Below are 72,089 nucleotides of genomic sequence, written 5' to 3' on the forward strand. Positions count from 1 at the left end.
GGCTGCCCCCTGCATGGCGGAAGGCATGCAGCATTGTACCTTAGGACCTGGGTGTAGGACCCCACAAGAAACCCTTGAAGGAATGGACAAAAAGGAGCAGCACACCCGGAGTTAGATACAGTCTGTGGGGGCCTGGCTGGCTGCTGACTCCATGTCCCTGGCGTGCTTTCGGGTCAATCCAGGTCTACACCCTGGTCACTGGATGGTGCCACGTTTCACAGTGCCAGCAGCCAAGGGCCTCATGGTGGCTGTGATGCGCGGCTGGGTCCCTCATCAATTGTCAGACAATCTCGATGGCTCTTAGAGGTCAGCCGGGCAGCCTGGTCTCTCTGTCTCCTCCCACCTTGGAGGGGGCTGTGTGCTGCCCACCTCCTGTCAGGTCAAGGGCTTCTGTCTTCTTGTGGGGCCAGAGATCGCCTCACTAGTCGCTCGGATTCACTGCAGCCCTTGGTCTATTTGCATTGATTGCAGCCCACGGCTTAGCATCCTGGAGTCCTGCTGATTTCCCAGGGCAAGCTTAACGTGCTTGATGGATGAGCAAACCAACGAACGAAGGACAGAGCCCGTAGCACTTCCTTATGACCCGCCCGGGTCCATCCCTGAGCCCCCACCCCCTCCCAGGCACTGAATTCTGCTCTCAGGAAACAGGCGTGTGACTGCGGAGACGGGAAACGATGCCAGAACTTTCAATCATGCCCTGTGCTTGCAGGAGCTCACAGGCCAGCTTGGAGGTGATGGGCTGTGCCGTGCGGCACTTTATTGTGTAAAGGCTTATGTTCTGCTATATTGCATCATTTTATATGCTTATGTGACTTAAGATTATAGAGCACAATCAATGAAATGAAACACAAGTAGTGAAATAAAGTAGATAACACTATCTTTTAGATTGGATATGCATCATTAATCCTCCCCCCCCCTTTAAAATCAGCCCATATGAATTTACTGCACACGAAATCAAAGGGCTAAAGCCACCGGCCTGTCTGGAAACTTCCCTACCTGCTCCGGTGCGGCTTGCGTCTGCCACTATGCCCTGCCGCATTGGCTTTGAGGCTCTCTTGACACGGCCTGCTGGCGATGCCAAATAAGATGATAGTTTCGCAATGACGACAGTGTCAACAGGGATCAGAGTGAGAGAACCAAGCTAATTTTCACTTTTGACCCAAGAAGGACTCATTCCCAGATTTTCAGACGTGAAGAGCTCACGCACTAATTAGCACTGTCTTTTGGCCTCAGCATCAATTTTGAAAGTCACCAGTTCAAACTGAACATCCAGGAACTTGGCAATAGAATCCAAAGGATATCCAAACAGATTTCAAATTAATCAGCTTATGCATCCAATTTGCTAGCTATAATAAGACTTTATATTTACATGACACTTTTTTTTCTCTTATTGTGCTTACAGCTAATAATGCTGGAATAAATATTGATTAAATACAGTTCAGCACATAACAAAGGCATGACTTCCACCCTCAAGATGGAAATCTTTCAGACTGGCCATCTCATTAATTTGCGAATGTCTCTATTAGGAAGCACCGTGTGTGCTCACGGCTTCTCTACCAACTGGTGTGCCTTGCGAAACAGGAAAAATCTCTTGCCTTTCAAAGACTGATGTGCTCCCCTACCCAAAATTCTTCTCCCTCTGATATTGGCTTGTGCACTGCGCCTGGTTCTGAGTTTCTTATTTTATGTCCCTCTTTTGTCTTGGCGGCTTCATTCTGTTGTGGTCCTGTCCTTTGCCCACTCTGTATGTGTAGTTTACCCCCGGCCCCGTGTTCTCCCGACCTGTCTGCACCCACGTGCTTCCAGGGCTCAGTTTTGACTTTGGCTCCCGCCCACCTTCGTGCTGGCGGTTCACTGGCATCCTGTTTCAGGGTTCTATAGCTCCGTGTTCTACGACTTTGGATGAGATACTCACACCCATGGCCCTGTGGAGGCTCCTAGAGTGTGATCATGCCCTGTTTAATCCCTCCCCCAAGGAGCAAAGGCACTGAGTGGACTGATCATCCACCTTATAATTTTTTTCTTTACATTTACTTTTATTTTTGACAGAGAGACAGAGTATGAGTGGGGGAGGGGCAGAGAGCGAGAGACAGAGTCAGAGGCTCTGAGCTGTCAGCCAGAGCCCAACGTGGGGTTTGAACTCACAAACTGCGAGATCATGACCTGAGCTGAAGTCGGATGCTTAACTCACTGAGCCACCCAGGCGCCTGGATCATCCTCCTAATAATAGACATGGTTTATTTATTTATTTTTTTATTTATTTCTGAGAGAGAGACAGCATGAGCGGGGGGGGTCAGAGCGAGAGGGAGACACAGAATCTGAAGCAGGCTCCAGGCTCTGAGCTGTCAGCATATAGTCTGATACGGGGCTTGAACCCTCGAACTGTGAGATCATGACCTGAGCCGAAGTCAGACGCTTAACTGACTGAGCCCCCAACATGCCCCTATAATAGACATGTTTTTGCAGTGACGCTTCTCACAAAGTGATATATGGTGCTCTGTGAGGGGTGAGTCCACTTTGTGTATCCTAAAACACTATCAGACACGTGGCAGGCACTTAACAGTTGTTGAAGAAAATAACGAATCTTCCAGTGACTTGGGGAGAAATGCTTCATGCCAACAACTTTCAGTAGAAGTTCATTTATTCGTTCAACGTAAGTTTGTTGAGTACCCTTCAGACCCCGGGCGCCGTTCTAGGCAGAGACCCCTGCTCCCACGGAGATGATATTCGGGGTAGGGGGACAGTAAAGAAGCAAAGAGGGAGATCTAGGAGAACATGAGAAGGGCTACGGGCTCTGGAAACAAAGGCGGGCGAGGTCGGGTGGCTCCTGGGTGCAGGCGCAGCGGGCCAGGCTGGACTGGAACAGTGTAGGAGACGGTCTGTGTGGGAGGCGCTGGATTAACACAGGAAGGAGGAGGAGGGGTCAGCCCTGCAGAGTCCCGAGGGGCGCAGCCCAGATGGGGCCCTGGAGCTGAGCCCTGGGCCGGGCCGGGCAGTGGAAGGGAGCGGGAGGCAAGCTCAGCGGGAAGCGGCACATCCTGGGCGGTGAAGGCCCCTCTTCCTCCGTGAGTCTGGGGGCCTCCGGAGCTTGAGGGCAGGGCGGCGATGTGACCTGACACTGGTGCCAGAGGGCTCGGGACATCTAGTGGGCGGGGCTGAGATGATGCAGGGGACGGGGAGAGATGGGCAGGGCTGGTGGCTCTGCTGCGGACGCAGGTTAAAGGCTCTGAGAAGATCCGCAGTAAAGATTTCTGTTCAGCTTTGCTTTTTCTCAGCAAGTTCTGAGTGTAGCTGTGCACCAACTCTTGTTTTTTGCACAACATCTGATATCCCTCGGTCCTGGTGTTCCACGGAATGCAGTTTGGGAAACACGGCTCGAGCCACGTGAATGTGCCAGGCCCTGGGTGTGCCGACATCCTGCCGCCCGGGCTGGGAAAGCATCTTCTGAAGCTTCTGAGGGTCCTGACGCCATCCTTGCTCTCTGCCCCGACACACACGAGCTGGGGATGAGCTAGCCACGGGTCTGGCTCTCAAAGCAGGCAGTGGGCTGGGCTCTTAGCAGCCTCTGCGCCTCTCAGAACGAGAAAGATACACGCCCCCAAGCGAAGCTCGGTGGGCGGGGGGGGAAGGCACTGTGGAAGCTGCGTTAGCTGAGGGACCTCTGTGGCTCTGACCTGTGGGGAGGACACTCTCCATTTGGTCGCAGAGACCGAACTAGACCGAGGGCTGAATGACAGCCTGAGACCCCATACTCGCGGGCACTTACCGCCTGGCCTGGGCGCTTCTCCCCACCTCACAGTGACATGGGGTCTCGCCGGGGCCCGGCCCTCACCCAGCCCTGTATGTCTCCCGCAGCAACTACGGGCAATCGTGCATGCATCCGCCTTGCTCATGAATCCTGGCCACACCTTCCCTCTGGTGGAGAGACAGCCACACTCTTCTTTCGGAGAACTGAGACTCAGAATGATCTCAAAGTTCATTTTTTTTTTTTACAGTTTATTTACGGATTTAGAGAGAGAGAGAGAGAGAGGGAGCAGGGGAGGGGCAGACAGAGAGGGGGAGAGAATCTTAAGCAGGGTCCACCCTATCAGCACAGAGCCCAGTACAGGACTCGAACCCACAAAGCGGAAGACCGTGACCTGAGCTGAAATCAAGAGTCAGATGCTCAACCAGCTGAGCCACCCAGGCACCCCTCACAGTTCATTTTCTAAGTGGTCAGATCTTCCATATTATATCGCAGATATTATATAACACAGTGAAATAAACATTCTTNCGTTAGAGACGGCGTGTATTCTCAGGACTCGCTTTGCATACATTTTTAGTACATTTGCAGCCGAGAGTTCTTGCCTGTAAGATGAGGACATGCTGACTTGCTAGAAACTGTCCAGTCGGAGCGACTGATGGAAGGCCCTGTCCTGGCAAAGAGGCGCTTCCCCCATGGTGGGGGGGAGGGGGCGGGCAGGGAGTGGCTGCTCTGGCGCCGTCCAGCCTTTCCTCCTGGAGATCTGTGCCGGGCCCCGGGTTCTTGGGGTAGCTGGGGTTAGGCCTGACTCCCTACGCCCCCTGGTCCTGTGGTCCTGGTCTTGGAAGCAGCTGTCTCGTCTGGTTGGCACGCGCCAGCGTAGGGCCCCAGTCCCCCCCGCCCCCCGGCTCCCCTGGTCGGCAGCGAGGAGTGTGGTCTTGGGGTTACTGGCCCTGGTCCTGACCCAGACAGGCCTGGGTTTGAGTCTTCGGCAAGTAGCTCTAGCCCACTAAGCCCCCTCCCCAGGGCTCAAGAGGACGGAGATAAGAACAGCAGCAAAGGCACTCAGAGCTCAGTGCGTGCCCTCCCCTCACGCCATTATTGCTGAAGGCGTTCTGTCCTGTCTGCTTGAATCCCAGAACTCTGCTTTCTGCGGGGTGCCCTGTAGGGTGCCCTGCTCATGTTTTAGGGTATCCGCTACTTGGCCTACTGTGTGCTTCTGAGAAGAGCTGTGTCTTCACCAGCCTGCTCGAAGGGGCCATGCAGTTAGCATCCCATCCTCGGTGAATGGAAGGGACTCACAGCCCCTGCCTGCTCCAGACTCCCAGGGAGCGGGCAGCTCAGCTCTGGGCCAGCCCCTTCCCAGCATCCCCTTACCCGGGCCAAGCTCAACGAGGTTCCCCAATACAACAGAACTCACCTTGTGTGACAATGGAACGCGGTGTGACTTACAATGACCTTGCATCCGAAACTGCAGGCCTGGGGCTGTGTCTGGTTTTCTGAGTGATGTGGGAGTCAGGCACCGTTTCACTTGTTTTTCTCCTCCTATTAACTGTGGGGCCTTAGAAGTAGACAGAGTTTTGGTTTTCACTGAGGTTATTAAATGGGCCTGAATATTTTCCCCAGCGCGTAATTTAATGTGGTCTGAACACAGGTTGGGCTTCCTGGACATCGCTGTGGTCGCTTGCCATGACTACGAGCTTCCCACGGAGAAATGGCCATCGATGAGGCCACAGTGCTCCTGCCTGAGGGCTGGGCGTGTCACGGGCTTGCACGTGACCGTTGCGGCAGGATCGGGGAGAAGGAGAGCAGTCCCCCGCAGCTCGGTGGCTCATGGCACTGCCGCAGCCTCTTTGCGGTTGGGTCTGTTCCGAGCGGTTTTGAAAGCTAGGCTCTTTAATCACGACTTGTGTACACCTCTTGGGTAGGGTGTTTCATTTGTGCGTTCAGCCGTTTGCCGTCTGGGACTCTAGTCATTATTCCATAAAACCCATTGTCAGTCAACAGCCATCAATCATGCAAAATTCACGAGTACCACAGATCTGTCAGGAAATCAAAAGACTGTTAGCATTGTTGTGATTACCCATTCATGAGCCATTTTGACTGGAAACTTCGCAGACCTTCCCTCTTGCTGCAGAGAGGGGGAAAGTTAAAATCAATCACTTAAACGATTTGTCAGCGAGGTCTCCTTTCCGCCGCCGGGGAGAAAAACCACCTCTCACACCGCGGACGCCTGGGCTCCGGCGTCAGCCTTTTCTTTGCCTCTTTCAAGGACGAACTGCACTGTTGGCCCCTCGAGGGGAAGATCGCAGGGACGCCCCGGGCGCCAGGTTCCGGGGCCCGACGCGCTCCAGGCTCGCTCTGTGTCTCCCGCTCCTGACCCGGGACCGCGCGCCCCCAGCCAGGAGAGGAGGAGGGCGGGGGGCTTCCCGGGCCGTGTGCGACCCCGAGGAGAGTCCCCGGCCGTGCGCGTGGCCGGTGCCCCTCACCGGGGACGTGCGCCCTGGGGCTGGCGTGAATAGGAAGCCGGCAGAGGACGGGCCCTGCGCGTCTCCCAACCGGCGCTGCTGAGTGAACGCGTGTCATTGTCTCTGCTCTTTGTACCAGGCAGACTCACAGAGATTCTGGAAAAGGAGCCACCTTGGCCGCCGGTGCCGGAGCCGCCCCGCGGCGGTGGCCGCCAAGCGCGCAGAAGGAGCGCGCGGGGTCCAAAGCCGGAAAACCACGTCTCAGCCGCTCGCCTTATCGGCAGCTGTCCAGCTGAGCACGGCCTTGACGGTCTCCTCGCAGAGGAGAGCCAGGTAGAGCGAGGGGACGTTAAGTCAGTGAAAAGCCATCCAGCCAACCAGCCAACAAATGGGAACAGCCGTCAAAGCAACCACGGGGAAACAATGGGCTCAGAAAAAAATACCGTGAGATAAAACGAGCTCAGAAACAACTGATGACTCTGACCACGTGAGGTCATCAGGAACTTTCTCTGGGAGGCCCCTGGTTTGGCCACCGTCGTCTCATAACCCCAGATGATGTAAAACTCCCCACATCACCTGGAGGGGCATGGTCCCCTGTGCAGCTGCATTTTATCGATGCTTTATCCTTAATGACCACGCGGCTATTGATGATAATGAAGTGTGTGGCACACAGGTGCACTGCATTCGGTCCCTGCCGCCCCTGGACAGCTGTCGCAGTTACCTGATACCTGAGCCAGGGTGTCAGGTGGAGGCGTGAGTCTCTCCCCGGGGTGACAACCACACCCTCCTCACCCCCGCCCACCCCTCCCAGCCTGGTCCCCTGTCCCCAGTGGCCCTGCCCGGATTACTCAGCTTTAGCGGAGACTTCTAGGCACCTGCAGCTCGGGAATGGCCGTGTGCCAGCCGAGGGCTGCAGCCTGTGGTGGGCAGTGCATCTGAGAGTGAGGGGGTGCCCAGGGCACTGCCGACAATTCTGTGCCCTCCGTGCCTCCTGACCTGCCTGAAATGCTACTGCTGCCGGCCGGCTCCGGGATGCAGTCCCTGGGAACTTGTGGGTACTTTAAATTGGGGGAAAACCACAACCAAACCAGAAGCTGGTGTAGGAGACAATTTCCGGATCCTGAGTCTTACATAGCAAGTGCAGCCAGACCCAGAAGGAAGAGATCTCCGTGAAGGGCCCTTCTCTGACTGCAGCTGCACCCACGCTGGGGCTGATGCCTGAAGGAAGGGCTGGAAGCAGCCTGCAAGGCAGAGAGAGACCCCATCAGCAGAGCTTTGGGGAAGCCATGCCCATCCAAGTCAGAAGGGAGGCAATTTTAAAAAATAAAAAATAAAATCAAGGAGGCGCCTGGGTGGCTTAGTTAGTTGAGCGTCCAACTCTTGATTTTGGCTCAGGTCATGATCCCAGGGTTGTATGATTGAGCCGCAATTGATATCCATACTGAGTTGTGGAGCCTGCTGGAGATTCTCTCTCTTTCTCCCTCTGTCCCTCTCCCTTGCTGGCATGTGAGCTCTCCCTTTCTATAAAATACAATACAATACAATAAAATAAAATAATGGCATAGCAGCTAAATATGAGGAAAATCCAGCCCAATCTGGAGTTGGAGATCTATAACCAGGAAATACAGTTTGAGTCTTCTCCAGCTTTGTTAAGTACAGACCTTGCTGAAAAATAGGAAGTTCTTCCCTATGTCCATGATGTTCCTAAATTCTTCTCTCTGGAAACTTTGGGAACACCCAAAGCTACTGGCCATGTGGACAAGCCTCAAGGTCATGGTTAGCTAATGCCATGAGCCATTTTTGCACATTCAGATGACACCAGGGGCTTTCTTTTGACTTTGGGAGCATTTGGGCTGGAAATAGTTTGGGTGATGGTGCTACCAAGCCCGTGGCAATAATGCAGTGTCACACGGGGGGACTGGCCACTCCTGCCTGTATTCCATCTCGGTCCAAATGTGCAGTATCGGATTTACCCATGATAAAGAAACAGAAATGTCATTAGTAGTTTTCCAAGCAATTTGTCCCTGTGATGCTTAGCAATGGATGACATACCTCTCTGAGCCTCGGGGACTGGCATCCTGTTTACTCACACTTCTGTCTTTCTGAGCTTTCTCCTCTAGTGAATTAATTCATCAGCCACCATTTTGGGGCTCTTTGTATTGAAAAGCTCATTATTTCAGAGGAAGTGCACTGTGAATAAGAAAACAGTTATAATTAGATCTCTGGGATGGGAGAAGGCCTCTTTGTGTTATAATTTTTTGTGATTTTTGTAGGAAGGAAAGAGAAATTCTCCCTCCTTCCCTGCATAAAAAATCTGGAAGATGCTACTTGAAGAATCACGCTGAAGATTCACATGCAGGATGAGTTGTGAGTAGGGCTGTAGTGTGTCAAGTATAAAGACTGCACTTCAGATAAGGGTTGCTCTGCGCCCACTGTGATTTGGTGGTGGTGGTTCTGGACGCTAGCGCCCGAAGGGAGCCGAGTTGGGGGGCAGCGTGAGCCGCCGGCCCCTGGACCCAGGTGTCAGTGCAGCCAGCTAGTCTGTCCACATCACATTAGCTGGGCTCCGTTAAGGAACAGCAGGAGAGGAGCAAAGGTAAGCTAGGAGCTGGACGCTCTCCCGGATCTGAGAGGACCGCAAAATGCATTTGCAGCAAGAGTTAATGAACCTCTGATCTGTCCAAAAGTATTGCGAGTGGAACAATGAGATTTCCTGCTCTTCTTTGTGTTTGATGATCCTAAGAACATTGTAAATCCTAAGTGAACCATGCACTAGTCTTATTATTATCATTGTTATTTTGAATGTTTATTTAGACAGAGAGAGTGTGCACACAAGGTGGGGGGAGGGTCAGAGAGAGGGAGAGAGAGAAGTCTCAAGCAGTCTCCGCACCGTCAGCACAGAGCCCAATGGAGGGCTTGATCCCACGAACTGTGAGATCATGACCCGAACTGCAATCAAGAGTTGGACACTTACCCGACTGAGCCACCCAGGTGGCCCCCACACACTTGTGTTATTATTTAAAAATGAGTACGGGGCGCCTGGGTGGCTCAGTCAGTTGAGTGTCTGACTTCAGCTCAGGTCATGATCTCACGGTTTATGAGTTCAAGCCTGGAATTAGGCTCTATGCTTCTGTGCTAATGGTCCAGAGCCTGGAGTCTACTTTCAGTTCTGTGTCTCCCTCTCTGTCTGCCCCTCCCCTACTCACGCTCTCTCAATCTCTCCCTCAAAAATAAATAAACATTAAAAAATTTAAAACAAGTAGAGCAAAACCTCATGCAGGGTAGAATGTGGTTTTCCAAACTTGCATGTGCTTGGCAACTACCCAGCTGCTCATCAATGACATGATTCATTGGTCTGGAGTGGCCTCTGGGGCTCCCAGGTAATGCAGATGCTGCCAGCCTGTGGACCACCTCCAAGCAGCAAGGTCTTAGAGAAAATGCAGGCTTGGTATTTTTGGGTGCATACCTTGTGTGGCCTTGCGAAGTTCCCCTCGCAAGGCTGAGATTCCACCAGCAACTCTTCCACTTGCCGTCCCTTACAATTCAATCTTACAACATGGCGTGTGAAGACAGTGTATTTCCAAATGCTTGATAATTTTTTTATTTTAATGAAATTCCCTTTAACATATATAGTATTTATGCTACTCATTCATACAGAAAACACCCTTTTCATAGATAATGTTGATGTAAATTCCATCTCAATCTCAAACAAATCCTTCAAATATATATATATATTTATATACCATATATACCATTTACTGTACAATGAGGTTTGGCACCAGGTGTATGTGTTTTGTGTCCCAGTCAATGATGTTTAGATACTAGAAGGCAAATCCTGGTGGGAGCCCTGAGGAGAAACCACTTACAACTCACAAGATGCTGTCTCTTCTCATGCAGCTTGGAATGTGGAGAACAGGGATATAATCTACTTGCACAGAAGAACATGTTTTTCTCCCTGTGTGAGTGCGTTCTGTATTTCCGATGTTGTTTTAGCTGAAATATCTCATGGTACTGTATTGTTTCCAAATAAAAAAGGGGAAAACTCCACATGCTTTGTTGGATGGCTTTATCCATCCATCAGCAACTGAGGTATTTGTGGACACACTTCATATAAGTGATTGTTGAACATTCTGCCTATTTGGAAATAACAACACACATGTGAAGCCATCACCACCGTCAATGCTGTAGACCTATCAACTCCACAAATTTTCCCTTGCCCTATTATTTTTATTGCTTTTTTTTTAGGGTGAGAATATTTAACATAAGGTCTACACTCTTAGCAAATCTTAAGCATACAACCCAGTACTGTTACCTATAGGCGTCATGCTGCATAGCTGATCTCCATAACTTACTCAGCTCCTGTAACTGAAACTTTGTACCTGTTGACCAGCACTTCCCTGTTTCCCCTCCTCCCAGCCCCTACAAACACGATTCTTTTCTCTTCCTATGTTTAACTATTTTAGATTCATTATATAAGAGAGATCATGCTGTAGTTTAAATACTAACTTACTGAATTGAGACCAAAGAGGATGTATTAGTGAGGCCAGATAGGATCAATGATTCAGGTTGTCTGGAACGCCGACTTCACCTTTCCTGCCTCTCTCTTTCCTTGTTACTAATAATAAGTCTGGAAAATATACAGAAATAACTACATTACAGCAAAACATTGGAGCGTAACTTGTTCTACGAGTGTTCCACAAGATGAGCAAACATTTCTAATAAATCTTAACTCGATACATGAGCAATGTCTTGACGCCAAACATCACATGATCACAACTGAGCCATTGGTTCTCTCTCTCTTTGTGTGTGTGTGTGTGTGTGTGTGTGCAGGATCATGGGTGATTGTCTCCCATGCTCAGATGCTCGGTCTCAAGCCATGGTGTTTGGCAGGAATCAGTGATTTTTCAGAACATTGGAAGGTGCTCACAACTGGCACTAGTGGGTTTTTGTCACTTCTGAGCATCTATGAACAGTCCTTTGCTTCTCCAGCCAAGAGTGAGGTTAGGAATGCTTTGTTTCATTCTAGGTCAGGCTGCCTGCAGATGGAGACCCTTTCCTCTGCTGCCTTATTGTCAGTTACGTTACATACAGTCTATGACACGAGTTTATTAAAACTGTGCTGTAGTCAACATCCGTGTGAGCATATACAATGGCCGCCATGCAGGAAAAGATTCCATTGAGCTGATAGCAGTGATTACGTTAGTGATGGTGAAAGTCATCCTATACAGTAACCACCTCTTTCGTCTCCCCCACACCAGCCACAAAGGTTTGCAAATATCAGTACAGGTTAATTTATCTATTTCTCTTTATATTTTGTATTTTCTTTGTTATTTTGTGTTATATTACAGCACTGTGATCATTTTTTTAAATGTTTTATTTATTTCTAGGAGAGAGAGAGAGAGACAGCATGAGCAGGGGAGGGTCAGAGAGAGAGTCACAGACTGAAACAGGCTCCAGGCTCTGAGCTGGCAGTCAGCACAGAGCCCGACGTGGGGCTCGAACCCACGAACCGCGAGATCATGACCTGAGCGAAAGTCGGACGCTTAACCGACTAAGCCACCCAGGCGCCCCTATTGTGATCATTTTTATGTGAATATTTCTTGGTTGTGGAACAAATCATCTGAATTTCCATTATTCCTCATGGGGGGAATTTGCTCTGATCCACAAGTGCTTTGGATTACAAGCATGTTTCCAGAATGAATTATGTTCACAAACCAAGGGTTTACTGTATATGGAAATGAACAATTTCTTTAGTATTTTGTGCCCCATAAACGGTAAAACAAGTGATGACTCTTACTAATTGTTTGGCATCCACTCAAGTGAGAAGTTCACCTATGGCTACACACTATTATCCAACTCCATGACAATCTGAAAAAGGCAATACTACGGAAGCAGTAGAAGGATCCGTGGTTGCCAGGGGTTGGGGGCAGGGGAGATGAGTAGGCAGAGCACAGAGGATCTTTAGGGCAGTGAAATTACTCTGTATGACACTGTAATGGTGGATGCCTGCCAATATACATTTGTCCAAACCCATATCACACACAACACCAAGAGAGAACCCTAACGCAAACTATGGACTTTGGGAAATAATGTATCGGTAGGTTCATCAGCTGTGACAAATGAACCTCTCTGGTGCAGACATTGGTCGTGGGGGTGGCTGTGAATGTACAGGTGGAGGGAGTATATGGAAAATCTCTGTCCCTTCCTCCCAATTTAGTTGTGAACTTAAAACTGCCTAAAAAAAACCAAACTCTTAAATAATAACAAAAAAACTTCATTGTAGTAGTTTGTGTGGCTCCCACCCAATGTATGTGTGTATGTTTGTGTGTTTAAAAATATCTCCCTGGGGCACCTGGGTGGCTCAGTCCGTTAAGCGTCTGACTCTTGGTTTCAGCTCAGGTCATGATCTTACGGTTTGTGGGTTCGAGCCCCATGTCTGGCTCTGTAGCTGACAACATGGAGCCTGCTTGAGATTTTCTCTCTCATCTCCCTGCCCCTCCCCTGCTCACACTGTCTCTGTCTCTCTCAAAATAAATAAATAAATAAACATAGAAAAATTTTAAAATATAAAAAAACTCCCTGTTTCAGAGGTCAATAACTCCTTGAGTGTTTGACCAAAGTCCTTTTTTAGGGACTATTAGATATGGAAATACAGAATCAGTAGGATTTTACCATCTACTGTATTCTGAAAACTGTAATGAGTGTTTCTCAGGATATAGTAGGTATTCAATAAATTCCCACTGAATGTATTTGCTTCTCTATACAAGGACCTTGGCCCATGGAATCATGCACTAAAGACATGTTTCAGGGGCCTATAATCTGGTGCATGGAACAGACCAGTAAGCAAATAGCCATGTGAGGTGACAGACCTGCCTAAGTGTTGTACCAGAAGCACAAGCACTAAGCTGGGAGTGAAAAGAGAGAGTAATAATGGGTAGTTGGTGAGGAAGCACAAGATTGGAGAAGCTTCATGAAGGCACCAGGTAAGCAGAAGTGAGTATGAGTATCACATGGCCTGATGGAACATGTGTGCCTGGGTGGTCAGTCCCAAGCAAGACTGTAACCTGTAACTGAAGGCCAGAAGTCATGTTACTGCCTCAGACTCTGGGCAGACAATTTGGACTTTGTTCTGTAGGCAAATGGGAGACATTGATGCTCCTTGAGAAGAAGAGAGTCTTCCTTTTTGCCCAGTGGTGAACAAGAAGTCACCTGCAAAGCAAAAATTATGTATTTATTGCTGAGATCAAGCTGCTCATTATCTCAGCTCCCTTTGTTTTTAGTAAGAGGAAGAACTGTCAGTCTAGAAATTACTCCACCAATTCTGAGTACCCTCCAGGATATTGTATTTTTCAACAAAATATGTCTGTGGAATCAATACAGCAGGAACAAGCTTGCCAGAAGTGGGAGCAAAGAAAGGGAGAATTCTTACCGTGATAGTCTCTTCATAGACCAATCAGTTGGTGTTACAGGGACTGGTTATTTGTTGTAAACCCTTTTGGACTTACATACAAGTCCCCGGAATGGTATGTCTGTAGACCCATTGCTCGGGAGCCCTTTCGAACTTTACCATCTGCCCCAGCAATGGCTTGTACCGGGTCATCTGGCCTCTCTAGGGTCCTACAGTATGCAATAACTTCCTTGCTTTCATGACCCTGATAGCTTGGAAGAGTATAGGCTAGTTATTTTTGTAGGCCACCCCTCACTTTGGATTTGTCTGACGTTTCCTCACAGTGAGACCCAGGCCACGCACTCTTGGCTGGAATGTCACAGAAGTGATGTGCTGTGTTCTCACTGCATCTTACCTGGCAGCACAGGGGGTAAGCTCTTGCCACAGCTGCTGACGTACCCATGCCCAACTCCTCCGCTGAAAAGTCACTTGTGCCCTCCATTGTCATCACCCAGCATTTTTTGGAGAGACACTCTGAGGGTAGGGAAAGCCTTCCTTTCTCCACATCTCCGGCCCTAGCTTTAGCACTCAGTGATTGTTCTCACCTGAATTAATTATTACCGTGTTGGGTGTCAAATGGCAATTTTCTAATTACAGCATTGTTATACCATGTTTATTAGGTGGCTTTTTACTAGGAGGAAGAGATTTGTTTCTTCTCCTCATTTATTCATGTATTTATCCACATGGTCACTTAGATGACTATTTTATCCAGTGGGATATATTCCATTTACTATTATTACTAAGTTTGACTCCCTGGAGATTCCAGGGAGCTTGGGTCAGTAGTAACACTTTGAAGCTCACTCCCCTGTCCCTTTGTCATATTCTTATCATTATTTGGGCAATTTCGTGCCTTCCAGCACAATAATTGATTCCAAGCTCATCTTGTTCTTTTCCTGCTCTAGTATCAGCCATCTCTCCAAGGAAACTTCTTACCTTTAGGGGAGAATATTATTTAATAACCAAGAACCAAGGGGCGCCTGGGTGGCTCAGTTGGTTAAGCGTCCGACTTTAACTCAGGTCATGATCCCATGGTTCCTGAATTTGAGCCCTGTGTTGGGCTCTGTGCTGACAGTCTGGAGCTTGGAGTCTGCTTCAGATTCTGTGTCTTCCTCTCTCTCCACCCCTCCTCTGCTATCTCTCTCTCTCTCTCTCAAAAATAATAAACAAAATGAACCCATTAAACAAAACAAAACACACACCAAGCACTAGCTGGTTAGCATAATCACCGCTGGGGTACATTATTGCCCTAGGTCCTCAAAGCTAGAGAATATCTGCATATCTGCACCTCCTTGTCCAACAGTCCAAGCACTGGCTCCTGTTACAGGGACATGAATGACATAAATGACTCAGATGGGCCCAGTATCCCACCCCTGCCTGCTGTTAACCCACATGATATTCTCCCAGGTGGCAGCCGCTGCTGTTGGCTGGTGTCTTCATATACCTCCCGAAACTGCATGGCTCACTTTTACCTGAAAATGGATGGAGGAAGAGAAGGAAGGCAGGAGATGGAAAAAGGTGGGTAGGTCGGTATCCCCAGAACTTTTCATCTCACAATACCCCACTTCCCAAGCTAGTAATCAAGGCAGTAGAAATAGCCTCCTTTGCTTCTATTGCTTCCCCCACAGAAGAATCACCTGTTGTCCACCTGACTTCAGTTCTGAACAGAAAGGTAGCCGGGGCTGAGCAGAGCTGGCCTATTTGTGTGTCTGGGCCTGGGAGTGCTTGCGTGTGTCTTGACAAATGGAAGCAGCAGGTGTTTGGACACCAGAGCGTAACTCTTCATAGAACACACTTCTGTAAATCCAGATTAAATATACAAGTTGAAGCCTGACCTTTCCGAGTAATTAAAGATTTCTACTTTATGGTTTTTATAGACATGGAACAGTAGAGGCAAGAAGAACCCCTTTAATGATTAAGGTGGATAGAGTGTGGAGTGTTTTTGCTGCATGGGATTTAAAGGGCCAAACGCTGGGCAGAAGGCAGGCTTGTGGCGGCGGTGGTTTGGGCGCCCATGGTCACAGTGGAGACAGAGCTTCAGTTCACAGGAGGGCAGCCCTGGGGAGGAGCCCGGAGCAGTTGCCTGGTTACAGAGTAGGAGGTGAACCAAGGCACTCATGGCTAACATGTCCGGCCAGAGCACAGCATGGCCCAAGCCTGTGATGTGCAGCAATGTGCTGGGGGCTGGGAGGCTGGAGGGCTGGGCTGGTACAATGGAGTGGCAGCCAGGAACCCCCTCCCCATAACCACGTGGCAGCCTTGAGACCTTCCAAAGTCCACCACCTCCTTTGTCTCTTCCCTTAACACCCTGGCTGGACACCGCAGCCATATTCTTCGTACTTTATGGATTTGGAAAATGCTTTGTGAATCAGCCAGCTGAGGCCAGGGGACATGTGCAGAAATGATGCCTCCAGGGCCACACGGGGGCAAGTCCAGTCAACGTGCTGCCAACCGGGTAGCTTTCTCCCTGGGTGCCTCAGTTTCCACATCAGTAAAATCCAGTGGTTGGATGAGGTCATCCTGAGTCATAACTCTGACATCCTAGGTTTTTCTGTGTTGGTGTGGACTAGACTTCGGTGGATCCTATCCAGGGGAGGCCTTCCATAAAGAGAAGAGATGCCAGTTTGCTGCAGGGTGGAGAAAACATTTGGTGAGTCAGGCCATGGTGACCACCTGTCCTGCGATTGCACAGGCACCCATGCTTCTTCCAGCTCAGCTCTGTCACCCCACTCCAGACCCAGGCCACACTCTCTGTCCTAGGAATATAGAACTGTGTCTGTGCTTCAGCCTGGAAACCCAAAGTCCCGTGGCCTCTGTGCCCCTCCTTCGACAGGAATTGTCTGTGCAGAGCTGCTCTGGCACCTTCCACGTCCACGGCCGTCCCGACTGCCATCACCCAGGAAGGCAGTGATGGATCCCGACATGGTGGAGCAGTGTTTGGGCGGGTCTATCATTCTTGCCCCACTGGGGTTATTCTCCCCCTTCCCTTTCAGTGCTCAAATGTTTCTCTCCCAGACCCACACCAGACAATTTTTTCTCAGGCCCAGAAATCAGTGGGTGGCCCAATTGTGTCATTTGGAATCAATGTGCTGTCTCTGCTTTACCTTTTATATCTGCCTATTGAGTACACGGTGGATTTGTTATGGGAAGAGCTAATCTCATTGTCTTGTAGACTTACAAGGCATCCTCACACACGCAGAAGTGGTACTATATGGACCAAGGTGCTCCTGGCCTCTGCACGGGCATGGGGAGTCTGTGCCTCACCTCTGTGTGGAGTCCAAGGCCAGCATAGACTTGTAGGGGGAAGATGCAGCATGATCTACACCGCCAAGACCTCTGGGGCTGAAGCCATGGGTTTCTAGATCTCTGCTGGGCTTTTTCTCTTCTTCCTGGGTGTCCACTCAGGAAGGGAAGCATCATGTCGGGCATCAGAGTGAGAGGGAGGAAGTGGGCATTTGAAAGCCCGTATCTGCTAGGTCAAGTCCTGTGATTGCTGCCATCAGTAACAATGAGGCCACTTTGTTAAGGAAGCCCTGTGGGTTCTGGAAGCTCCACCTTCATTAGCACCTCACAAAAGTGCACGGAAGCCCAATAAAGTTGGGGGTTCAGGCCGTGATCGTCACTTTGTGTTGCAGGATGATCCTATTTGAACGTGCATCTCATCAACTCACCCTTAACAAACTAGTGTTTTTAGTAGGACCATCGCTTCTTTGATCAGAAGATGAAGTGCATTTTACTTTGACATTCTCCTCGAAACCCTTTTCCAGAATAATCCTTCAGGAAGATCCGATTTACTCTCCAACAGGGAAATACAGACTGCAGATGAGGCAAATAAGAGATAGATAATGAGGACATAGTCAATCTGCATATACTTCAAAAGAAAAATACTGAATCACATGCCAGATTGTCATAGTTTCCTTCTTAAACTGAAATCAAGTCTTCTCAAGGTTCAGGCCCCAGTGTGGGAAATAGGCCTATTTAGTGCCCACCATGTCTTAAACTTCATTCTACCTTCTTAGGAACTTTTCCCAGTGGAAAAGGACTTCTCCCATGCCTCTCGCGCCTGAGTACGTTGATCCCTTTGCTGTCAATGACCCTATTTGGTAGCACATTATTTTAAACATCCATTACTATTAACATTAACTAATGGTTAATTACAACAGAATTCCTATCAAAGTGCATAAGAGAGTCATATGAATGCCAAATGAGTACATTAATGATTGGTGTTATCACAATGAATACGAAATGATTTCATAATGACTGGGGAGGTAATATATAATAAAAAAGGATTGCTCCCACTTTTCTACACTTATCACAGATTTAAAACCCATTCTTGGCCTCCATTCAGAAACCATGAGGTACCTGAGAGCTTTTCCCTGAAGATTTCTAGGAACCTGTATGTCTTCAATCAAAATCTAAACACTGTTACTCACCCAGGTGTTAAACTTTGAGGATAAATTTCATCGTGTTTCTCCTTACAAAGAGCTTCAGAGATGCTACTTCGTGGTCATAAGTAAATGCATTTCATTCATGTATTCATCCAATTAGTCAGTAAACATTTCTCAAACACATATGATGCTCTTGGCATTGTGCTAGATACAAGGGCTGGAAAGAGAGAATTCTTAACATTGAAAAACCCAAATGGGAGAAGATGTGCAAAAATATAATTACAATACTGTGTTTCCTGTGTAGTAATAGAGCGTGCAGAGTGCTGAGAAGGCAGAAGGAGCCACCGTGCACACTGCCAGGGCTTGGGCGGAAGAGTGTCACAGATAAGGAGACGTTTGAACTGGGCCTCAGTGAGACAGTAGAATATGAGCAAGTTGATAAAGGGTGGGGAGAAAGGTCATTTCTAGTGGAAATCACAGCAGAAGCAGAGAGACATGAACTTGTGCATCATGCTTGGAGGATGGGATGCAGGCGACATGAGGCAGGATGGTTGGAGGCAAAGCCACACGTACAGACGGAGCCTAAAATATTTGTCATGGTTTTCTGAAGAGTTCAGGAATCTTTGCATCTCAGATTTTATGTAAGCACATCAATTTACAAATCCAAGAAACTCAACAAACCTCAGGCAAGGTAATAGAGAAAACTGCAGCTGGTCCTGTCAAGTCATATCCAAACTTCTCAAACCTAAAGGTAGAGGGGATGAGTTGAAGCAGCTGCAAAAAACGGGGCATGACATACTGAAGAACAATGATCCAGAAATCTGACTCTCCAGGAAAGGCAACAAAGCCAGAAGGTGACAAAATAACTTAGTTAGAGTACTAGAGGAAAACACTGTTAGCCAGCATTCCATAGCGAGCTAAACTATCCCTCAAAATGAAGAGGAAAAAAAATTCATTTCAGATAATGAAAAATAGAGAATTCGTTACCAGGAGATCTGCTCAACAAAGAAGGTTGTCCTTTGGGCCAAAGGACATGACATCTGACAAAAACTGGGTATTCAGGAAAGAAAGAAGAGTGCCAGAACTAATGGTAAATGTGGGTGAAAATAGACATGCAGTATATATGCGTGTAGACGCATATACAGGTACAAATACATATGCATGGATACATGCTCTATGTTATTTCTTTTCTTAATTTGGTAAGATATATAATGTTTAAAGCAAGTTATAACATCATGTTGTAGGACTGAGAACACATATAGATGGATATTTGCAGCAACAGGATAGGCTAAACGTAATTCTGTTGCTAGGAACATGGGATTTTTGTGTATTTCTGAGCAATATTACCTCTGGTTAGATTGTGGTATATTAAAGGTGCATGTGCAATCCTTAGAACTCCTCCTAAAAATTCTGTGAGAAGTATGGCTGAAATGCCTATAGCAAAATTAAGATGCAATACTAAAAATATCAGATTAACCCAACACAAGACAGGGAAGGAAGACCAGATGAACCAAAAGAGATAGATGGTAGGAGATTAAAAACAAAAAACACCAAAAACCAAAACAGTGGACCTAAGCCTAATCATATGAATGGGGGCGGGGTGACGGCTTTGGCCATTGTTACCTCTGATTCTCTTTACTTTTCAGCTCCTAACTCACCTTTGTAACCAATTCCTGGCCTTAAATACCCTGTTTTAAATACATAGAGTGGTTTTGTTTTTCTATTTTGATCGTCACTGGTAGATACACGGTGCAAAGGGTTTGCTTAACTGAATAATGTGCTGATTATAACATGGTATGTCGTGTAGCAGTTACACCCCGGTGTAGGGAAATACAAAATGACCTGGGAAGCATCATGGTTGTAGCTAACAAAACAGTAGTCTCCTGGACAGTAATTTCTACTCTTAACACGTATTAATAGTAGCTAATTCTGTATGTGAAGATTACAAGGGATATTTGTTCTTATCCTTGCATCTTCTTTGTGTTTAGCTTTTTTTTTTCTTTTGAAAGGAATTACAATTGTAGCTAGATGAATGAAGAAAAGAGAAGAATCTGGTGAAGACTTTGATCCAAGGCAATGATCGTGGGCATGAAGCCTACTTCTGCAGCAGGGCTGAGGGGTCTTGTGAGCTTGTGGACATGAAGAAGGGACAGTGTGGCATCAAGGGTGGTTTCTACTTGGGAAACAGGATGATGGCTTTGGCACAGGTGAGGGGCCAGATGCCTGGAAAGTAATAGGAAAAGTGGTTGGTTCATGCAAGCTCCACACTTAGTGCAGACTTCCAGAAGGCAATGGCACAAGGTTCTGGCATTTGGGAGATAGGTCGGAACTGGAGATACAAAACCTGAAGTTATTAGCATCTAGAAATAGTTAATTAAAGCCAAAGGAGTGAATGTACTGTCTAGCAAAAGAATGTAGACCCAAGGGGATGCCTGGGTGACTCGGTCAGCTAAGCGTCTAACCCTTGATTTTGACTCAGGTTGTGATCTCATGGTTTGTGGGTTCGAGCCCTGCATCTTGCTCCTTGATGACATCATGGGTCATCTTGGGATTCTCTCTCTCCCTTCCTCGCTCTCTTTCTCAAAATAAATAAATAAACGTAAAAAAAAAGTATAGACCCAAAACAAAAGACCAGAAAAGCACCCTTCTGTTTCATGGCAAAATGCCAAGATTTAAGGAGTGGGTGAAGGAGAAGAATCCAGCCCAAGAGACAAGAGCAGAAGATTCAGAATGATAACAGAAAAGGTAGAATCTTCCAGACTGTCTTCTAACGCTCATGTTTGACAACTTTCAAAGCTCTCCTATCATGTCTTATGCTCTCTGTGCACTAGGATTTGGGAAGACTGGAAATTGAGCCGGTCAAATGGTGTGTCTATGTTTATTTTTGAGTGTAGGATCACCAGAGAATCTCGGGTTCCTTGTGCCATTGACGATTGTACAAATATTCCACTGTTTACATGTCCCGCCTTGGCAAATAGAAGGCAAATAGTAAATGTGATTTTTGCAAGTGACCTTTGTTTGAGGGAAGAAGACACAACTTGAAGAAGTGCCTTGCTCCTGGGAAGTGTCTGTAAGGTCAGTTACTGGGAAATTAAAGCCATCGAAGCCAAGGACCACCCCCACAGAGTAGGGCGAGAGAGACCCCCCTGAGGGCGGCAGGCTGGGTGGGCCCCAGGGTCAAGTCTGGTGGGCAGTGGAAGGCTGAGGAGAACATGTGCCAGGCTTCATAGGGCATCTGAGGGAGCACGTTCAGGAGTTGCTGGCCCATTGTTACTGAACCCTCTTTGTGTGAGAGGTGGTGGGGGGCTTCCTAAATTATGGTTTTGTATCCCAGAAATGTGACACTTGCTCGTGGCCATGGGCAGGGCTGAGCTTGTCGGCGCAGGAATCGGGTATTGTGTCAGACTCTGAGGGACCGACCATGAGGGTCCCAAATCGATGCCTGTAGCTTCCTCCCAAAGCCCCTTGTCTCCAATAACCACTGGGCCTAAGCATTCCGGAAGCCAGCCTGCCTCAAGGACAGGAAGGTCAAGGGACTGTCTGTTTCTCCGCAAAGATTCACTATCCTGGTTACACTTAAAGGAAGTAGAAGCTTTAACTACTCTCAGAATTTGGATGTGATCAGGAAGGAATCAACTATACATTCATATATAATGCCACTCCAGATAACAACAGCTTACCCAGACCTCTCCTGGGGACCCAGAGAGGGTGTAAAGAACCCAACATGATGTGGAAAGAAGCTTCTCATATGTCAAGGTGGAGGACAGCACAGGCATTTTGTGGTGGCCATTTTGGAGTTAAACAAGCTGCAGAGGAGGGAGACAATTGGAGATTTTAAGCACCAGGAAACATCTGCGTGGGCTGTTCTATAGCCTCCCGAAGAGATGGAAGGGATGGTCTCAAAGTGGCCCCTCCCATCCTATAGACCGCCCTCCGGGCAGAGGGCAGGAGAGCTGCCCAGGGGAGGCAAGTTCCAGGCCCCGGTGAGTGAGGGGAGGCACCTTCCAGTCTGGGCCCTTCACACTGAGGATATCACTCCTCGTCCAGGTAAAGCCCCAGTAGAAGGGGGAGGTTCTTCAAAGAGAACCTGAAATGTGGCCCTTACCGCTGAGTGCCCCGTGACCACACAGCAATTGAACCTTTTGGCTACCACTGCGGTAGTTAATAAAGAACCTCTTTTATAGGATGGAGCCAACAGACTGGTTTTAATGGCTGAGACTTTTTTTTCTTTTAACATTCCTGCAGCATTCCCTGGAGTGAGACTCGGGACAATATTAAATCCAATGAATCACCCAGCCTTCAGGAGGGCAGGGCTGCAGCCTCATGGCCGCCTCGAATGATGGCTCAGCCGGGTGTCCCTGGTGGCCGCGGCTGCGCGGCCAGGCGCCTGGCTCTCGTTCCACAGAGATGCTGGTTAGTGAGGGTGGCCGCCTGGGCCAAACCGTCTTCCCTCTTTATCTCATTTTTGGGGGCTCGCGTAATTCTCCTTGGCAGTTCAGGACACCACCATCAGTTTTTTTTTTTTTTATGCAGAAGTGTTTGGACAAGCAATTGCCAAGCTGTTGCCACGATCGACGCCCGATTTCTTGATTTGAACATTACCCTCCAGGACTGTATCTTCTTTTCGCATCAGGCTCGACCAGTATGGAAGGGGTTGGACAGCCAGGGCAGGGCCCAGGGGCCTGCAGGGGTTTGCTCTGACTGTACTGTGCTGGCCTGGGCCCGGCTCGATCCCGTCCTTCATCTCCAGGGGAGATCGGCTCTGCTCCTCACCACCTGCTGGTCTGCCCAGAAGTGGGCCTTGAGTCCGGAGCCGGCCGAGGGGCCTGGTGCCCTGGGTGTTTTCCAGAGGACTTTGACTCCATTTGCCTTCTCTGGGCTGGTGCGTTGCTCATAGGACTTAATGTGATTGTCCTGCTAGGATTCAGTCAGTACGCCCGCCCTACTGATAAGGACCCAGGGAGAAGGGACAGCAGATTTACGGTCTTGCTGTTCCAAGAGTGGTTCATGGGCTGGCAGCCAGGAGCACAGCCGATCAGGCATGTACGGCCGCTGGCCCCACCCTGACCTATGAATCAGAATCCCCATGTAAGTAGGTGATTCCTCTGCACATTCAAGTTGGAGAAGCGTTGCCTTCAGTGGCTTGTCCGGGGTGGGTGGGGAGCTGAGCACCCCGGACCGGATTCATGGTGTGTGCCTGCAGTGGGGGACTTTCTCACTCCCCCAGATGCACGGACTTTCTACAGAGACCACACAACCCACACTTGTTGTCCACACACTTTTCCAGCTGTGACTCATCTGTATGCAAGCCTTTGAGGGATGAATCATCATTTATAACCCCTTCAGGAAGAGTCATCAAAGTCGGATGATGCCACACATGCAGCCCAAGGGGCTGATTCATGGCTGATGCAGAAGGATGAGTCCCAGTCTTTCCGATGTGAGCAGCACATGAGCTGGCTTCACAGAGCTTTGTGTTGACAGAGCTGAGTCTCTCCATGCCAAGTTCCCGTGGGCCAGTTCAGGTGACAAAGAGGTTCAGCCTCGGCACGACCTCTGGGTGTGAGCAGAACATGCACGGGAGGGATGAGGATTTAGACCTGAAATTGTCTGCAATGTCCTTGTTGGTGCTGCTACTTCTGGACGCCTCCCTGGCGGTGGGGGCCCGCACCCCAGCATCTTATCTCCTACTTGCCAACAAAGGAGCCTGCCATGCTTTGGTTTGGTGTCCTTGCCACCTCTGTGTAAGGAGAAGGATGCTGCAGGGACAAATGAGGTGAAAAATGGCTCCCGAGAATTTAATGCAAGACAATGGTACCTCGTGCCCTCCCCTAAGCTCGTGGCCCACCTAGCGGTTGTGGGCCATGGTCTCCCGTTTGCATCTGAACGTGACTCTAGGGAAGAAAAGAGAAGACAAACTTCTTCATCAGCCATGAGAACTGTGTGTGTGTGTGAGTGCACATGAGCGTGTGTGCACGTGTGTGTGCTCACTCAGCATTGTCCTTATAGTCTTGGGCTCTGAAACTCACACTTGTGGGCTGTGGGAGAGGCACATCCCTGGACCCTCTGCCTTGTCCCCGAGCCCTGCGGGCTGCTCACGTGGGCTCCGGTGCGCCTGCTCTGGTGTCCTCAGCCCCAGACATCCCGAACCCTGCTCATCCAGCCACAGGCAAGACGGACAAACAGCCGCGGCGGCCAGAGGGCTGGCAATGGACTTGGCGCCAACTGAACTTTGAGTGTCCTTGCCTCTGTCAGGAGGTGTCACAACCTTCGACGTAGCTCGTGTGGGTGTTAATTATTTCCTTTTCATTTCCAGCTGGCGCAGAGCGTTAGCACCTTAAGTGGCTCAATTTGATCCCTGCTCTCGGGAACAAGGTAATTAAGTGAGCTGCGACTTAAGGAAAGGCCCTGCCTCGACTTGTCGCCCGTCTTCAGACAGCGCTCCATCCTAAATCATTTGATAATGTAAGAGGCTCAGTGCAGTTCTCTACTTGACTGAGGGTGAGTTCATTAGGTCACAAATCAGTAATTGATTCTCCGTGTGTCTCTGCTGGTTTTATTACAGTAATGAGGACTATCTTTTTTTCTCATCTCCTCTAATATGTTTCCCAAACCATCAGTTTCTCAGTTTGGTGTCAGGATGACTTTGACAGGTTGTTAGCAACTATATGAAGTACAGAACATCACAGAAATGTCTCAAACTGTGTTGCTGTGTACTGCTCGGAGCCTTAGGTGGTCCCGAAATAAGTGAAAGCACTTGCAAGGAAAAAAGTTACAGCAGCGATTGAAAATATGACTACGGGCTTGATGTCCTAATGAAGTTCTTTGCACCGTTGGATACGTTTCACTCACAGGGCAGGGCTGGGTGGCACCGGCAGCTCTCCTCCGGAATGTTCCTGAGCAGAAAAGCAGCAAAGTGAAGTTGAAGAGCAAAGCAGACACTCTTACGGCAAAAGTTACAGACTCTTCTTTCTCTCCTTGGGGCTCTTTTTAAAAAGTGAGCGACAATTTGCTAATCTCTATATGATCTGATTTCCCCCTGCAGTTCTGTGTATTGTAGGAAACGAAAACTCATCGTATGATGTTCAATGGGAGAGAAATACAGTGTTATTTATTGTAATTCTCCTGCAGTCTGAGGAGACTTCAAACTTAGAGAGTTACACAGACAAAAGGGAGAAAAACCACATTTGTATGATTTAATCAAAACACCAGAACATTTATTTATTTATTTATTTATTTTAAAATGTTTATTTATTTATTGAGAGATGCTGAGAGCGAGTGAGCAGGGGAGGGGCAGAGGGAGAAAGGGAGAGAGAATCTTAAGCAGGCTCCACACTCAGCGCAGTGCCTGATGTGGGGCTCAGTCTCACAACCGATCATGGCCTGAGCCAAAATAAATACTCTGATGCTCCTCTGACCGAGCCACCCAGGCACCGCATGGTAGAAGAAAATTTAATGTTTATTTTTATCCAACAAATGCTTTCTAGAACTTGAACTTTCCAGATTTTTCCATTTGTTTGTTTGTGTATTCATGTATTTATTTAGAGGTTGAGGATTTGGCTCATGAGAGTTAGCACTATTTGATGTTATCAGGAATTTCAAGTGCTGGATACCTAGGAGTCTTGGAATCATTCTCTAGCAAGGCCAGACCCTAAAACCACAGGCCACAAAAATAGTGATGTCTCATGGACTGGTTCTTGCAGCCCATCGTTGTCCTGAATGGAGGATGCAGGTCAAAGTCAAGTGTACGTGAAATTAACAATACTTATGGACCTTTACAAAGATTCAGCATGAAAACAATAGACCCATGTTCTCCTTAAAATCGGAACTCATGCAACTGTTGGGTAAGGAACAGACAGCCTGGAGGTGTGCTGTTCGGCCTCAAGAGTGACTTGTTTACACAGCGAAAAGTCTTGCTGATTGAGTCACAAATGAAGAGAGGAGCTGACCCTGTGAGATGAATCCAAACTGCAGATTCGCATGCACTAAAAACATTTTTTCCCGCTCCACACTTGGCATAGAGGGACTGAGCGCCTGGTGACCGGCTTAGTCTCTCTGATGTTGGGTGACATCCATGGGTGACACTGTGAGCTGGCTCCTGCATGTTGGAGTCACATCCAGAACTCTCCATTTTTCCCGCGTTTGCAGCCCGAGATTATGAAAAGCTTTTATCAACGCTAAAAATAATATTTAGCAAGCCTCATCGATCCTTCTTTAAATAAAGCACCTATTTTAGGTGAGGTTAGCAATTTTATTCAGAGGATTAATTTCATCCCACAAACTGCTGTACAATGTCTGACAAAAGATCTGTTTATAAATTCAACATTGGAAAATAAGTCACAATCCCATCTGCTCCCTTCATTTCTCTCCACTCTGTAGAAGAAACTCCACAATACAAGGTCTCCTACAGACTGAGGCAGGTGGAACCAGTATTAATAAATCACCACAAATGTATAGATGAAGGTGACAGTGGCTATAAGAAATCGAATCATTACACGTGTCCTGCTGCTCGGGGCTGAGTGACTGGTTTGGGGCACAGAACTTGGACACCAGAGCATTTGAATGGGCTTCCGAAGGGCCGCAGTCCCAAGGCCTTCTGGGCTTCCAGGTTCAACATCGCTCTGTCTCTCTTCTCTCCAACAGGTGAAGCCCAAATCCCCCAAGAGACGGCAAGCACATCTGAAAACAGTGTTTAGAAGGATTCTCAGTGTCCTTATTCTGAGTTTCTGCAACAGTTGAGTGCAGGCAACTTTGCTATAAAAGGAAGGAGGGAAGGGAAAACACTGGCAAATTAAAAGTAAGCCCTTAAGTAAAATAGCAAATTGCTATGTGAAACCTAAGTTGAGCAAGATCTCTATTTGCCAGCCTTTAACTGGGTTTTGAAGGAAAGGGAATCCCCACGGCACGTACTAAGAATATTTTGCTGCCTGCTGCTTTTTCTGGCAAGATCTTTCTGGTTTGTGCAAAGACTGTTGGACTCTGCTGGGAATCGGGTGGCACTTTTAGCGTGGTGACCGTCCTCTGAGAAGGCACAGACATACAGTTGCTCATGTTGCTCTAACACCAAAAGGCAAAAAATCGTCCTGTCCACACCGACCCCCCCCCCCACCGGGGGCCACAAAGCTGGTCCCCTAGAGACAGTGGCTCATTGTGGCACATGAGGCCCAAGGGTCTCAGGAACACTAATCATAGGCTTACAGGAGCCTCAACTTGGAAATGCTTCATCCAACTACTGGACAGATTCCTAATAATATCTATTCGCTGATCAGAAATCAGTTTTGATGAGTCCCTTTTTCCTCCAGGCTCAACGCTGTTCTTTCTATCTAGAATGTCACCTCGCCTGTACTTTTATTCAAATCCCAACTAGTTTTCAAATCCGGTACGGTCTAACCATCTTAGCCGTCTGGGGCCTGCGTTAACGAAACAGCACAGACTTGGGCGCTTATACAACAAACAGTTATTTTTCATGGTTTTGGAGGCTGGAAGCTCAAAATCAAGGTGCTGGCGGATTTTGTTCCTGGTGAGACCCGATTCTTGGCTTGCAGGCAACTATCTACTGGCTGTGTCCTTGCATGGCCCCGCGAGGAAGGGGGAGGGGGAGAGGCAGAGGGGGTTGAAGAGAGAGGCAGGGAGAGAGAGAGAGGAGAGAGAGCTCTGGTCTTTGCCCCTTACAATAGGGGCACTGGCCCTCTCATAGGCCACATTCAAGACTCCATCTAAATCCAGTCACCTCCCAAAGGCCCCATCTTTAGGTGCTATCACATTGGAGGCTACAGCTGCAACGTATGAATTTGCAGGACACGTATTCAGTCAATATCACTAGCTATGTCCATAAGCCATTTGGTTCAGATGAAGCCTGTCTGTTCTCCCCATCCTGGGTTTCCTCTTGTCTGGACTCTGGGACACACTAGGATTGGTAATTCGTGATGTCTGGGCTCCAGACGGTCACAGTTGGCGCTGCTTGGCTACTCTACCCAGGGAAGTGTCCCTTGGAGACCCTAGGTTCAAGAAGTATGAGATGGAATCCAATCCCCCTTCCCTCTGAAATACTCCTTCTATTCTCACCTTCACCTCTGAAACCCCAGCCAGTGTCAGACACCTGTTCGTCCCCACTTCTCTCTCTGCACCAACCCCAGCCCATCCCCCAGGTCCTGACACTGCAAATTCTGAATACCTTCGACTCTGCTTTTATCTCTGCTTGTGATGTGCTCTGAAACTACCCTACTTGCGTTGACCTGTGTATTAGAGAGACACTTGGCTATCGGCCTGCCTCTGATCCTGCCCCTTCAATTAACCTCCAAGTTGCTCCTGAGACTTCTTCCTAGAGCCAGCGTGCGGAGCGGGGATCCATTGTGCCTCAAGTATTCTCAACCCTTCAGTATCTCCCAGTGCTCTCAGGATGGGGCCAGACACATACAGCCATTTATGGTGTGGTCTGGTGTGTTTACCCTTCCGAATTCATTTCTCAGCATCTCCTGCCTCCATCCTCTCCCACCCCACCCCTGCTTGCAATGGACATTCCAGACTGAACAGAGCACATTGCGCAGCTTCTAGGATATGCCAGGCTCCCTCTGGTTTCAGGAGCTTTATATAAGGTCTTTTCTTGATTTTGGATTTCTCCTTTCCCTTAGTGCCATCCTCAAACACCTGCCTACAGCAATACATTCTCCTCCTCTCCTGGAACAGGGATGCGTGAACAGTAGACACTCCAAATACATTTAATGAATTAATGAAACAAACTCAACACATAGACATTCAGATGAGTGCTGTGTTCTTCATACTATTTCCTTTAGGAAACAAACAAAAGATTTTTTATTTTTCAAAGAACCAAATTCCTGACCTGCTTAGGATGATAACTTCTAAGAGACTCTCTCTCACTGTCTCTCTGTCTCTGTCTCTGTCTCTGTCTCTGTCTCTCTCTCTCACACACACACACACACACACACACTCACAGGTATTTTTCTAGCATGACTATCTGCATTTATTCTCTGATGGGTTCAATTATAGAAATAAAATTATAGCAATAAAATTAATTACCAAAGAATGAAAATATGTTAGCACTAAGGAAACATACACATGGCGTCTTGGTCTCAAAAAAGTGTTTCCTTTTATATTAAGAGTTATCTTTCTATTTATTGAACAAGGCTTCATTGGCTGGGCGCTTGCCATGTGCGGAGCACTGTGTTGGGGCCTGAGGCTACAAGAAGGAATGAAACAGAACACCCGCCCTGGGGGCCTTTGCTGACAACAGGCTCTGATGTGCCTGCTTCTGCTCCGGTGCTACTTCCCCATGAGAAGAAGAAGGGAGAAGAAGGGGGGTCTGAGGGTAGGGGTCAAGAGAAGAGAGCTCAGGTGGCCACTGAGGCTGGGGACTGTTTTGGGGAACAGAAATAGGTGATAAGAACTTGTCAGGTCACTTTCCAGGAGGTGAGATGGAGACCCTCTGGCTTCCCGGTGCTGAGATGGGCGAGGGCTCCTCATTGCCATCTGGTCCCTGTTGTTGAAGGCAGTGAGACTAGGAAGATGGTGGACCATGACGTGCGATGTAGGCCAAGGCAGAGGCCAGTTATTTTAACGTCCTAACCAAACTTCCACATGTAATGGTTAATGTAATGGTGACACTACATTCATTTAACCATTCTCCTACTGATGGAAACTTGGTTGTATCCAGGTTTAATGGGAATATGGCATTCTGTTTTATGAATCTATCATAATTTATTAAGCCATTCTCACACTGGTAGATATTTCGGCTGTGGACAATGTTTCTTATTACAAATAACACTCAGTCAGCCTCTCTGTGCATGTATCTTTATGTTTTTATTTTTTGAAAGAACCATGAAAGTGAGCTTCTCTGGCCAAAGGGCATGCAAAGGTCATATTTTATTGATAATGCCAAGTTGATCCCCCAAAGTCTGTACCAGTTGGTTGTTCCTGCCACAAGTTAAGACGATGCCTGTTTCATCATATCCTCAGTAGCAACAGATGATTGCAAATTCTGATTTGGGAAAAGCGTGTCTTATTGTGATATACTTCCATATTCCTAATCAGAAGTGTGGTGGAGCATCTTTTCATAGACATTTACCATTCAAGCCACTTCTCGCCTATGTGTATTCTTTGTCCCTTTGAGAGAACTGTTTGTCATTTTCTTTTGATCTGCTGAGTTTATTTGAATACGAGATTTTAATACTTAGATGTAAATGTTTCCCCTCACAGTCTGTCACTTGTCCCTTGATTTTGTTTAGTCTGGATTTCATTGGGAGAAAGCTTATAGTATTTTGTAGCCAAATAGGTCATTTTGTTCATTGTTTCATTTTATTCACTCTCATGGCAAGATTACACAGATATTCTCTCATATTTTATTTCAATGCTCCTTTGGTTCTTATTTTTTTATACTAGGTCTTTGATTTAGCAAGAATATGTTTTTGTTTGAGGTATAAAGTAGGAATCGTCTCCCCCGCCCCAAATGGGTAGTCAATTGTTCTCATTCTAAGTATTTTTAAAATTTTTTAATGTTTATTTTTGAGAGAGAGAGAGAGACAGAGAGACAGAGAGACAGAGAGAGACAGAGCACTNTGTCTCCCCCGCCCCAAATGGGTAGTCAATTGTTCTCATTCTAAGTCTTTTTAAAATTTTTTAATGTTTATTTTTGAGAGAGAGAGAGACAGAGAGACAGAGAGACAGAGAGAGACAGAGCACTAGCAGGGGAGGGGCAGAGAGAGAGGGAGACACAGAATCTGAAGCAGGCTCCAGGCTCTGAGCTGTCAGCACAGAGCCCGATGCAGGGCTCGAATTCACAAACCGTGAGATCATGACCTGAGCCAAAGTCTGATGCTCAACCAAGTGAGCCACCCCGGTGTCCCCCATTCTAAGTATTTTCTTAAAACTCTTTCTGCACTAATTTGAAATAACCCCTTTATCCTACACTGCTGATGTAAATATACTTGAACTGGTTTCTGAGCTATCTTTTTGTTCTACTCGTGGATTTGCCTGGTTCTGGACCCGTGTAATCCCAGCATCCTTATTTGAGGTTGGGAGCCTTGTCAGCCCTTCTGTTCCTCAGGAGAGAGAGCTCCCTGCAGTGCTTTTGTTAGGAGACAATGCAGATTCTCGCACATTCTGGAGGAAATGATTATACTAATTAAGTGAAACTCCAGGTTAGGAAATCACTCCTAATGGGCCAGAAAGGTCTCCCAGAATTTAAGTTCTCCTTGGTGCCCCTCATTTGCATTTCTGTGCACACAGCATCCTCTTTGGAGAGGGGAAGAAGCCAGGCTTGGAATGGCTTCATTTACTGTTCTGTTTCTCCTCCCAGAGAAGGGAGCTTCTGCTCCTGTTAAATCTTCAGATCTTACAGGGCAGTGGGAAACTTCACATTCTCGCAGCGGGAGAGCAGAAACTGGAGTGTGGGTGTAAATCTCAGGCAGCTGATTGTTGGAACCCACAAGCTCTATCTTGTAAATAATTCACTCCAGTGCAGGAAATCTGCATATGAGGATGAAATGTCATTTATAACTCATAGGATATCGGCTTGGCTGGGAATGACTTTCCAATCCCTTCAACTCATTAAGCCCTGCTAAGGAAGAGAGAACACAGATGATATAGAATAAACTCCCCACAGTAAGCCTGTGGCTGGTACAGACTAGTTAGCAATACTCAACCTGAAAATAAAACCTGAGGATGTGCCTGATATGCACTCAACCCTCCATAAACCCAGCGCCCCTGGGGTGTGCTTGGCTCTCCCTGCTTCCCCACGGAGCCCCCAGGCCTGGCCTGCTCTAAAGTCTCTGTGAGAACCAGGAGGTTTGGCTGAGGTGTGTTCTTGGGAAGGGACGCGTGCTCACTGGCTGCAAAGAGAATATATAATGTTCCAATTAAGAACTCGGCTCCCTGAAATTCTGGAACTCACATTGATGACTTATGGAGAAACAAGACGGTCTTGGTAATGAGATCCTTTTCTCTCTTTATTAAATATTGATTGAATATGGAAGAAATTCAATTTCCAATGGAGTTGAAATCTTATTTCTAGGGTGTTGGTAATAAGACTTTTATTTTTTCATTTGTTTGTTTGTTTCAGTTTTGATGCCAAGACTATGAACATCTGTAGAGCAGAACTATGGAAGAGCTTTGCTCTGTCCTTGCTGCTGGTGCTGAGATGTGGCTGCCCACGTGATTGAGTGCTGTTGTGGGTTTTTAATTTTAATCTTAATTTTTTGAGTGAGGCTGGGTGCACTACAAAACACAACAAGCTTGCAGTGGGAGGAGGAAGGAATTTTTATCTATGGAAGAAAAAATCAAATTAGTACTGCCCCTTCCTCCCCCAAGTTTGACTCTAAGCCTCTGAAAACATTTCCAGCTAACTGTGCACCTATCTGATACACAGAGACCTTAATTAAGCATGACAGTAATCACTCTAGAAATAAACTCAGAGAAGGGCTGAGGTTTCTTGGCCTTCTTCCCAAGAGACTTATTTACTAAAGGACCAGGAGGGACTCATTATGAAATGGTTTACCTATTAGAAGGTCCCATGTCACTGGCTCTGAGAGGCAATTAGAGCTCCGTCGGGCCTAGTCGAGGGCACACCGGCCGTCTCCAGGAGAACCCGGGTGGAAGGAAGCCACTCACTGCAGTCTCTGTGTCCATTCCATTCATCCGTGTGGCCCGATGCCCCGTCAGGGAAGGGTCTTAACTTCTTCCAGCCCAGTTTCCTTTTTACAAAATGATTTGATGCTCAGTATCCCTACTCTAGTAGGCAGCTGCAAATTGATTGCTCAATGAATGTTCTAGAATCAGTTTTTGCATTTGCTAAGATTAGCCTTTACCCTCTTTTAACAGGGGTGCAGAGGCTACGTTTATCCTTTCCCGATCTCCAAACACCCCTCGCATTCTCCTCTGATTCCTCAGCAGGAACAGTCATGTAGAAGAGACCCAAGAAGGTGAGGACACATGAATATGGCGTTCATTTTCCAAACTTGAAAAAGAAGATAATTGCAGGTACTGTTTACAACATCTGGCTTTAAAGGTCCATAGTACAAGTGACTCTTTGTTAAAATAAATAATGAGTTTATTTATTTAAGGTCATGCTTCAGAAAGAAAAGTAAAAATAAGATCAGCTTTTACTGAATCATAAAATGAGCTGAGGAAAAGGTAATGCATCTAAAATAACTCTGAGACCCTAACATGCAGGGCTTTAAGTATCAGTGTAAATGAAAGGCAGGTTCACAGAAAATCCTATGAAACAGAACTCCTCATTAAGTTGAGGGCACTGTATTGGATTGTTTCTCAGGCTTAGTCAAAGCCTAAATGAGTTATCAAAGAGAACTGTGATCAGGCCAGCTTTAGGGCTCCAACATGATTTTAGTATATAGATCACCAACTGAATTTTTTAGTTTTCAGAAATATACCTGACATTGTACCATGAGAACTCTCCCAGATCATACCATATGGTCATTAGTTTAGGGGAAGTTACAACTCATGTATAAGAAGTCTTGTGCATTTGATGCTGAATTTCATGGGCTCCTAAAAAAGCAGATTGACTGATAATTAGCTGAAGGGCCATAAACAAAACATTCTGTCCATGGAAGTCAGTCTAGTCGGGGCCACAGCCCCTGGGGTGATAGGAGCCCAAGAATGAGGTTTCATTTAGCAGAAAGAGTAAGAGAAATAAACAGCAAGTTAAATATGGGGCCTCCGAAGCAACTTTTCCTGACTCTTCTCCAGCAAAAAAATTTCAAATGCATTTTCAAGAAGTAGGAAAATGAAAGAAAATGATTTTCTTAAAAGGAACTGACGAATGAGAAAATAGTTCATATGGAGTTTTATTCTTCCTGTGGCTGATGGCTCTCTCCGGTAGCAGATTATGTGCGTAAGGAAGGACATTACTTCTTTGATGTTATTAGGGGCGCCGAGCTATGGAAAAGAGAACTCACTATTGCTTGCTACTAACGAGAAAAGCCAATGTATCATTCGTTTTAGAGGCCCCCACCCCTCCATGTCCATCTGCATGGGATGCCAGGGCCATGCATCATGAAGTAATTCATGGTGCTGCTTCTCATAGGCAGAGAGCACCCGTTCTTAGGAGCAATGCTCGACTGATTATGGGGGGACTGTACAGAATGCATCAGCCATCCTGTTTCAGAGATGGCACTACTTGGGTAAACTTCCATCTTTATTTTAACAATCCAACTGCTGCTAGTAGGCCTCCGGCCTTGAGACAGTCAAGTACTGAGGCAAAAGGAAAAGGTGAGATTTCTTAACACTGCTAACATCTTCTCTCTAGTTATAAGAAGACGGGACTGGGGGGCGCCTGGGTGGCTCAGTGGGTTAAGCGTCTGACTTCGGCTCAGGTCATGATCTCATGGTTTGTGAGTTGGAGCCCCACATCGGGCTCTGTGCTGACAGCTCAGAGACTGGAGCCTGCTCTGGATTCCGGCTTCCTCTCTCTCTGTCCCTTCCCCACTCTCACCCTGTCTCTCTCTCAAAAATAAATAAACATTAAAAAAAATCTTGAAGGAAGATGGGATTGGCAATTTCATTATTGTTGAGATATGTGTCATTGAGTCTTAACAAAGGCCATTCAGAGATACTGGGACTCAGTGTGCACCCAAGTACTATCTGCAAACACAAGTTTCTAAACCTTCCAGAAGCATAGTACCTCACAAGAAGTTAAGCATGAATTTCTGAGCAGAAACATGGTCCTTGAATCAGCGAGCATTGATCAAAAGAAAAAAAAAGGTCCTGTTACACTGCCTGGAATGTTGTTATCATTCCACGCCCAAGCCCGGCTTTAGAGGCACGGTGATCACTGGTGTCTATGCAGCATGATCCATGAAATAGCGGGGATTATGCATACCCCCACATCTTCCCGCTGGCTGCGGAGCTTACCGTCGTGTGATTTATTATTAAGTGCTGTTTTACTTGCCAGCATTTTGTGGTTTAACAGCCCACCTGAGTGTGAATTAGTTTATCAACTGGCTTTCTTATGAAAAGACAGATGAGACTACATGAAAATGCTTAGCACATGGGTAGGAAGCAGCTGATGAAAACAGAAGAAAGGCCCAGAAGACAAACTCCCTTGCCTTTGAAACTTTGCCTGGCTCTGATTGTTCAAATAATTCAATAGTTCCTAATACAGAAGAGTCTCTTCATCCTCAGGTGAACCTTGGCCTTGAAAAACAATGGAAGAATGAGGAGTGTGGGAAGGAGGGAATTGAGTGAGGGGCGCTGCCTCCTTTATCTCAGGAGCCTCACGGCTCCTATAGCACCTGGAAGAGCAGGTGTGTCGCAGAGTGTGGGGTGCAGCACCTCCCCCATTGCAGACCCTTTCCCACCTTTGCGGAGGCCTGAACACTAACCCGGTGAACATCGGCCGATGGGCATTCATAACCCATCCATTTACCTAGGCTCCCACTTACTTAGGTGCTGGCTGATAAAATTTGTGGTGTTACAGGGACTTCAGTCCCCTCTCAACTATTATCTATGAAACGCACAAACCTTTTAGACCTTGTATGAGTAGAAACTAACTACACTTTATTTAGGACCAGAGTACTTTAGGGTCTTTACCTTTACAATGTGAGAAGGAAAAGCAATGGAGAGCAAGACAGAGGAAGGAGATAAGACTTCCTGCGGCCTTCAGATCTTTCTCTGGTCGGAAACTGCACAAAGGCCTCGTGCTGCAGGAGCACGGAACAGGAATATGCGTATTTTGCAGTTGATGGGTTACAGGGGGTGTTTTGCAGAAATTTTGTCTTAGGACTTCAAACTTATTGATATATCACTGGTTATAAGGTTCCCTTTCAGAAACTATTGGTCACACTCATTGTCTTTGCCAACAGAATGCCCATATGATGGAGTCTCTAGCCAGAATGAGCTGTTCATCGATGAATGTGGATTAATAACTGTAGACATCTGTGGCAATGTTTACTCTGCCCTGTGGTGAGGAGGAAGAAACTCTCTTCCAAGAGTGCAGCTTAAGTTTCTCTGAGCGGGTTGAGCATTTGGATGTAACAGCTGCCCCTGGATGGCATCTTCACTGGACTTTGCAGAGTCAGATGTGTGGGAGAGGGTGCTCTAGGAGGCAGGGGCCAAGGAAGGGTCTGCAGGTTTAGGGCTAGACAGGCGGATATCTCTGCCATGAGCCAATGTCAAGGCCCATACACTAAATGTGGTGACCAGTTCACCCACATGGATGCTTCCTTTGTGTATATTTCCATTTGGGTACCCAGCCCCTCCTGCAGAGTCAAGTTCAGATGTCCCAGCTGCTCTCAGCTGCTCTGTTGGGGGTGGGGATCTGTGTGCATACTTCGGTCTGCGTGGTGGCCATAGCAGTGACCAGTGAGAGATCTCCCTGACCTCACCCTGAGGATACAAGAGCTGGGGTCATGGCATCCAGCTTCCCGTCCTTCTGGGGTTTTACTCTCTGTTGCCAGCCTTGGATGATCCAGGTACCATTTTATGAGAATAGATGGAATCTTCTTGCCTTAGTCCCTTTGGGTTGCAGTAACAAAAAAGCCCAGGCTGTGTGGCTTATAAACAACAGGAATGTATTTCTCACAGTTCAGGAGACTGTAAGTCTGAGATCAGGATGCCAATGTGGTCGTGTTCTGGTCACAGCCTTCTTCCAGAAAAGGGATTTTGACTTCTCATGGTGTCCTCACAAGGTAGAAGGGTTGAGGAATCTCTTAGAACCTTCTTTTATAAGCCAGAAATCCCATTCATGAGGAGATCCCTTATGATCTACTGGCCTCTTAAAGGTCTCATCTCCTGATACCTTCACATCTATTGTTAGGATTTAACATAGGAATTTTAGGGGAACACAAATGTTCAGACCGTAGCGCTTCCCAAACACACGGAGATCTGAGGTTCATGGCATTGTTCTCCGATCCAGTGATGCCACATGAGAGTGTGTAACCTTGTCTCCATAACACAAGCTTGAGTCTGATGGCCAGAGGATTTTGTGAACTTCTTCTTGAATAAAAACAAATACTACCACATATACTTCAATGAAAGCAAATAATCTAGAATTTTTCTTTGGCCCTAGACAATGCATGAATTTCTTTCTCCATCAGATTTTTGAATAAGTTCTCTTTAGCCTAATGAAACACTCCATAGGAGTCCAACATTTTGTTCACTGAATTTCAAATCTGGGCTTCCTGGGTTGTTCATATAATTTGTTAAAGTAAGAGAGGCTCAGATGGAGGAAGAATATCAAGGAGCTGTGAGACCCAAGGCTGAATGAGCGAGGCTGCTTCAGACCTAACTTAGGAGAAAGCCCTGGTGCCAAGACTCAGGGAGGAAACAGTAACCATTAGACACACACAGTGGCCTCTTGCAGTTCTTATAAAACCTTATGTAAATTTTCATGTGAATTTCATGGAAAATGGCACTTAATGTATACACCAAATGTTGGCAACATCCCCTCCACAGTGTGTGTATGTGTGTGTATATATATATGTATAAATTTTTTTCTTAAAGATACCTACCAAAGACAGAGTCATACACAGTCCTAACCTGTAGAAGCTTATGATGAACATATAACAGTGCTGGGTGTTGAGCAAAAGTGTCCAGAATAATGCTTACTATGCCACACACACAGCAGGTGCCTAATAAAGTAATTGTTATCAAACAAACAGTGAACACGTGTATTAAATAAAATTAATAGCTCAATAGCTCAGGCATGTGCCAGGGCACAGAAATGAGCAACGTGGTCTTGCCCTCAGTGATTTCCACATCTAATTGGAACACAAGTCTCATTCCCCAGAGAGGGGTGAACCAGGTAAGCACAGTCACATCAATGCCACGGACAAAGAACGAGGGCAGGTGGCGAGTGACATCCTGAGAAAGAGAAAGTGCTAGTAGATCCTAAGTTCTGACTGCTGACAGGAGCACACATGTGCAGGATGACACCTAGAATTCTCAACCTTTCCTTTCCAGAGTTGATGATCTAGAGAAAAGAAAGAAAACAGCTAAAAATTAACCCTAATTTCTGCTAGGTCCTCCAACCTTCAGCTGCTCAAAGATGGTGGTGGTCATATTGGTAGGAGGGACTAGATCCAATTTTATGAAGGATGTGGTCACATCTGCCATGATTGGGATCAGTGCTGAGGAAGGATGAATTTGCTCTCTGTCAAGAAGGCTTAGAGGAAGAAAAGCCTAAGTCAAATTTTGATGAAGATCATATGCCAATCAGCTGACTGATAGAAAAACTATTCCGTGTGTGTGTGTGTGTGTGTGTGTGTGTGTGTAAAACAACAGGAAGTTTAAAGTCATGAACAAGATGAAAAAAAGGATATAATTTTCCAGTTTTCCAAAAAGTTTGGACTTTATACCAAGACACATGTAGGCACTGTTTTGGCATTTCTACCTCTTTGTACACTCTGCAGTCCTAGGAAAGAATCCATGATGATCTGAAGACAGAGTGAAGGTGGTATTAAGTCCTGGCCCCACGATTAGTTGCCTCATGACCTTGGGCAGCTCACCTAACCTCTCTGGGCCCAAGTTTTCATTCCTGCAAACTGGGCAGGATTGCGGAGAGGCCCAAGTGAGATGACTAGATGGGAACTTGCATTGTAAGGTAATAAGCACTGTTCACCGGGAAAAGCTTGGTGTTTCATGATGAATCCTTGAGCCTGGCTCTTTGTGGATTAACCGTGGAAAGCTGGGCTTCAATTCTGGACAATTAGAATGCCAGACCGAAGCAAAGTGACCCAGTTCGGCAGATTTTAGGTAGTTAATTTCAAACAATTAGAAATTGTACTGAAATATTTGTCTGACGGTGTCTTGCACATCTTCTGAAAATTCTTTTTGGAAAACTTAACCCACATGGTGTTAAGGCAGGCCTGCCCTCCAGCCAGAGGAATGTACTGATGTAACGTGGGCTGCTGAGGCGAGACCATGTGCGACACACTCTGAGAATGGCCTTCAGTGTTCTACAGCTTCCACGCATCCATTCTCCTCCTTCCTCCCTCCTGGTGTTGCGGGTTTGGGTGTCTGTGGCCCTTACCCTCCTACGGCTCCAGGATCTTCACCAAAGCATTTGCAGCCAGACAGAGCTGGAGGAGTTACACAGCGAAGCGAGCATCGGAACAATCACTCCCCCAGCATTGGCTGTACTTAGGGCAGCACCATAACCATATGTAGGTGTTTAAAAATGCCACTCGGCGATTTTTATTATGTCATGCTACAATCTTCCTATGTCAGTTGGGCTCCTCCCACGTCTATTATGAGGCATGAGAATGAAAGATCCCACAATTTATGAGCCGAGTAGCAGTGGAGGATTAATAATCAGGGGCCTTTCATTAGAGCCTCAGTTAGATTAACCCCTCTTTTCTCTATGGGTCTTCTCTATGGGGAGGAATCATTGTGGTGAAGACAGTCCAGGTTTTTCTGTTCACCTGCTAGGTTGGAGAATACTGTTGCCATATTTAGGGATTTGTGATACTGCAAAGATGTTTGCTTTCAACTTCCTCTTCTCCTTTTTTATCCCTTAAAAACAAAGCATAAACTTGTGAGAGAAAGTTTTTCTCTAATCTGTCATAGCGGAGGGACTCTTCAAGCACAATGGGGTTAGGCCCGCTTCAGCGTTGTGAGGGGGGGAGTGGGCTGCGGGGTGCATCTTCCCGGCGATGGGCCAGCCGTGTCCCCGGTGCTGCAGAGAACGGCAGAACTGGTTTAACGCTTCTGAGGCACAAGGACTTGGTCCCTGGGAAGGTAGATCCTTGATTGATGGGGATTATCCCCAAACTCTAAGTGGGTGTGTGTCAGAAACCAGAGGGGGTCTTTTAGGGACGGGGCTCAGTCGGTCAGGAAGACGAGGGGACAGCTCACCTGATCCCGCTGTGCTGGACACAGTCCGCGGTGCGTACTTTGTCTTCGAGTCACTCACTGGCTTTCAGACTCTTCAGCCAGGTTTACTCACGACTCCTGCTCCCGGTTTATCTTTCTAGACTCTCACTGCACTTCGGTTGTCTGGTCGTTCTCTGGACCTCCTGCCAGATTCTATTTTCTGAGTTAATTTGTCCCATCGCAGCTGTAGGTCCCCAGGCGCCCGAGCAGGTCCTGCACACATGTGCATGCACGCGCACGCGCACACACACACACACGCATGCACACACACGCACGCACGCACGCACACTAACTGCTGGGGAGGACTGGGCCCTGGCTCCCTGCAGCAGCGGTGTGGTCCTCCGGATCCTCACCCACATCAGCGTCCTACACTCCAAGATTCCTCTACCTGGACCCTCCCTCTAGACCATGACTATGTTTATGGGGCCTCACTTTGGTTATTTTGTCTTTGCATTTCCTTCTCTTATTCCTGGACATCCCCAACCTAGATGGTTCCGGGAGCTGTCCTTCACTGCCCACTTCCTTCTGCATGTTCATTCACTCCCGTCTGACACGGGATCGTTTCTCTGCAGACCACATGCAAAGCTCCTCCTGGTGAGCCACGGAGCCACTGACCCCCCAACCCTGCTGTTCTGAACATGCCATTTGCATGTCTTTCAGTGGCTTCCCTGTTTCTATTAACGGCACCTCCAGCCTTTCGGTCAGCCGGTCATTGCTTCTCACTCATCTTCCTCCCCTGCACTCCCCCTGTTGTAACTTCATAACGCTCTCTGCATCCTTTCTTACCCCTACTTCCAATCCCACTGCTCTGCCCTCCTTGAGACCCTCAATACTGCCTGAGGGATCCATGAATACAATGGTTACTCCAGTCTCTCCATCAGACCAACAATTTCTCCAGCATTACCTGATAGCTGTTTCTAAATCACGTGGCACTTACACTCTGACAGCCCTCATACTTTCAGGGACTGGCTGTTCATTGGTTACAAGAGTAGGCCTAAATATGTTAAATTATGGGCCATTCCTTATATATCTGGTCCAAATCTACTTTGTCGCCATGTCAAACTTCACTCACCTTCATATAACCTCCCTCTGGTCCCGGGGGGGGGGGGGGGCTGTCTTTTCAGTGTTTCTCCTATGGTGCTCTTTGCTTATGAGTATTTCTGCCTGGAACAATCAGCTCTTCTACCTGAACCCCAACTCAAACACAACCTGCTCGGAGAGCCTTTCTTGGTCTCTGTAGAGACTCTTCCCCTGGGCTTCCTGAGCCCGCTGCTGGCTGTCTCCTAGACATACTGGCCAGTGTCTATGTGCCCTGAAGCTATTGGTGTTCTTAGATGCCTCATTTTCTTTTTTCTTTTTTAAACTTTTTAAAATGTTTTCTTTATTTCTGAGAGAGAGAGTGAGTGAGTGAGTGAGTGAGAGAGAGACAGCATAAGCAGGGGAGGGTCAGAGAGAGAGGAAGATACAGAATCTGAAACAGGCTCCAGGCTCTGAGCTAGCTGTCAGCACAGAGCCCAAAGCGGGGCTCAAACCCACAAACCGTGAGATCATGACCTGAACCAAAGTCGGACGCTCAACCGACTGAGCCACCCGGGTGCCCCTAGATGCCTCGTTTTCTTTTCAACTCAAATATCATTGCATCAAAGACCTTTTCTTCATGATGTGTCTTTCATTTACTGTGAGAACCTCCTTCACTATGGTGAGCCCTGAAAAATGGTTTGTTTCTTTCTCTTGGGAGAAAGAACAGAAGCCTTTCTAGGGTCTCCTTGGCTTCCAAAAGAGGCATTTTATGCATCCATTGCACTGTGAAATCCTTGTAAGAGTTTTCGTCTCATTTAGGTGAGACTCCAGTCTATGAATTAGAAATAGGGGGTCACATGAAAAATCTGCAAAATAGGATTCTTCTTTGGGTATAATTTTTTGAACCATTAAAAAAAATTCCATGTCCATTTCTTTTGGCATTTTTAAACTTGACCTGGGGTAAACTTTTGGCACTTTCTTTAAGGAGAAAAGAGAAACACATAAACTTGAGAATTTGTGGCCGCTAAAATGTTTCTAATATGTACGTTAACACAATTAATTCAAGAGCAATTATAAAAATCTTAAGTATTTGGTAGTTAAATACAATTTGCATAATTCCAGAATGGAATAGTTTGAGCTTTCAGAAAAAAAAAACTAAAAAGATCAGCATTTATTGTTTTACTTTTTGATTGCTTCTGAAAACTTGTATGGTGTTGCTTTGTATGAATAGGTCTCCATGAGTAAATTATGATCAAAATTCAAAGCCGTCATAAATTAAATGTGTTTTTTTCCTGCTTTCGTATACAAGACTTTCCATTAAGCTAGCCCCATATAATATACCTTGGATGTGTTCAAGAAAGCCCTGTAAATTATAGTAAGTATTTAAAATGGTAAGTAGACATTGGAAAAGGCCACATTAGGATTAATGAATGAAGGGGTTGATACTGAAAATGCACTTGTAAATAAATAACATGAAAAGTAAAGATGACACATTGTTAGGTTAGAGTTACAAGTAGGGATGACCATAAATTGTAGGGTGGCAACAGAGCATTCAGGGAACTTCAGTTTCTGGGGCGAAGCACGTCTAGTTTCTTTCTCGTGATGACTTCCCAGTTCCTTCTGGTCTGTGCTCAACCCTGAGGTTTTCCTGTACCTTCTCTTCAGATGTGGGAAGTACCTGAGATTTCTCTGCTAACCAGTCTAGTCCCTTCCCACCAGCACTCAGTGAATTACTCACCCACTAGTTGAAGACGAGTAGGAGTGGAGCTGGCTTTGTGTAGGAGATTGCGTTCTCTCAGCACCAGGAAGGAAGCAGACCCTCGATGCACGCCACTCCCAACAGAAATGAGAACATGGAGCACACACAGGCAGGGTATGCTTTAAACACACGTACTTGTTTGTCTCAAGGAAGGTTTGGGGAAGTGAACAGCACTTTGAGGAGAGAGTTAAATAGGACAGTGTATACTTCGACTGTTTTTTTTTTTTTTTAAATTTGTGTGGCTTTGACAGAATAGAGTGGAGACACTTGGAAAAGTATCGTGGGTATATTTAAAGTTATGGCACAGCACGGACTTTAACAGTCTCCTTAGGCATATAACTATGCAGCTATCTGAACTCTGGTTTCCTAAATTATCCATACATATACATGAATATGCATGTGTTATATGATGAAAGGAGAGAGATTTCCTTCTGAGATGTTCATTTTCTCCACCACCCAAGTTTGTATAGCTCCAATTATGTGATTTGCATACCTATTAGATTTCTCATTTGCTAAAGAAGGCAACTTCAACCCAAACCAACAGAAATGCTCTTAAAGAATTTATGCCCAGGTGCTTCACTCGTGTAAGTCATAAGAATAAGTAGAAGAGTAAAGCCTGGATTCTATAGCATAGAAAGAAAAATAAATGGAAATGGAAAGTGTACAGTGTCATGAAGAGAACTGACAGGAAGCCTAAAGCTCTAAGAGACTATGAAAGCTTATAGAATTTAAAATGAAGGGGCACCTGGGTGGCTCAGTAGGTTAAGTGTCTGATTTTGGCTCAGTTCAGATCTTATGGTTTGTGGGTTCGAGCCCTGCATCAGTCTCTGTGCTGAAAGCTAGCTCAGAGCCTAGAGCCTGCTTCAGATTCTGTCTGCTTCTCTCTCTGCCCCTCCCCCACTCATGCTCTGTCTCTGTCTCAAAAATAAACTGTAAAAAAATTAAAAAATAAAATAAAATGATAAGGAGTACTTGGATGGCTCAGTTGGTTAAACATCTGACTCTTGACTTCTCAGTTTGTGAGACTGAGCCTTGCACTGGGCTCTGTGCTGTCAGCACGAGGAGCCTGCTTGGGATTCTCTCTCTTCCTCTTTCTCTGTTCCTTCGTGGCTCATGCTTGCACTCTCTCTCTCTCTCTGTGTGTGTGTGTGTGTGTCAAAAAATATATATAAACCTTTAAAGAAATAAATTAAAATGATTATTAGGTAAATTCAATTTCTTTGTTTTTTATTTATTTTTGTTTTTTTTTTTTTTAGAGAGAGAGCGAGAGAGAGCATGAACAAGGGAGAGGGGCAGAATAAGAGAGACAGAATCTTTAGCAGGCTCATGCTCAGTGTGGATCCTACCACGGGGCTTGATCTCATGACCCTGGGATCGTGACCTGAGCCAAAATGAAGAGTTAGACACTCAACTGACTGAACCACTCAGGGGCCTTGAGAGATTCTATTTCTGACTGCAATGGTATAGCTTATACCAGAATAACTTTTCCACAGGTAACAAAATATAAAAACTCTCTCAGTTTTTCTCTTTACTGAGTAAAGACAGTAAAAGCAATAAAAAGCAGGCAGAAACTGGAGGAAGTATTGACTGAGATACTCCCAAATCTGCACAGGGAAACATGGATTGAACTCAGGGAGAAGTTCGTACCTTAATTGGCTTAAGAAGTCATCAGGCATAGTTTGGTCTGGTAGCTGCTGGAAAGTGAAGGGAGAATTCCAGAAATCAGGAAACCACAGAAGAGGTAAGCCCCAATCTGTGTATAAACTCTTTAGTCATGGTTGACTAATGAACTGAACATGCATAGGGGAGACCACATGATTTCCAGGGAAAAGCAACAGCTGTAAGATAAGAAAGACTGAAGAGTGTCCACTATAGCCCATATTGAGGAAGACAGAGTTTGGAGTTTGAGTTCAGTCAAGTTAATTGACTAGTAGAACAAAAATCAGTGTACTTTTGAGGAATGTAACATAATCCCAAATCTCTAGATAGGGCATCCACAATGTCATACTAGACTTGCACAGAAACCATAAAATTTCACTCCAAGTCAACAGACATTAATACCAATAAGATCTAGATGGATTTTGCAATCCAGGACCTGAAAACAACATTTGTAAATATGTTTAAGGATGTAAAGGAAAATATGATTTTAATAAGTGAACAGATCAGGAATCTCAGCAGAGAAATAAAAGCAGTAAAAAGAAATGGAAATTCTAAAATGAAACGTGTAATTCCTGAAATTAAAAATAAATTGCTGAGTGGATAGAACAGTGATGAAATTAGAAATCAACCATAGATGCTACAAGTAGTTGGTGAAAGTTAGATGAGGAATAAGTGTTTCTATAGTCTCAAAATATCCCCCAAAATTACTTATTAATTACAAATGGAGAAATAGTAACTACAGTTAAAAAACCTAGTAAATTCTGTTTTATACAAGTGATCAAAGCCAACACCACTAATATTGGAACAGAGCAATGTCATATAATGTGATGAGGACACAGCCATTCTGTGGAATTTCTGCCAAAAGGGTGTAACCTGAATCCAATTACAGGGAGACACCCACAAACTCAAATTCAGGGACATCTATGAAGCAACTGGCCTATACTCTTCTAAACATTAAGGTAAAGAAAGACACAGGTCCAGCAACAGCTCCTGAGGAAAAAAAAAATCCCTAACTAGACATGAAAACAAAATGCATTATGAGATCTTGGACTAGTTTCTGGCCTAAGGATGAGATATTTAAAGAACAACATTGGGATAATTGATGCAATTCGAATACAAACTATGGTTTAGATAATAGAATTGTTTCAAGTTAAAATTTGTGAATTTGATAACTGTGCTATAGTCATGTAAGAGAAAGTCTTACTTCTTAGGGAATATACATTTAAGCATTTAGGGGGAAATGGTACCAATGTTGCCGAATTATTCCCAAATGGTTTAGAAAAAATGTGTAGCAGATGAAAGCAGAGAGGTAGCGAGTGTAGAGATGAGCTCATGTAGCACTTATGGGTCACAGAGACATTTGCTTTTTACTTTGGATGAAATGGAAAGACATTGGAGCTTTCTAAGCTGAGGAATGACATGATCTCATATATGTATAAAATTGGTTCACTCTGGAAATTCTTGAAAGAAAATAAGAGAGGTGCACGGTAGAAAGTGACTGCAATGACCCAGGCAGGCCAAGATATTGGTGGCTTGGTGCAGGGTGGGAAAAAAGGAAGTGGCTAGTTTCTGGGCATATTTGGCAGGAAGACCAAACAAGATTTGCTGATTTACCCCATGTGGATCAGAAGTGAAGGAGGCCCCCAGGGTGGTGACAAGGTGTTTGAACTGAGTAAGCAGATGAATAGAGTTGCCATTAATGGTGAGAGGGAAAATGTAAGAGAGGATATGAGGAGCTCAGTACGGGACATGTTAAGTTTGAGACAGCTGTTAAATATGCAAGTGAGGATGTCAAGTGAGGATTAGAGTTTAAAATCTGGAGTTGAGGGCAGGTGTTCAGGCTGAAAATACAAATTTGGGCGTCATTGGCACATGGCTGTTCTTTAAAAGCAGGACACAGACTGTAGGAGATGCCAAGAGACTGAGTCTAAGTGGAAGGAAGACAGTCAAAGATAGAGCCCTGGGCAGACCAACCAAGGTCATGATTCACACTTAGCAGCAGCGTTCATGATACCAGCTGGGGGACAATTTGGGGAAGAGGCAGGAAACTCGATTGACTGGCTTTTACTGAGACTGGCTCCATCCTGACTGAAGGTACCCAGAAAGAATTTGCAAGGTCTCTCCTACCCCAAGGACTCCTCTCCAAACTTTGGAGTCAACAATGATTAGCTAATCTCCACTGTTGCATTTCTAAATAAAGGTCTTTCTTGGGCAGGTGGAGCCATCTGAGGCAAGAGACGACACTTGAGTTGTCAATAAGAGATCCCATCATTGTCTACAGTCCCCAACCAGGGCTCTCTGAGGGTCACAGAGGCCAACCCCAGTGGCTGGAAGTCTTCACTTGAGTCATCTGAGCTGACCAGTACAGGATTCCCCTGAGGACTCACCAACTGTGAGGATAACTGTAGAGTTCGTGGTTTTCGCACACATCTTCTTGGAAGGCTGGATGCTGGTTCACAATTCTGCCCTGCGAATATCTATCTGCAGATGTTCACCTGTCTCCCTCGTCCTTCAAAATGAAGCAAATATATACGGATACAAGATTCAATAAGAAGTATTGAGCAAATCAAGTTAAAAAATGCCCCCTAACACTCCAGAGGCCCAGACACTAAACATATTTTTCCATTTAAGCAGGTTTTTGTGCTGAGTTATTAGGAGAAATGCACTAAACATTTACTTCACCTTCAGCGTCACCTTCATTCTGTCCCCATTGAACTAGGCTAGTATTTATCTCATCAGGGAACTGGGTAAAATAAGTAAGTAGGCAAGGAGGGGGAGATGAAATTCAGGGTTGAGCACCGTCGGCTTATTGATGGCATTGAGTCCCCAGTGTCCCATTATCCCTTGGAGTAGACTCGCTCACATGCTAAATAGGAGAAGTGGTTATCCTGGGGGGTAATGTATGATCCCCTGGGGCTTTCTCCACAAGAAAATTGACCTTATATGGGCATCCACTGGCTCTCAAGAGGCACTGTATCTTATTCATTTTCCCCTGGCGGAAGGCTGGGCGCCAATGAGAACCCAGCCACCCAACCCAGAATGAAAGCCCTTTGTCAGTTCTGTTCTCTGCTGCTGATACCTGGGGTTTGGCTTTTTGGGAACCTCCCCTCCAATGATGACCTTGATCGGTTTAGGTTCAGGTTAGCTTCGTTGGTTTTTGCTGATGAGGCTAATTTTTTCCATTCAAACCCAAGGCCATTTAGCTTTGGTCTATCCTACGGGCAACATCTCTACCCTGTGCGAACTTGTTAAAACTTGTGGGTCCCTGGTCGCAGGAGTACAGGGACAGAAATGGCAACAGTAGTCCTTTAACACTCTCCGTATCAGAGGTATATGCCTCACCTTGGAAGCTGAGGAGGAGTGGCATCCCTGCGTGGAGAGCAGCCTGTTGATTCTGCGGAAAGCTCTACCAGAACTCCTTGGAAATCTTTCTGCAGGGGCGTGGTGCCGATAGCGATGGGGACACCGGTACCTTTGACTGAAGCCTGACACCAGGGCTTTTTTTAAAGGCGGTCACTCACTCTTTCCAATAGGTTATTGCTGATTTGTCTGGTGGTTAAACCTATATCCACATCTCTTCCATTTATCCTGAAGAGTCATCCATCCAAGTGGCAAATCCTTCCATAGGTCTGTGACTTTTTAAGTAATTCAGAAAGCAGCCTTGGCAAGAGATTTAGTGGGAAATCACCATTCCCCCAAACCTTTAGGAATCTCAAGGTAGGAAGAGCCAGTGAGCAATAGACCTGATTAGGTAAAACTGGACCTTGCTCAGCTCACTATGTGCTCGGGGCTTGTCTGACCGGGGAGGAGACTGGCTGGGCAGGTCCCGCTGAATCCCAGGGGCTCCCCTCCAGTCCAGCAACCCTCCTCCTCCTTTGCTTCATGCCTGATCTCAGGGCGTTTTCTGGCCTCTTCTTAACCATTGCTCCAAATACCTTAACAGGGTAGTCTTTCCTCTTTCTTTGGTGTTCCAAAGTGTGGAGCAGATAGTTCTAAGGAAATTCAAGTCACCACCAGAAATCTTAAGTGATTTTAGAAAGATATATAGTACTCCTAAATGATGACATATTTCCAGAAGATCGGTAAAACATTTCTGAGTGATAAATGGCTGGGCAGTTGTGTCTGTGCTGTGATCCTGAGGGGGAACATCCAGTGAGGACAGTATTTTATGACCATTACCAGTCATGTCTTTTTGTTTTTCATCAGCCAAAATTGCAACCAAAGAGGCTGGCCACACAGAAAGTTGGCCTATGTTATGCCAGTTCTGGCTGGGAAAAGCGCTGGCGTTTTTGATTTGCCACCGGCACAAAAGGTTGGTGGGGGACTTGGTGCGTGTGAGGAAGGGGAAGAAGTCCCATGTCTGAGAAATAGGTGACAGTGTCTGAGGGCGGTTCCAGCACTTAAAAGTAATTATGGGGTGTTGGGGGGCCCTGGATTTATCCACAAAGCCTGTTCTGTACATTAACTAAATTTGTGACTTTAATCGCTGATAGGAAAGGGAAGAAAACAATCTGCACACACACAGAGCTGCAAAACACTCAGCACGGCGTGCCTTCTCCATCAGCCCCCAGAGCCCTTTATCCCCGAGTGCTGGCCTGGGAAGGAGGCTCCTGGACTTGCGGCCCCTGATAACCAAAGTCCGCTGGGTTCGCAACACTGTGGTGATAGGTGAGCTCGTTAAGATTACGCGTCTATCTGCCCTCCAGGGCTGAGTCTAGAAAGGAGAGGAGGGAGGTTCTCCTGGTCACGCTGATGGAGATGAAAAGGGAAGAATGTTTTCTCCCCTGCACTGGGAGCTAATGGGGCGTGCCCGGCTCCCTGGAGCCTAACCCGGGACTGTGCACAGCACATCTGGCAAAGCGACTGTGAAGCATGTTATACCCACACAACCGCGCGTGGACCTTCAGAAACAGCATTCTGAAAATACGGGGTGTTGTGGCTAACATGCACGCTGTTGCAAAGGTTCTGATAAGTTGCAGAAGCCTCCATAATTATGGATCCAGTTTATAAAACCACAGCTGTATGGAGCATCTCCGTATATCTTGTGGTGAGTTATCTGCTTTTGCAATTCGGTAACCAGCTCTTCACAGCCACGGTGGCCCCAGCACAAACGAGCTGCACCCTATGAAAAAAACATGATCAAGAACAAACCCAAGAGGGAAGTTGTCGAGAGTGGGTTATGGTATGCCAAAAATAGAAAAATGATCTTCCAGAAAGCCACGTAAGAAATTCTTCACAAATCGTAAAGGTCTATCAGTACGTACCCTGAGTTCAAACACCGGTGCAATTAGATTTGTTGCTTGTGACTTTGCTACTCAGCTATTGTATGCACTCTACCAGAGTCATTTGCCACAGGGAAAGGCTGAGTCATTATTACCATCTACTTTCCCAGAGTGAAATAGCACGAAAGTCGTGTTCTTAGATATATCAGGTGGAACTCCTTGGGCGCTCGGACTAAGTCTCTGAAGCAGGACCAGAGATGCACTGGATGATGTCGAGTGTGAAGTCTGGTACGTGTAGATATGGGAGCTGTGAGGAGAATTCTGAGGCTAGGTATTTCAAATGTCTCAGGCATCCTGGATCAATATTGTTCAAAAACAAATGGCTTATTACTAATCTTTAAATTTCTTTTAATGTTTATTTGTTTTTGAGAGACAGAGAGAGAGTGAGCAGGGGAGGGGCAGAGAGAGAGGGAGACACAGAATGTGAAGCAGGCTCCAGGCTCTGAGCTGGCAGTCAGCACAGAGCCCGACGTGGGGCTCGAACCCATGAACCGTGAGATCATGACCTGAGCTGAAGTCGGACACTTAACCGACTGAGCCACCCAGGAGCCCCAATAAATCTTATATGTAAATTGAGAATTCTCAACCACCAAGATTTTTCTGCCATCTCCCTCACATGATGGATCTCCCACACTTACAGAGCCAGTCCTGATGCGTCTGTTAGTCACCCTGAGAACCAGAGACTAGCACTGAACCTTTGGTGTCTATTCCCGATTAGTCCACACTTTCCCTAAGTTAACTGGCTCTAACTAGAGAATAATGATAATGATGACAATTGAATGAACCCGTCCCTTCTACAGGAACCAAGGGAAACCAAGTGAAGTGTGGTGGTGTCTGCTTCCTGAGGCCATGGGCTGGTTTGGGGTCTCATGAAAATTATACATCTACTTCCTACTTCAGAGCTGTGGGGAGAAGGGAGGTCACCCAGTGGGACACAGGGTTAGGGCTTTTGGTAGAAATGCATAATTGTAGAGCTAAATGTAGTTCCCAGGAAAATCACACCCCTACACACATCAGAGGTTCAGAGAAGTTTTTCTGCAATTTAGCTGCATCACACACAGGTTTTCTGAATCTCCATTCAGCTGTTTCAAATGCTGGCTTTAAAGGGTCCCCTGAGTCCTATAGCAAACCCGTGATTATAAAAATATTTAAAGCCACAGAAAGAATATATAGCTGTGTAGACACATGTGTTGATTTATTGTGTCCCATGGTTTGATACACTGGAAGGCAAGGTTTCAGGCTGACAAAAAGCATCAGAGTAGCAGGCTTCAATCCATATATTATGGTACCAGCCCCAGAAAGGGAGCAGGGTCCAAAACAAGCCTATAATATAGGGTTTCTGAAAACTCCTCTACATAAGCAGGAGACAACATAAAAAGTTACATGACTATTTATGTGACACAGAGTCATATTCGCAGTGATATGACCACATAAATAGTATTGTGAATTTTTGGAATATGGAAATTAAAGAAAAATATTTCAAACCCAAACCATATATTATGAAAAATAACAAATCTTCCCAAATGCTGTCAAAGAGAAAGAGATGAGGTGGGAGAAGGGACAAAGTTCTAGAAATATCAATGAGTTTTTCTTTATTGATGGAAACTTCATTATCTAAAGAAAGAGAAAACAAAAACAAAACAAGGGTGCCTGAGTGGCTCAGGTGGTTAAGCATCTGATTCTTAATTTCTGGTTCAGGTCATGATCTCACAGTTGTGGGATCGAGCCCTGAGTCGGGCTCCCTGCTAAGCACGGAGACTGTTTGGGATTCTCTCTCTCGCAATCTCTCTCTTTCTATCTCTCTCAATCAATAAGAATTAAAAAATAAAAATAACAAAACTCAAGATTTTATATACAGTAAATGTATTATGAGAGATGAGCTTCGTTTTTTTTTAAGTCTTCCACAATTTAGTGCTAATGTTGAAATCTTACACGGTATGGGAGTCTGTCCCTTAGAGTAGGTGTTCAGCTGTGTCTGCTGTTCCCCGCAGGGAGCCTTGGTTCAGGGGACCCTCCATGGACCCCATGGCCCATTCCTCACCTTCCTTCTTGCCCCGTCTGACTTTGTTTGCTAATGTCCAGCCCCCCGGATCTTCTTCCTGTTTCTGACACCAGCCAATCCCATTAGGTTGAGGACTCTGTACTTCCCGTCTCTTAGTCTGGAACATTCTGAGCTCAGAGCCCTATAACCCTCAGCCTTCCCTTCTATCTCCCTGGAATTTTTCTAAGAAGCAACCAGCAAACACCTTCTTCCTCATGATTCTAAGGCATCCAGGCTGCCTTTCTCAAGTGAGCTTCTTCCCAAAAGGACAATGCCGAGGTACAGGAGGGCAGAGGTAGGGACCGAGGGAATGATCGATGACCAGAGGACGGCTATGACATTTGAATTATTTTAGCAATAACCCAAGAACAGTGCTGCACACATAGAAGATATACGGTACACGTGTGGGTTATGAGTTAACAAATTAATGAAGTTATAAAATAAATGAATGAACATGTTCTGCTGATATGAAGTACAAGGACTGCATTGTGGAGAGTATCTAGTAGCCTATTCTTATTAAAATCAATCATGAATAGCCAAAATACAATATGCTCAGAACAGAAAATAAAGACTTATTTTATGAGATGTAACTGCGCTTTAATGTTCCTCTCACCATATTTAAAACCTTCAGAAATCTTGAATTTGTAAACAGTGATCACAAATTGATATTATATATATTTATGAGCAGTGTTCAAAAAGTGTAGCAGGTTAATTACTGATACATTACACAGAGTTCGATATTTTCATTAGTAGTATAATATCTGGTTGAGAGTAAGTAAGTAACACAAAATCAATCCATTGTTAACTATTTGTGAACTAGTACACTCTGAGATTTGAATGTCTGACGATTCTATACAAAGCCTGAGAAGTGATTTTGGAACATTAAAAAAAGGTTCCATTCCCCAAATCCATTGCCGGTGGTTAAAGTTTGTGGAGAAGAGATTATGAATGGCAAAGTGTAGTGGAAGCAGTTTATGCCCTTTTCCTCTTATTATAATAAGATTATCTAATCAAACATCATGTGAACAAAGTAAAGTTACAGTTTCTATTAAAAATAGGTTGAAATATTTTTTAAAGACTCTAAAGTCAACTGATAAGAAATTACCAATGACCTAGGTGTGGACAAGAAAGCTACTTATTTTTGAAAAAAAAAAAATTAAAAGTCTAAGATTCTGCACTGAGATTGCTTGGCAAGTTTTTGCCTTCTCTTTCCATTTTAAAGAAATGTATAAAAGGAAACATAGGGTATGGTTTATATAAAAAACAAAAAACAAAAACCCAGTGATTAATCTAACTTGAAAAAATGACTTGGCCTTCATTGGTGAGTGAATGTAGGTTGATAAATTTTAGTTAAAATTTAAAAAAAGTGAGATGAGAGTTTTAAGAATTTTCTCCATCACTGTCTCTAAGACTTCAGCTATATTTGGCTAGACGGAGTCACAGACGATAAAAAGTATTCCCGCCTGTCTTCCCACAGGTAAATGCAGGAAGGTATTTTGGTAATAAAACAGGAAAGACAGTTTGCCATTTCTTTTCTATTTATGCCGTTCAGTTGTTAAGGCAAGTAATTCGTTCAAGTTGTCTTACTTTGATAAAACTTCCAACGGCAAATGGTAAGAAGACGATGACTTGGAACAGGTTTCTTGAAAAAAATCAAATTGAAATCAGATTACCTTATTAGTGTCACCAGATACTAAGTGGCAATGACAGTATCTTCAAAATTCTGAAGGAAGAAAATTTGAACTTAATATTTCAGGCCAGTAAAATGGCAATTAAGCACGTGAATAAAAAAAAACTCCTCGGTTATAAAAGACTTGTAACATTTACTTTACCTAGAAAGGTCACTCTGGGGAAGCTACCCCCAAACTGGAAATGGAGGGGAACATTCACAGGGAAGAACTGGATAATCTCTAAAATCTACAAATCAGTATTTCATACACTTTGGTACTGGTTAGTATTATAATCATGTTTAGGCATTATTTGTATAATAATATTTAATTTCATAAAAATGTTCTAAAGTACGGTGACGTATTTAAGTGGTGCTTTAGGGCCTACAGGGAAGTCACACCTGCAAAGTTACTTTTAGCTTTTCCTAATCTATCATTCCAAGAGATGAATAAAATAGAAGAAAGAATAAGAATGCTCATAAGAGACCTGCGAACTTTAGGATCCTATTTTAAAATGTTTACCCATAGGGGCTCCTAGGTGGCTCAGTCGATTGAGTGTCCAAATCTTGATTTCCGCTCAAGTCATGATCTCATGGTTATTGCGATCAAGCCCCGCTTCCAGCTCTATGCCGAGTGTGCGGAGCCTGCTTGGGATTCTCTCTTTCCTTCTGTCTCTGCTCCTCCCCTGCCTGTGCTCTCTCTCTCTCTCTCTCAAAATAAATAAATAAACTTAAAAAGAATATCTACTTATAGAATTTTTTTTTTTTTGGAAAATGCTTGTAATAAGACACTTAAAATTCTTCAGCTTCATGTTTCAGTTTAGTAACAATTTCAAGGCCAACTTTAAGGAAAAAGAACACAAAATTATGAAAGCTTAATTAGGCACCGAAGGCAACACTTAGGATAAGAAAGGAAATCACAAAAATTACAAAGTTATAAAACCTTGCAAATATCACAGACTCCAACAAATGCATTGTAATTACATAGTATGTTCTTAATCAAGTGTGTGCTGTGGTTTCTGAATTGCAGTTGGAGATATCAGTATGAGCTTGTGGTTTTAAATATAGATCCAGCTAGATAGGTATAAAAATAAATACATATGTGTTAATACACATACATGTATTTCCCATGTCTGTCTGCTGAGGGCGCTGGGGAGAAATTACAACTTACAGCAATGAACACCCACAGCCTGCATCTTGCTTTCTGAATACCATCTCCAACAAAAGGCACTACGGCTTTCTGGGAAAGTGGTTGATTCCAGACGTGCGGCAAGGAACATACCACATGAGCCTGCCACGTCTTGTGGATCTGGAAAATAAAGAATAGCTGGGAAAATGGTAGGGTTGTGTCAAAAGGTCACAGGAACAAACATGAAGAAGTCCCCAATGGCTAGAGTTGAAACAACTTGAGCAACAAAATAAAAAAGTATTAGATTTTAACCCATAGAATAAAATTAATATTCATGAGTCTACACTGATATAAGAAAATGAATAAATGAATAAATGGGAGAGAAGTGACAAATCTTCCCTACAGAATAATTCAAATTAATAAATGTAAAAGAAATGAGGGAGATGCAAAATCACCCATAGGCAAAGCCCGCAGTAATAATTAATGCAGGAAGATCCACTGATGGCCCCCAAACTCAATGGGCAACGCTTGTAAGAGAATCGGAATGTATGCATGTACTCGAAGGCTCTTCCCCAAGGTATTTACGAGTGACAAAGGAGAAATTATGATTATACAATGGAGAAACACCTTAACCAAGTGATGGAGATTAACACCCCCAAGTAATACGAGATTTTGGCAACATAGTCCCCCTGGTAGGAAGCACTGACGAGAACACTACATCGCTTCTACGGTATTCTTGTCCCAAATCGTAATCTCAATCTAATCCTACGCAAACGTCAGACAAGCCAAATCAAGACACATTCCACAAATGAACTGAGCAGGTCTCGCCAAATGAATCAAGGTCATGAAAGACAAGGAAAGTGAAGAACCATCGCTGAGCAGAGTTGTTTAGGGAGGTACAACATACACACGGTGTGGATTCTTGGATTGGCTCCTGGAACAGAAAATGGACACTAGGGGAAATTTGCATGAGATTTGTATTTTAGTTAATAGCATTACACCACTGTTAATGTCCTGGTTTTGATAGCAGTATAATGCTTACAGAAGTTGCTAGTGTTGGAGTAGACCTTTGAACCAAGGGCGATCTTGGCAATGTCAGGAGACCCTGTGATTCTCGGCACTGGGGGAGGACTGTTACTGACGACAGGTGGGTGGAGGCCACTGGATGCTACTGGGGAATCTGGGGGAGGGAGGGGAAGGGAATACCCGAACTCTCCCACCATTTTGGCAACTTTTCTGCAAATCTAAGTTATTGCAAAAGGGAAAGTTAATATCTTAAAAAAAGGGATTCAGCAAATGCCTTGAGGGGAAATTCTCCAGATAGTGAGTGTTTTATTCTGAACCTTCCTTTTCTAAAGTATCTGAACTTGTTAAGTTTTCACTGTCTTAGAAGTTCCAAAGTCCAGTTTTTCTCTCCACAGCATTGTGAGATTACCAAAGGTGGGCTGAAAATAGAAGTCCCCTGGCTATCTTATTTAACAACTCTACTGACTTGTCTTTACATACCATCCAATTCACCTAAGCATACAATTCAGAAATTTGTCTATATTCACTAAATCGTGTGACCATCGTCACCACGATCTGGTGTTAGAATTTTTCTTCACCCCCATATATTTTTTCATGTCCTTTACAGTTAACCTCTATTCCCACCACTCCCCCAGACAACCATTAATTTTTGTTCAATCTCTACAGATTTGCCTTTTCTAGACTTTTCATATATATGCAATCATGCAACGTACAGTGCTTTGTGTCTGGGTTCTTTTGCTTAGCATAATGCTTTTGGGTTCTTCCGTGTTGTAGCATGTAGCGGTACATCGTTTCTTTTTATTGCCAAATAGTGTTTGTTGCATCAGTACTCAAGATTTCATTTCTCCATTCATCAGTTGATAGGTACTTGGATTGTTTCCACTTTTGGTTATGAATTATGCCTCTATGAACATTTGTATACAAGTCTTTGTGGGAACATATGTTTTCATTTTCCTAGTAATAGAATTACTGGGTCATAAGACACATTTATGTCTAATTTGCTCAGAGACTACTGCACTGTTTTCTAGAGCAGCTCTGCCATTTTACCTTCGCACCAGCAATGTATATAGGGACCAATTTTCCACGTCTTTACCCAAACTTAGTGTTGTGAAACACTTCGATTACAGCAATCCTAGTCTGTGTGTGAGGTGGTATCTTATTGTGGCTCTTAGTTATGTTTACTCAGTAATTGATAGTATTGGAACATCTTTTCACGTGCTTATTGGCCATTTTGTGCATCTCGTTGGGAACATTTTTATTTGAACCTCTTGCCTATTTTTGAACTATTTACCTTCTTAGCATTGAATTACAAGAGTTCTTTATATACTCTGGATACAAATCTTTTTTAGGACCTAAAATTTGCAAATAGTTCATCCTGGTCTGTGGCTTACCTTTTTTACTTTATTAATGGTATGTTTTGAAGTGAAAAGCTTTTAAATTTTGATTACATTCAGCTTGTCAATTTTTTCTTTTATCAAAAGTATACTTCTGATGTTTTCTCTAAGAATTCTTAGCCTAACTCAATGTCACAAAGATGTTGTATTTCTTTGAAGAATTTTATAGCTTTAACTCTTACATCCGGGTGCTTATTCATTTTGAATTAATACTTGTGTATGGTTGAATGAAGTGTGTAGCTAAATAATTTTTTTTCCATGTAGATACCCAGTTCCAATACTATTTGTTAAAAGGTCTATCCTTTCCTCAATTGAATTGGCCCCACTGACTTCCTTAAGTTGGATTTTTACTTCTTCCTTTGCTCATTTGTTGTCCTCACAGAAAGAGGGTACCTACTGATTTTTATTTAACTTGTAGTTAGTCACTTTAATGAACAATCTAATTTGATTCTTTTTCTATGTAGTAAAAATCATCTTCGACTGATGATAATTTCATGTTTTCCTTTCCAATAATTTTCTTCTGAATATATTTTTATCTTATTGCATCGATTTGGAATTCCAAAGTGATGTTGGGGAAAAATACAGTTAGTTGTTCTTATCATATTTTGACTTCACTGAAATATTTCTAATGTTTCTCGCTTACTATAAAATATTTGCTGTGAGTTTTGGAAGATATATTTCCCAGCCTGCTTGAGAACTTTCTATCCTAATTTATTATATATTATTAAAAAACAGGAACAGCTGTTAAATTCTATTCAGTGTCCCTCTGTTTCTTTTTCTTTCTGCGTCTAATGAAATGCTTTGGTAATTTTTTTTAACAATTAATGCAATAAATCCTGTTAATAGATTTCCTATATTTGAATTATGGAATGGGATAAACTTGCTTCTGTGTACTGTGTTATCATTTTTTGTTGTTGTTGGATTCACTAGGTTAATACTTAGAATTTCTTAAACCGATATGAATAAATGAGTTGAAACTATATTTTTTAGTTTTTCTTATGTTTACCTGGCTCTGTTTTTCCTGTTACCTTCATAAATTTGTCTGGGAAGTTCTCCATGGTTTTTCAAGCTATAAGATAGTCTAACTGACAGAAGGAATTATTGAGTCCCTTGAAAGCTGATAAATAATTTGGTGTCTGAAAACTTCTCGTGGTGGATATTTGAGAATCTTTTAAATGCCTTTTAAAATTATTAGTGTAATAGGGTTTTTTTTGTTTTACCATCTCTCCCTTTTGAAAGATAATTTTGGTAACATGTTTCCATACCATTTCATTTGCTTTGTACGTCCAAATGGTTGGAATGACTCTGTGAGCACACTATTTTGTTCGTCATTTAAAATCTTTTATGTTTATCTGTTTACTCTCCCCTTTTCCCGCATCGGTGTTGGTAATATATATTTATATTCCCTCTCACTCTCTCTCATTTTACTTTGTCTGTTTTATTGGCCCTTTCAAAGAACTTCTGTTTTGCTTTCCATCAATTTCTGGTACTTATTAACCTTTATATCTCTACTTTCTAGCACACAGCACTTGCTCAGAAGAAGTTTGCTGAAAAGCATGTTTTCACAACAGAGAAAATGGTAGAAGCAGAAAAAGATGTGTTGAGAATCCTGTATTTCTCAGACATTGACTTTTGTATCTAATCTTTCAGTAAACATTTAACTGTCCTCTTTTGCCAAGCAGAGTATATTCTTATGACTTAAAAAGCAGGCCCGGCATCTGTTGAGGTGTTTATGTTGCCTTTGTTTGGGGGAGTCTCCACTGAAATCGTCATTCGTAAGTAGGGTTCCTTGGAAAGCTTTTGGACTGTTGGCGAAACTCCCAAGACTTCTATACTCTGGGTATCCAGACTTCAGAATTTAAAGGACTTTAGAACTTAAAGCTACAGGAAGAGCTCTGCCCTCTTTAACGCACATGGGAAATGGAGTCACAGGTGATAATAGACAGGGTCCCGTGGAGCAGGTGCCTGGTCGCTTCTTCACCACGGGACAGCTGACTGGCCCACAGGCAGTGCTCTCACATCTCTTCCCAGTCTAGGGTGCCCCTCAGAAGCTCGCCCGGCTGCTCTTGGCTTCTTCTAGACCAGCCTTCTCAGCTGTCGCCCTGACCGCGGGATGGGGACGGGAGAAGGGCTTCTCCCAGCCATCCTGCCGGAGAACGGGGAAGACGGCATGCTCTGTAACCCCGGCACTGCGACAGGCTCACCGACGGGGACATTCTGAGAAGAGGTCGGCCAGCTCCTGGCTCCCCTGCTCTCTGCAGACATGAAGCCACACAGCTTAGCTTGGTCTCCATTTCCAGGGAGGGCCGGGAGCAGGTGGGTCTGCCAAGCTGACCGTGCTGTGGCCTGAAGGGTGAGGGCAGCGAGGCCCTGAAGCCAGGAGGGCTCCTGAGACAGGCGGGGTCCCCACCTCCGTGTTTTCTGCCATGGGGCGGGGGGCGGCAAAGGGCCCCCAGGATGCCCCACCTCAGCGGCAGGAGGAGAATTTCAGGACTGTGTTCCTTCCCACTGCTTTGCTTTCGACATCANTTTTGTTAGCTCCGGGGATCAGACACCAGTTGGACACAACAAGACTCTCCGGTCAGCTTGCCGCCAGCCTCTCCCTCCGACATTTCTAGCGTGGTCATTAGAGCTCGCTTGCAACACCCCCGCGGGGGGCAGAGAGGGGCCTTTGGCTCCCCCCACAGAAGCAAACCGTCTTTCCCTGCGCAGGCCACGCCACCACCGGATGACCTCTCCCGGCAGGTCCGTAAATAAGGAAAGGCGCCCGGAACGCTGCTTCCCAGCTGCGGGCCCCACGTGGTGCCGGCCCGGGCCGTGCAGGGCGGGCGCGGGAGGGGGCGCCCACATCTGCTGCGGGGGTCCCGCAGCTGCCCAGGCCGCGGGCCCANGGCCCCAGCGGGGCGCCCCGGCTTCTGCAGCCGCGCGGCTCTTCTGTGCCCGGGACCCTGCAGGCTTCGGCAAGAGAGGGGCGGCTGGGCGTCAGAGCCCCTTCCTGTAGAAGGCGGGAGGGGTGGTGTGCGGAGAAGTTAAGGGTCTCTCCTCCCCAGTGCTCGCTGGCCTGGCCAGACAGACCCCGGGCCCCCTGGCGGCTTCCCCTGCCCCGGCCACGCTGCGGCCTGACCTCAGGGCTGCTGCTCGGGCCCTTCGCCCCGAAGACCTGCCCCAGCACAGGCTTCCCGTGGCTCTCCCTGACTCTACAACAGGAAACGCAGGGAGCAGAGCTTGTTCTCACAGATGCTTTCCTGCAGGGGCGAAGGGAAAAGACTGAGAGCTCTGTTAGCCCAGAAGGCCAGATGGAGTGAGAGCAGGGCAGGGGCTGTCACGTCAGCTGGCCAGCAGCCTGCCGCCTCCTGAGAGCCTCCAGGCGAGGGTGGGAGGGCCTGGGGTGGAGGCCCTGGGAAGATTCTAGAGCCCAAGAGGTAGAGCCTTCAGGAACCCCTGGGCCCCATAGGAGAGCGCTGTGTCCAATTCCTTACGGATTCTAGGAGAGGAGAGTTTAGAATAGGAATAAAACCATTACTATGTAGTTACTTGTTGAACATAACTGATAAATGTATTGATGTATATTGATTCTGACAGGCTGCCTTAAACTATTAACAACACCTGGATTCTGGATTCTAGTGCCATTTCGTAATTTAGTATCATACATGTGAGTATATATCCATCTTTATAAGGTCTCAAGTTATGACAATATTTCCAGTTATTTTATACTTGGTTTGCTCTGTTATAACCCTTGTGAATTTAGGGATATTGCAGATTTAATTAATTCTGAGAATGGATAAAACTCGTGAAATAGTTGGACTCTATCTCAAGACAGATTGAATACTTAACAATTTGACACAGGCATAAAATATAGCTTTATATTTCTATGTTCATGTGTTACATGCCAGCTCAAATGCATGGAAGAATTATAAACTTCATTCATTGAGTAATGTTTTTAAAATAATCATTTGTTTTGGATTGAATTCTGTCCCCCTTCCCAAAAGGTAAATTAAGGTCCTAATCTCTGGCACTATGAAGGTAACCTTATTTGGAAATAGGGTCAGTGTGTGTGTAGTTTGTTAAGGTGAGGCCATGCTAGAGTAGGGTGGGCCTTAATCCAATATGGCAGGTGTCCTTATAAGCAAGGGGAGAGACAGAGAGAGAGGATGGCCATGAGATGAAATGTCCTAGGAGAGATTGGAGTGATGAATCTACAAACCAAAGAACTCCAAGGATTTTCTGCAGACACTAGAAGTTAGAAGATGCAGGAAGAATTTTCATATAGATTTCAGAGGGAGCATGGTACCCTCTACATCTTGATTTCAGCCTTCTGGCTTCCAGAACTGTGAGGGAGAATATTCCTGTTGTTTTAAGCCACGCTGTTTGTGGTACTTTGCTACAGAAACCACAGGAAACCCTATAAACCTCTAAGGAAGGGATATGATTATCTCACACTTCCCAGATATAACAGACTCTACAACCTCTTTGCTTCCTACAGCATATCTTGGGAGGGTTTGACCAACCCAATGTGGCCACCCCTGCCTGCTTGGACAGACTTTTGTCTCCATTTGGTTCCTGCATACCTTAAAAGCAGCATGATTCACAGACCAGTGGCTTGGACAGGGCACAGACCGGAGATGCCCCGGTCCTGCTCCGGGGCCTGTGACTATGTAGGTTACATGGCGAAGAGGAGGTAAAGCCACAGATGGAGTCAAAGCCACTAGGCCGCTCACTTTACAACAGGGAGATTATCTGGGTGGGCCTAGTGTGATTGTGAGGATGCTCAACAGTGGAAGACGAGTAAGAAAGAGCCAGAGAGACAGCAGTATGGGAAGGGAGCAGCCGGGGAAGGGGCCACAAGCCTAGGGATGTGGGTTGGTCCCTGAAAGCTGGAAAAGACAAGGGAGGGTGGATTCTCCCCTGGAGCTTCCACAAAGGGACACACCTGCCCACCTCCCCATTATAGTCCTGTGAGATCTATGTGGGACGTGATGGGCAGGACAACGAGATGGTAAGTCTGTGCTGTTGTCAGCCAGTAAGTTTGGGGTAATTTGTCGTGTCAACAATAGAAAATGAACACAAGCCATCAGTCAAAAAGTTCTTTCTTGATTTTTTTTTTTTTTTTTTTAGAAAATTTGGCTTTTGGAGTGAAGTTGAATTTTAGGTTTTTTAGAATCTTACTCCAGAATATTATGTATATGTGCATGAATTCATCTCATCTGCTACTCAAGAACAGACTATCTGCATGACTGTTTGCAATGGGACCAGCATAATATAGTGTAAAACCATTTCCCCCTGTGGCTTTGTGCTTTTCCTGGAAAAGGTTTTATCCACTAGCAGGATGCTGTAATGTTCCTGTTTTAGATCAACATTTGTGTTCATGTTGCTATTTTCAGGAGCTTGAGATCATTTAAATCATTTAATGTGATTGGAAGTGTAATGATGAAAACATGGCTCCTAATTTATCATAAATTTGCTGCATTATCAGGTTAGAACCTTGGCTGTCTTCCTTCTGTTTCCCACCTCCCTCGCCTCTGTTCCAGGTTCTTCGTTATTGGGGCTTCTGGGTCTCGTGATGCACACACACTTCAGTGCGTCTGTGTGCCCGTGACCGGCCATAGGTGCTTCACAGGGTCCATCTGTGACGATGTGGTACTGGGCCAGGAAGCCGCCTGCTCAGTAGGCCTGGGCTGTAGGACGGGCCACCAGATCGCTTAGATACACCTCCTAGAGTTGGGTTTGACAGACCTAATACAAATATCAGGTTGGTTTTTTTTTTTTTTAATATTTATTTTATTTTTGAGAGACTGAGAGAGACAGATTGTGAATAGGGGAGGGTCAGAGAGAGAGACAGACAGAATCCAAAGCAGGCTCCAGGCTCTGAGCTGACTGTCAGCACAGAGCCCGATGCGGGGCTTGAACCCACGAACCATGAGATCATGACCTGAGCCGAAGTCAGGCGCTTAACTGACTGAGCCTCCCAGGCACCCCACGTATCGGGTTTTTAAAGCCAGTGTCGGAAAGCTGCAACAGGTGTTTGTCAACTTCCTTCTCGAGGACAATGAGGTCGGAAGCGAACGGCTCAGCCCTAAATGCAGCTGAGTTTCTCAGATAATGGAAGGGAGGAAGGAGGATGCCCTGATGTTACCACCGATGGCCCCTCACCTCCTTCTCTTTCCGTCCCTCCCCCCCACCTTTGTCTTGCACCAGAGACACCTCCTGGCAAAGGGGAGGGAGCACTTGCTCAGGGTCCACAGGCCGGATGCGGATTTCAGGACGGAACTTCCGGTCTGGCCAGGTCAGGAGCCCGGCTCCCCATCCCAGCGTGCCCGTGGCCATTTTAACAGGAAAGTGAAGATTCCAGGAACCCATCAGCGAAGTTGCTTCTCCTCCATGTGGTCTGCCCTGTGGATCCTGGGGCTTCGCTGCCATCTCAGTGACAGCTCATCTCCAGAGGAACCGTCACAGGTGCCCAGCAAGCGCGCAGTTGAGTTCACTGAGAAAATACCCGAGAAGTAGACGTGCGCACACAACATACACGTGTGAGCGACTCACACACAATACACACATGGGTGCACACGGTACACAGGCAGACGGACCACACAGGCACACACAACACGCATGCCTACTTGCACACATCCGTGCACACATCCGCACACGCACACCACACATGCACACATACACCGTGACTCCTCTGGATGGTGGAGCATCTACACTCTACACCTGAGAAGCCCAAGAGGAACGTTTATTCTGCAGATGAGACGAAGATTTAAACGAAGCTTCCATCCTCGTGAGGACCTGGGGGTGGCTACACCACGCTCACGTGGCAGCCACGGCCACGTTTCCGTAGTGACTCCACGGCTTCTCCTTGGTCCTTCCTCCCACCTGCCTGCACCTAGTCTTGGGGGGTTTGGGGGGAGGCCACCACTTCCTAGACTGGAGGCGCTGTGGCCGCTGGATTAGCCGGTGAGTTTTGGGTGCGCACAGAGTGACACATCAGTAAGGTGTGCTCAAAGGTTATTCAAATATTTCAAATAGAGCATATTTGAGCATGGAAAGGCCCGGGAACATTAATCAAATGTCAGCACCAGGACACTTTGTAGGCTCTTTTTGTTATGCGTTTGCTGAGCAGGGGCCTGGCTCTGGCTCCATGGCCCATGGGCCAGCCCCGCGTGAGGACACACACCGAGAATCATGCCTGTTGGCTCCAGGGGCCTGGGGAACACACGACTGCGGCCCCCCTGATGGGAGGCGCCCTTAAAGAGGCCAAAGTATCATGTCTGAAACGGATACAAAGGGCTGCACAGCCGGCTTGACTGACAAGGCCGGAGTCTGTCCCCATTCCTGTCCCTCTTGGGAACTTAGATTAAAAGAGAGAAATATTTTGCATAGAGATGGTTTTCCCAGAGCTACGACTGAAATGATAATATACCGGCGATGGGCATCCATCACGGTGGGGGAATCTGGGCCGGCAGGACTCGTGCGACTGGCCGCTTGGCCCTGAAGAGCGTGGCCGCTGGGTGGCCCCAGGACCCTCCTCGTCCGCCCCCCAGGCGGCCTTCCGGGAAAGCCACCCCAGCGGCTGCCGCTCCTTCAGCTACTATCAAAACAGCACAGCAGCCCAGTCACCAACTCAAGAGTCTTTTGACAGCAGCAATTAAGCAACTTAATTAATGAGTGAATAAAAATGATAATATTTACTGAATGGGAGCATTCTGTTTTGCATTTTTATTCAAGCTCTGCACCTGAAAACCACCACTGAGGGAAGTTCCCCCAACCCTGTGTTGTCGCCCAGGCTTGCAACCCTCTCGGCCTCTCTCTGTCTCTCTGTCTCTGTCTCTCTCTGTCTCTCAGTCTCTTTCCCTCCCTCTCTTTCTCTGTCTCTGTCTTTCCCTCTCTGTTTCCTCCTCCCCATCTTCTACTTCATTTAGTTTTGGTCTTATAAACTCCCCAGGGGAGCCCGCACAGTGTAGGGTGCGTGTGCAGGGCTGGTCCCTTTCTTGCCTCCAAGGGGAATAAACTTCTGTCTTCATCACAGTCTTTGTTCATCCCCTAAAAACCTCATTCATACATGAAGGACAATTTCATGATACTTTTCTGAGGCTGAACTTTACATCAAAGTGGGTGATTAATTACTGATAAGGGTATAATAAAACATTAATGCATTTTGTAATTAACCAGCTTAGGAATGACATCCTCCATTTCTTCCTGAGTGACATGCTCACAGGCACGCACACACATGCGCGTGCATACACACACACACACACAGTCACAGAAAACTTTTTTTTTTAATCTTTATTTGGCTATTAATCTCAGTAGTGCCCTCAATGCATTACATTCTTTTTAAAAGTCACATATATTTTCCTCAATGAAATATATAATCCATCTCAAGCGTAAGAAAAGCCCCATACATAATTATTTCATCGTGACAGACAGTGAGGTTTTTAGCTATTATTTTTGACGGTGCTGTCATGGATGCCAAATGCATATTGTGGTGGGAGCCAGCCAAAGTCAGGAACACCCACCTGGAGAGAAGCCTCCTTTCTTCTCTCGGGAAAGGTTCCCCAAGTCTGACAGGCCCACCATTCTGGTTAAGCTTAATTAGTCAAGAGAGAAAAATAACTGACTTCAGAGTGTTACGTTTGGGGCTCCCCGCTTTTTTCCCCTTTCCACTCAAAATGTGACATTCTTTGGAGAAGATAAAGTTCCAAATGGGAACTGTGTTCCGTGCTTTCCGAGCCGCTCAACGTCCTCGTGCGGGACCCTCTTCTCAGAGCACTGTCCTTGTCTGCCTCGTGCCCGCTCGCCCGGCGGCCCCGGCGTCTGCATTGGCGGAAGTGATGTCAAAATGTCACTTTGGGACGAATTGATTTATTTCAAGTGAAGTGGTTGAAACAGAAGCACACAGCATTGGGGCTGGTTGCAAGAAGACATCAAGCCAACAGTGGAGTGTGGTAGTGATTGCGTTCCCAGCCCCCATGTCCCCGCCTCTGTGTGTCCACCCCTGGCCAGTGCCTTGTGACGCTGACGCTGGCCGCGGCCGGGTGACCTGTCCTGGTCAATGGGACCAACGTGATACAGGATGAGTTAAAAAATGTGCTTCTGTGTTTCCACATCCTTTCTTGGACACCTACTGCCACCATGGGAATGTAGGCCTGCTAGGGACATGGGGGGCACATTGGGCATCTGGGCCGTCCCAGTTGATACCACAGCCACCAGTGAGTCCCCAGCCCAGCCACCAGCCCCCATCATCACAACTGCACACCCGACTCGAAGACTTGTAATAAATAGCAAATTACCATTTCCAATGTCAAGCCTCCGAGTTTTGAGTTAGTTAATGGTGCACTAGTAGTAGCTTAAGGCTCTTCAGTACAAAAGTGTTGAGTTGAGCCCCTACTGAATGCACAACCCTGTGCTGGGCATGGTCGGGTATACAGAGAGAGCATAACAGAGAGAGCATTCCAGAGACTCACACTGACCAAGCACTGGTGACTAGGACAAGACAGAATGCGCCAGAATATTTAAGCCTGTGCTGTTGAAGTAAGGCTGGAGACTCCTAGACCAAGTTTTTTCTCTTTCATGTGTTTCTTCTACATTTTTGATCTTTTTTTTTTTAATCTTTAAATGTTTTATTTATTTCTGAGAGAGAGACAGCATGAGCAAGGGAGGGTCAGAGAGAGAGGGAGACACAGAATCTGAAACAGGTTACAGGCTCTGAGCTGGCTGTCAGCACAGAGCTCGACGTGGGGCTTGAACCCACGAACTGTGAGATTATGACCTGAGCCGAAGTCAGACGCTTAACCGACTGAGCCATCCAGACATCCCTCTACATTTTCGATCTTAAATGTCCTCAGGCATCACTGGACTTACAGATGGTAAGTGCCCTGAGGGTCTCCATCCTGGTCTTTCTGTGGCCCCGCAGGTGGCCGGCACCTGCTCCCCACTGCGTTTGCTGCTCCTGGAAAGAGAGCTGGAGCTGAGCACACATGAGAGGGGAGGGCTTGGCTGAGGTGCTGAATCTTCCCAGGAGACGGAGAGAGCAGTGGCCACACAGATGCCCGAGACCCCACAGAGGTTGCCCTCTGGCTACGCGGGTTGAATCATGGTTCACCTTACTGAACCTCCTGCATTCGTTTTTGTTTAAAAAGTTAACTCCTTTTAAAATGTTTATTTAGTTTTGAGGGAAAGAGAGAGAGAGAGAGAGAGAGAGCGGGGGGGGGGGGGTCAGAGAGAGAGGGAGACACAGAATCCAAAACAGGCTCCAGGCTCTGAGCTGTCAGCACAGAGCCCGATGCGGGGCTTGAACCCACAAACTGTAAGATCATGACCTGAGCCGAAGTCAGACGCTTAACCAACTGAGCCACCCAGGATCCCCCTAAATGTTAACTCTTCTTAACATAGCGTGGGTCCCAAGCCAGGACTCTGTCGTGGTGAGCATTAAAGAGAACACACCAGCTGACAGCTGGGGGTAAAAGGTCGCCCGTCTGCAGGATCCGTGAGGGGCCCAAGAGAGCGGTGGAGCAGAGGGCCGCTTGGGCGTGGGGACCTCCATCTCCAGCTGCAGGGAGACGGACGAGCACCACACTTCAGAGCTTTGGATCTAAAATCAGACACAGCTTAACGCACATTCCGCCTCTGTCAGCTTGTCCGTGCTCCAAGCCCTGTTTCCTTATTTGTCAAAGGTCATTATAAGGATTAAATGTAGGAATACGGCTACTGATCTCACATCAGCCCATTGGCACAGGGAATATTCCTTGTAGAGCCGTTGGCCTTATTTTTGTTTTTAATATTATGCCGGCATCCCCTCGTTTGCCTGAGAAACTCTTTTTTGAAAATGTTTATTTATTTTGAGGGAGACAGAGAGCAGGGGAAGAGCAGAGAGAGGGAGAGAGAGAATCCCAAGCAGGTGCCACACTCAGCTCAGAGCCGGATGCAGGGCCCCATCTCACAACTCAGAGATTGTGACCTGAGCTGTTACCAAAAGTCAGATGCTTAACAGACCGAGACGTCCAGGTGCCCTCTGAGAAACTCTTGGGTACTTGGGAGTGTCAGGATGGATGGCTCAGGATAGAAAGATGCATCCGACAGGGCACATCAGAGCTTATGGAAGGGCTCACCAAGGGACGAGTGTAGCAGTGTGCGACCTTTCCATGGCAAGGCCCTGGAGGCTCTTCTCTCTTGCCATTGCCTGGATATCACTGTTGAATGAAACCATCCTCAGTAGGGATGGCTTTGACGCCATCCCTCAGAGCTTATAAGTCATTAGATTTTAAAATGAAAAAAAAATGACACCAAACAACCACAATAGGTGTTGATGATTTTGAAACCGCAACCTTGAGTGATTGAGAGAGTGCTGGACACCAGCCCCTGGGCCTTGGAATACTGGGTCTGGGCGAACCACCAAACAGCCCTGAGATCTGAAGTCCTTCCCCCGACAAACCACTTCTCTGTCCATCTCTCTTTGCATTTCTTTCCCTGCATCTCTCTCTCAGGACTAAGATGAGCAGCAAGTATGAAAATGTTCCTGAAAATGATCTGAAATCTCTGAAAGGGTAGGCAAATATAAAGCACATTCTACTCATAATGTTTTAATAACTCACATGTACGGGGATGCACGCACTGGTGCGTCACTGTCCCTACATGGTATATGTAGTCTGTCCCTTCATTTTCACAACAATCTTGTGCGAAATCTTGTGCATACACTTCTTATCCCAGGGGCTGAATGACACCTGACCTCACAGTGTCATTCATTATCTGTTGTGTCTCATGCCTCAAGGTTGGGTCATCTCTACCCCCAGCACCGGGTCAACGAGGCATTAATCCAGTTACTCTGGCTCTGTCAACGGCTGGTTTGGGTCACTCTCTCAGGTCTCGCTGATCAGCCTGGGGACAATGGGCCACTGATGCGATCCGAGGAACCAACTGGCAGCAAAACTGGTGGGTGAGTGTAACCAGGGCCTAACCTGGCAGTGAGTGTCTCGCTCTCCCCCAAAGAGATCACATTCTTTTTTTTTTCTTAAACTTTTTATTTATTTCTGAGAGAGAGAGAGAGAGAGAGAGAGACAGTGTGAGCAGGGGAGGGTCAGAGAGAGAGGGAGACACAGAATCTGAAGCAGCTCCAGGCTGCGAGCTGTCAGCACAGAGCCCGACGCGGGGCTCGAACCCACAGACTGTGAGATCATGACCTGAGCCGAAGTCAGCCGCTTAACCGCCTGAGCCCCCCAGGCGCCCCAAAGAGATCACATTCTTGATGACATGCTGACATGCTGCTCGCTCCTGCCGTTCCCGCACACTTGACAAGAGGCTTTCAGTCTCACCCCAGCCATTCGGATTCAGCGATTGCAGATGCACATGCCTTCCTCCACCCTGAGGCCAGGCCTTCACACACTGAGCCCCTGCCGCCTCTGTGTGCGGTGAGCCTTGTTGGGTCGGTCTGGCAGGACTCAAGATTACTGCTTTTACGCGCCCCTTTGATTGCACTGTGTCACCGTCACCCCCCGCACTGAGCACCACCCCAGCTCGTCACATTCTCCTTCTGTGCTGCCGCGTGCGGTTCAGGATTTCCCCTGGGCTTCCAGGCCAGGATGCCTCCTTGTTTCAGGGGGCCCTAAATGTGACAGCTGGGCTTCTGGGTACGGCCTCGTCCGTGGGGCGCCTCGCTCCTGCACGGCGCGGCCCCAGCTCCGTCAACATTGCAGCCCGATTTCCCCAGGATCAGCCCCTGCAGACAAGCGTGAGCTCGGATGTCACCCCTACACGCCGGTGTGGCCGTGGAGGCACGCGCGTCGCCCCAGGTGCTCCCCGAGAGGCTCTCGCAGGCCCTGAGTCGAGCCCCCGCCCGGCACCCTCCCCTGGTCTGCGCTGCAAGGTCCGCAGGAAACGGAAGCGCTGAATACGGTTCTTCCCTCTCAGCCACCTGCTAGCTAATGAGTGACATCATCTCACACTGTTTTGAAAAGAGAGATTTCAAGTTGTTTTGAAAACTGAAGGAAAAATACAAATGTTTGAGTGTTAAACATTTTGCCCAAATACTAAAATGTTAATGTCTTTTTATTATGACAAGTTTCACAGGAAAGAGAGCGTCAGCAAGCTTGCGGTTGTCAATGAAAATCTTAGCACTGAGTTTGGTAAACACGACGGCAGTAGACAGGCGGCTTGAAAATAAAGTTTAAAGAAAAGAGATGAGCGGTGTTCAGTTTTCTTCAGATTCCCCCAAATTCACTCAACACTTTACTTTCTTTTTTTAGTCCTTTAGTGAAAAAATTTTAAAAATCTCAAATTTTATCTGTATGTACTCTATAATTGCTATTTGTTCTCTATGATTAAAATATATGATTTCAAAAACAATATGTGATTTCAGTAGGACATTTGAAACACAAGTGTATGAAGAATAAAATAAAAATCACCCCAAACTCCAAACCTTAGGAATAATCATATCTGTATTTATATTATCTGAAGTACATACATTATTCTCCAAATGTTTAAAAACAAAATTTGGGCAACGCCTTAAATAGAAGATTATATTCTGATTTTGCCTTTTAAAATTATACTTTTTGAAGAAGAGGTTTACTATTTTATTTTTTTTATTTTGCAAGCATAGATATTCTTTTTAATAAAAATAAAAATATAAATATAGATGCCTACTACTGTCTTGCCAGATACATTTTGAATGAAAATAGTATAATTATATATGCACACTTATAACTTCGTAACAAAGCAAGTTAATTTTATAATAAATAGTATTATATAACTTGTGAATTATAATCTATATAATTATCAATATTAGCTGCATAATGTTCCATGGTTAAATAGTTCATTTAATAAATAAACTGTTATCAGACATTGAAGGTTGTTACGTTTCTGTGATTTAAAATGAAGCTACAAACATAACTTGTAGCTAAACATTTATGGGTGTTTATTTTATTTCTGAAATAATATATGGCAGTAGAATTTTAGGGTCAAAGAATGAAAACAAAGTTTTGTTGTGTTCATCAGACTCCCTACCCTGTCGTATAGCTCTATAATAATTTACTTATTTTCCCATCTTTTAACACTTGATACACTGCAATGAATATCCTTGTAGCAAATGTTTGTACTGATGAGAGATCGTGAGGGTAGTTTACTTGAAGGGGATTATAGGCCCCGAGAAGGTGAAGAAATCAAAGGTTAAAATGGAAATTGCCAGATTGCTTACCTGTAGAATCTGGGTCTGATAAAGTAGAAATAAATGATCTCAGAATTTCCCCATTTTTTTTCTATTTTAGTGAGAGGAACTAGCTGTCAAAGAAACCTAGTATTAATCCTAATAATCATGAAATATGGGACATATGGTTCAGAAAGTACCTGGTGGATAAAGGTCCATGGAAGAGGAAAGAGATGGAAAAATGGGTTCCGGGTGGAAAAGGATGAGCCAATAGAAGCGATTCCACTCAGACTCTTCAGTTAGTTGTCATAGTAATGAGGCTTTCTGGAGCCCCAGACCCCTGGCATCAGCATCTTTAGATAATGCCCTCATTGGAACTATGCACATATAGGCTTCTATGTGGGGACAGTGTCCCAACCATTAACAACGGAATCTCTGACTCTTGCTTCCTTCCTTCCTTTTTATCATCCACTCATCTGGCTTACTTGGATGGGGACTGTGGACATTCAATGGAATAATCTAAGCGTTTTGCAGGATAGTAATGATCTCCATAGTAAAAGTTTGGTATTTTAATAAATGATATCACAAAAGGTGATAAGCTAAAAAAATGCTAATTATCCCACAATACAGAACTTTCTGGATCTTTGGCTTTCTTCTCTTTCTCGCCCCAGATGAGGCATCCTCAAAACAAGTCATTCAAGTGCAGAAACAGTTGTTGTGGCAGGCACTGCTCTAGGATGTTGGCTAGATGGAGATGCTGAGAGCCAAAGTCAAGGGGCTTGACCTCAAGAACCTCACCATTTAGTAGGGAGATAGACATGGAAACTGATGATCGTACTACCATATGACACGTACCATATAAGGTTTAGCTACTTTTCTGACATCTGGAAAAATCATATGGAAGGGCAAACACTGCAATTCCCTTGAAGACATTTGGAATTTGCCAAAGTTGGTTCTGTGGGCTTTCTCTGAAGGTTCAGACTCTACCCCTGGGTCCCCGCCATTGACCTGTAGCATGACTCACAGAAGAGAGTGCTTAGGGAAAATGAGAGAAATCAGGAGCCTGGCATAGAGTTTTAAACTCTGCAAAAGGAGGGACAGACCCT

General features: G+C 45.8%; 1 long non-coding RNA gene across 1 annotated transcript; it reads left to right on the forward strand.

The window, feature by feature from the left end:
- Positions 1-31,940: 31,940 nt before the first annotated feature.
- On the forward strand, positions 31,941-46,947 carry LOC144222209 (uncharacterized). Its single transcript, XR_013332341.1, has 3 exons — positions 31,941-31,978; positions 32,872-33,030; positions 46,533-46,947. It is a non-coding gene; the product is annotated as an uncharacterized LOC144222209 (long non-coding RNA).
- Positions 46,948-72,089: the final 25,142 nt, after the last annotated feature.

This window comes from Crocuta crocuta, unplaced genomic scaffold (genome assembly GCF_008692635.1).
Source record: "Crocuta crocuta isolate KB4526 unplaced genomic scaffold, BGI_CrCroc_1.0 scaffold101, whole genome shotgun sequence".
NCBI classification, from domain to species: Eukaryota; Metazoa; Chordata; class Mammalia; order Carnivora; family Hyaenidae; genus Crocuta; species Crocuta crocuta.